This window comes from Piliocolobus tephrosceles, chromosome 5, assembly GCF_002776525.5.
Source record: "Piliocolobus tephrosceles isolate RC106 chromosome 5, ASM277652v3, whole genome shotgun sequence".
Classification (NCBI taxonomy): domain Eukaryota; kingdom Metazoa; phylum Chordata; class Mammalia; order Primates; family Cercopithecidae; genus Piliocolobus; species Piliocolobus tephrosceles.
Genome location: NC_045438.1, coordinates 152,541,364 through 152,608,240, shown reverse-complemented (window position 1 = coordinate 152,608,240; position 66,877 = coordinate 152,541,364). Strand labels below are relative to the sequence as shown.

The window sequence follows — 66,877 nt, the reverse complement described above, 5'->3', positions numbered from 1 at the left end:
AGTGCCCGCCACCACACCCGGCTAATTTTTTTTTTTTTTTTGTATTTTCAGTAGAGACGGGGTTTCACCGTGTTAGCCAGGATGATCTCAATCTCCTGACCTCGTGATCCGCCCACCTCAGCCTCCCAAAGTGCTGGGATTACAGATGTGAGCCACCATGCCCAGCCAATTTTTTTTTTTTTTTTTTTTGAGACCGAGTCTCGCTCTGTTTCCCAGACTGGAATACAGTGACGTGATCTCAGTTCACTGCAACCTCTGCCTCCCAGGTTGAGTGATTATTGTGCTCATGTCTCAGCTTCCTGAAAAACTGGGATTATAGGCACATGCCACCACACCGGCTAATTTTTATATGTTTAGTAGAGATGGTGTTTCACCATGTTGATCAGGCTGGTCTCGAACTCCTGACCTCAAGTGATCCCCCCACCTCACCCTCCCAAAGTGTTCAGATTACAGGTGTGAGCCACCGTGCCTGGCCAACACTAGGGTATATTAATAAGCAAAACAGACAATAATCCTTGCTTTCTGGAGCTTACATTATAGTGGGAGGAGCTAGACAGAAATATTAGCAAATTAGTATGTCAGAAGATGATAAATGCTATGGGAAAAAATAGAGTAGGATAAAGAGAGACAGGGATTTCTTGGGGGTTGAGGGGTACAATTTAAGTGGGTGGCCAGAGAAGGCTTCACTGAGAAGGAGACGTAAAGACCCTGGGGCAGGGAGGGGGCATCAGACTATCTGGGTCACAACGGTCCTTTGCCCTACAGGTATGTAATTCAAGCCAGGCCAACCAATGCCTCTACCTGGGATTTTTCAGCCAAAGCAGACTAGAACCCACCATTTTTTCTCTCCCTTCAGGGAGCTGCAGGGAGGTAAGCCGGGGGCTGCTAACAGCCATGCCTCTGCTTCAGAGAAAATGATGATAGAGGAGAGAAAGAACAGGAGACAGGACATGCACATAGAGGTCCAGGGGGCCTGGAGAGCTGGGTTCATGGGGGCCCAGAGCCCACTCTGCCCCTGTCTCTTCAGCAGTTCGATTGTGTGAGCCATTTTCCTTTTTTGGCGTCAGCTAACTCCAGTTGGGTGTCTGTGACTTACAGGCACAGGGGCGACCACACAGAAGGGAAAGGGAATTTCCAGCCATTCTGAGCAGTGCATTTGCTAGAGAAAAGTCACCTGAGTCATCCATTCTCCACGGCGGGTGCCCCACACAGGGAAGGCTGGGCCCATAGGCCCTGCCCACAGTCATGCTTCCCAGAGGTTTGAATATTTAGGGCTTATGCATTTTCAGAAGGAAAAACAAAAAGTAAGTTGGACTGGAGACTTTTTTATTTGGTCCAACGAGGATAAGAGAAAATAAATAATCGATGATCAACCACTTTCACCACTATTTCACGGCAAATGTGCCATGCTTGAACTCCGAAGGTGGAGGGCATGGTTCAGAATAAAGGTTAGCATTGCAAATGGAATAAAATAATGTGATGGAAACTCCACTTTATTTTCTTGTTTCCCAAAGGACTGGGGAAAGCGCCTTTGAGAACGGCCCCCGTGCACCACCGCAGTGGGCTCAGAACCATTGCCCTGAAGTGTGTAGGACTCAGAACTTTCAGGAAGACACAGGGCCAAAAGGGCCAGACTCCTCTTTCCAAATCTCGATTGGGTGACTTGTTTTATTAGACACTAGATCCCCCAGGCAAAAGGATTTTGTAACTAGCAGAGAATTGCCTTGCCTTAGGGAATAATAGACCATTGCTACGCTTCCATGGCTGGAAAGAGAGGGAACCTAGCATCTGCTGACCTGGAATACTTGTTCCCCAAGAATTAGCCTTTGCAGAGCTTGCTCCTCTGCCTATTTGAGGAAGGCAGTACCATCCTCGTGAGCTCTATCCAACCCTTCCTGCCAGTCCCCAGGCCTCAGATGCTCCCTCATGGCCATGCAGTGTTACCGCCTTAGAATTTCCCTTTTCTCTAGGATTGTTGTTTTTCTGAGCATTGCCTTGTATTAGTCCAGATGTTGGTAAAGTTTTTCTGTAAAGGACTGGATAGTAAATGTTTTGGGCTTTGTGGGTCACATGGTCTCTATCGCAACAACTCAGCTCTGCTGCTATTGTGCAAAAGCAGCCACAGACAATATGTAAACAAATGGGTGAGGCTGTGTTTCAATAAAACTTTATTGAACAGATGGAGGGCTAGATTTGACCCATAGGCCACAGTTTGCTGACTCTTACACTTAGCCCCTGTTTCAAAATGTGCAGTTTAACCCTCCCTTTTTGTTAAAGACACTGATGATGTTTGTTACCTTTACCCAGGAGTGGAAGGAGGAGGGACTGAGTTGTTCTTTTACTGATATCCTAGAGTCTGTGACTTTCCCTGTATCTTTCTTATTACTAAGACCTTGTGCCACATTTATTCTCTTTTTAAGCAGAACCCCAATTTTTTTATTATGGTGGGTTTATCTTATGAATTTTAAATAATTTCTCAAACCAGGAGATAAATTCAATGTTCTTGTTACGAGTTAAATTTATCCACCCCACCCCACCCCAAACTCGTATGTTGAATTTTCAACCAAAGCTGACTAACCCCCAGTACTGCAGACTGTGACCTTATCTGGAAAAAGGGTCGTTGCAGACGTAATTGGATAAGTTAAGATGAAGTCCTACTGGAGGAGTAGGGTGGGCCCTAAATAGAAAGGGGAAATTTGAACACAAACACACACAAATGGGAACAGTCTTCACCACATGAAGACTGGAGTAACGCTGACACCTGCAGAGGAACTACTCAAAGCTGGGAGAGGTCTGGAACAAATTCAGTCCTGTTCTGGCACCTTCAGAGGGGACAAAGTCCTGACAACGCCTAGAGCTCAGACTTCCAGCCTCCAGAACTATGAGAGAATAAATTTCTGATTTAAGCCACTCAGTATGTGATACTTCACTATGGAAGCCCTAGAAAACAAATACAGTTCGTTATGAAATGGGATGACCCAAGGTAAACCAATGATGAATCTTAACTCTCTCAATGGGGACATGTCAGTAACACCAAGATGGAAGGTTGGGCTTTGGTGGCCTGGGGTTATAGATTGGAAAAGAGTTGTTGACATATTCCTGGATTGTTCCAGCTTTGAAGGATATGCCGTTTGGGCCTTCTCGAGAAGGAGAGTTTCATTCCTGAGCTCAAGCGCAGAGGCCAGGCCACTTGGAAGGGCCTGCCAGCCACAGAGGTGAAGCCGTACCAGGTCTCCCTGGGAGAATGCAGGGCTGCAGGCCAGCTGGGGCCCCTTCCTTGTGTGTTCTGGTCATCTGGCTTCTATCAGTTCCCCTGCCCTGCTGGCTCAGGCTTTCTTCTTTAATCCTTAAGGTATTTTTTACATCATTTAAGTGTTTCTGCTTCCTGCTTATACCAACATATACAGAAATCGCCCAGAATGTGGTGGAGTGAACTTACATGTGAGTCACACAATCAAATCTATTTTTAAAATCGAACAGATTTTTGTCTCTATCCGCTGTATGCATGTGTTCCTCATACCAGCTTTCTGCCCATACCATGGGAAGGAGAGACTCAGAGGGGTCCTTCTCTGAAAAAGTGGACCAGGGACACACCTTTCAGGAATAAAATTCTTCCCTTTCTTTAAGCCTCACTGGACAATGTCCTGGCAACCAACAGAATTCCAAACACCACTGTCTATTCCAAGATAAGAACACAAATGGCCCTCTACATAGGTAAGCCCATGGAACTGATGCTTCGTTGTCATTCTTCCACTGCACAAATGTTGACTGAACTTCCAGCACAGACCCAACTGTTGACACCACTGTTCTGTAAGCATCCCAAAGGGTATGAGAAAAGAGTGTGTTTGCCAACACTTGCATCCCCAGTTGTAAAAGAGGCCCATAGTCCCACAGACACTCAGCATTGATTCTTTTAGACATGACCTCAACTTAGCACAGGCCACTAGGATCTTCATAAAAGGATATTTTGCTACAAGTTTAGCATCATGGCTGGTATCTTATTTTGCTTTGCCAATTCTCCCATCTCCCCTTCTTGACTTCACCAAGCTCCCTGGCTCTGACATCTGACCATCTCAAGACTTGCTTGGGAAGTACCTACAGTTGTGCATTAGTGCTCTCTTGCCAATACACTTTCTGTACCCCTGGGTCCTGCCCTGGCCATCTTCCCTTCACCAGCAACCTGCCCGAAGTTCACTGCACTTCGGCATCATTAATGGTGCTTTATAATATGTTCTTATTCCTCCATCCTCTCACCTTCCAAATGCTCCAATCCCATGACCCATTTCTGTAGACATCTGCTCCTTGGCAGCTGGGAGAAAGGAGGGGGGCACGATGACAGGCGGGACGGGAATGGTTGCTGCTGGCTTGGCAATTGAAAAAAGATGGCAGCTGGGCGCTCTCTCTGTGTGATTTCACTTCTATGAACTGAAAGGTCTGGCAGGGTTTGTGTTGCCCACCAAGAGAGTATGAATCACTCCATCCTTTTGTGTTTGATACATGCTTTTATCAGTGTATACATCACAATTAGACTAAACCAATTACTCATTGTCATGCCTGTCTTCCCTGTTAGGAAATGGCAATGACTTTCATTTTTCCATCAACCTAAAGGCCTTTAAAAGTCTTTGTGCCTGCTAGGTGAAAACTGGAGCAATAGACTGTTAAAGATTTGAGAACCTCTGATAACAACCTTCTCCTGTCATACAAGGAAACTGAGGCTCAGAAAGTTGGCTTGCTCAGCAGAGATGAGGGAATGTCTGCTGGCTTTGAAATCATGTTCATCTGTGTTCAAAACCTTCCGCTTCTGATAGCTGGATGACCTTGTTCAACAGTTTTTTTTTTTTTTTTTGAAATGGAGTCTTGCTCTGTCGCCCAGGCTGGAGTACAGTGGCACCATCTCAGCTCATTCCAACCTCCACCTCCCAGGTTCAAGTGATTCTCCTGCCTCAGCCTCCCGAGTAGCTGGGATTATGGGCATGCACCACCATGCCAAGCTAATTTTTGTATTTTTGGTAGAGACAGATTTCACCATGTTGTCCAAGCTTGTCTTAAACTTCTGACCTCAGGTAATCCGCCCACCTCCGCCTCCCAAAGTGCTGGGATTATAGGCATGAACCACCATGCCCGGCCAAGATATATCTTTCAACTTCTGTTTTCTCATCTGTAGAAAAAGAATACTGCAGTGATAGTCACTTCAAAAGGTTGTTATAAGGAATAAACAAAATAATATCTGATAAGTGCCTAGTACAACCGTTGATACCTTAATGAATGGTAGTTCATTCACTTCCCGCCAATCCTCTCCTATCCTGGGTCTATGCACTCCCCCATGAATAGTGAAGAGTTCTGTGCTCTTCTCTCTATTTCATGTGGACTTCCTAATATTTAGTTGCTTAAGCTAGCGGTGAGAGGTTTTGCTTTGCAGTCAGTATTTCCCAGATGGCACAGGGATTACCAGAAGGGCTACCTCCCAGGGGGCAATGGTAGTTTCCCATGTGCTCTGCACCCAGAATGAAATAACAGGACTTAGGCTGTCATAGAAAACTCGGAATCAAGTACTCCTTGCTGAGTGGCCTTTGAAAGTTTTTGTCCATTTGGACATATGGATGGGAAGCAGTACAGGGCAGTGGTTCAGAACATGGGCTTCAAGTCAGACAAATATGACCTCGAACCCCATCTCTGCTTTTTATTAATTATGTGGAGTTGGACATGTTACTTAACCTCACTGTGCCTCAATTTATTTATCTGTAAAATGGGAATAACAATAATATATTCCTTAGAGGTTGTTGTAAAAATTAAATGCAGTAGTATATGTTAAGGACCTGGCATTTGGTGGGCACTCTCATGGTGGCTATCACTGGTATTACTATCATCTATGTTAGAAACTGGCTCAGAAATCAGTCACTTGTACTCTAAAACTCAGTGGGAAAAAGTCCCTTTAGGAATGCTTATCCACCGCTGGTGGGAATGTAAATTAGTTTAACCATTTTGGAAAGAAGTTTGCTGATTTCTCAAGGAACTTTAAACAGAGCTATCATTTGACCCAGCAATCCCATTACTGGGTATACCCAAAGGAATATAAATCGTCCTACCCTAAATACGCATTCTGTGTATGTTCATTGCAGTACTATTCACAATAGCACAGATGTGGAATCAACCTAAATGCCCATCAATGGTAGACTAGATAAAGAAAATGTGGTACATATACACCAGGGAATACTATGCAGCCATAAAAAAGAATGAGATCATGTCCTTTGCAGTAACATGGATGCAGCTGGAGGCCATTATCCAAAGCAAACTTACACAGGAACAGAAAACCAAATACTGCATGTTTTCACTTATAAGTGGGAGTTAAACACTGACACTTGGTCACAAAGAAGAGAACAATAGACACCAGGGCCTATTTGAGGGTGGAAGGTAGGAGGAGGGTGAGGATTGAAAACCTATCCATCAAGTACTATGCTTATGACCTGGGTGATGAACTAATCTGTATACCAAACTCCCATAACATGCAATTTACCTGTATAACCAATCTGCGCATGTAACCCTGAACCTAAAATAAAAGTTAAGGAAACACAAGTTCTTTCATAATACTCTTAACTATTTGGATTTGTCACTGGTTCAGTGACCCTGAAATTAATATTTTTAAACATCATCTATAATTACTTTGAATTGTGCTGGGTATCATGATTAGAGAGAAATTTGAAACCATTATTTATGTTCCACAAAATTGTAAAATCCATTTGGATAAAAGACAGAAGATGTTTTACTTGACGGAAGGCTGGACTCTGAGTCAGGAAAACTGGTCTCTACTCTCAACTCTGCCATTAACAAATTATGTGATATTTGGCAAACCGTCATTGGCTTAGCCTCAGTTTTCTCAGCTGTAATGTGAGGTGGTTTGAAAAATTTCCAGCAGGAACAATCATTTGTATATTCGTACAACAGATTCAACTGTTTTGGGTGCTAGAGATACAGAAGTGAGCAAAATAGACAAAGCCCTGCCCTCCTGGGGTTCCAGCGTTGAGAAAGAGATAAACAGAACATGCAAGAAAACATTTAGAGTGTCGAATGATGACCAAGGCCTCAGAGAAAACGCAGCAGGGAAGGGGGACAGGAAGTACTGGTACAGATTGGGAAGTTGGCTGTCATTTTAAATAGCATGGCCAGAGAAAGCCACACAAAGAAGGTGACATTTCATCAAGGCCTTAAAAGGAAGTAAGGAAGCCAGCCACGTGGCTGCCTGGGGAAAATGTCTTCCAGGTTGGTGAAACAGTAAATACATGAGACAGGGGCATGCCCTGCATGGGTGGAGGAACAGCAAAAAGGTGAATGTGACTAGAGTGACTGAAGGAGGGGAGAGGAGGAGATGAAGTGAGAGAAGAGATGGCAGGGAGGCCCAATCCTGCAGGGCCCGGAAGTCACTGGACAGATTCCAGCTTTTGCTCTACGGGAAAAGGCTGCCATTGATGAGTTGAGTAGAGGAGCAACACGGTCTGATTATGATCTAAAGGATCTCTCTGACTACTGGGTAAAGAAGAGTCTAAGATGGAACGAAGGCACAGCAATAGTCAAGATGAAGGCTGAGGCAGGAGGGCCACTCAAGCCGAGAGTTCGAGGTTATCATGCATTATGATCACATCTGTGAGTAGCTGCTGCACCCAAGCCTGCACAGCATGACATGACCCATCTCTATTAAAAAAAAAAAAAAAAAGTCAAGATGAGAAATGATGGTAGCTTGGACCAAGATCCCAGCAGTGTGAAGGTGGTAAACAGTGGCAAGTCTCAAGGTATATGATGAAGGTAGACTTGACAGGATTTGCTGTCGGATTGGGAGATAAGAATGAAAAGAAAAATGAATGAAGTGAAGAACTCTTGGCTTGAGCAACTACAAAGATGCGATTGATATTAAGATGGGAAATAGTGTAGATGCAGCAGGTTTTGGAGGAAGATCAGGAATTTGATTTTGGGAAAGTTACATTCCAGATGCCTGTTAGGCACTTCAGTGGACAGCTGATATATGAGTCTAGAGTCTAGGCGAGAGCTAGATCTAGAAGGTGTCAGCTTATAGATGGCATTTACAACCGTAAGACTGGATGCAAGGGATTGTTATAGAAAAAGAAGAAGAGAAGTCCAAACCCCACTCCTGAGGTCTCCAATGATAAGGATCGAGGAGGTGTGGAGAAGTCAGCAAAGGTTCCTGAGAAGTACTGGCCTAGGAAGTACAAGGAAATCCAGGAGAGTGTGACGTCTCAGAAGTCAAGTATGGAAAGTATTCCAGGAAATCTATAAACCTATGACATAAAACAGTCTGAAGAAACGAAGAGATGGCCGTCAGAGATTCATGCATGGATTAGAGTCCATTGTTCCTGAGAGCTTGGGGACAGGGCTGGTATTAGGCTCAGAACAGGAGGAGGATCTAGGTGGAAGTTGTTTATGCAATTACCTTTCAGCTTTTTCTAAGCAGGTTATACACAAGACAGACTGTGGTTGTGCAACGAAGTAGGACTCAGAGAGTAGGATAGAGTTGGTTGAAAGAAAAAAATTAACATTTTAGATCAAAATTCATCTCAACTACAAGCTATTAAATGTCATTCCTGTGTTTATTTCCATACACTTTAAATTATTTCTTGGTCAGAAACATCCTGCTGGTGAATGCCTAGAAGGGTCAGCCATTCCCCAAATTCTTTTGAAATGCTGAGTTCTAAGTTATGAAAGTTGTTTCTCTTAGAAGGTCATCTGAAGATGAAAGTCAGCCTCTCCCCCGCTCAGCAATGAATTACACTGGCCTCTCTTATTATTCCCTCATTTTTATGAAATGGAAACTCTTTCACAATGTTTAATGGGCTCTTCACATGTTATTTCACAGACCATTAACATAACTGGATAATAAAATTGATGTTTAAAATACCCTACTTATCCCATGTAAGGTGTGAATACACCGTGATTAACCCAAGGCAGAAGAGGGCAAGAGCAAAGCCATCCGACACAAAGCAAGAGTGGTTCAGAAGCACAAGAAGTGGGTGCCCTGCCTGCCTGTTTGGGAGAAAAAATAATGATCATAATGGCTATCATTTATGTTCTATACTCATCCCCTTTTCCAGTCTGCACACGAATTATATGAGGCAATATTGTTCCCACTTTTTAAAAAAGTAAATTACTGAGGTTCCCCTGGCTGAAGGGGCATGCCATCAAAGGTGCCTGAATAACGGACTACTGCAGCCTAGCCCAAGTGGCACATCAAACTCACCATCACACGTGCCCCCCGGAATTCATGTATTGAAGCCCTGACCCCCAATACTTGATGTGTGGCTGTATTTGGAGAGAAGGCTTTTAAAGAGGTAATGAAGATTAAATGAGGCCATTAGGGTTGGGCCCTAATCCAGTATGTCCGGTGTCCTTGTAAAGAGAGAAAGAGACCCCAGGGATGTGCATGCATAGAAGAAAGGCCGTGTGAGGACACAGCAAGAAAGTGGCTGTCTGCAAGCCAAAAAGAGAGGCCTCAGGAGAATGTGACCCTTCCGGGACCTTGATCTTGGACTTCCAGCCTCCAGAATGGTGAGAAAGAAATTTATGTTTAAGCCACCCTATCTGTGGTATTTGCTATAGCAGCCTTAGCAGACTAAGATAGGATGGTATCAGGTCTGCAGTAAACATATTTTGGAGCACTCTTTTTGTGAAATGGACACTCTTCCTCATCCTCTACTTAATTAGGGGTGGTGGGGAAGGTGGTCATGTTTATGCCACATGACCCTTGGCTGCCTATTGCTGTGGGCAGAGGTATATGACAGGCTCCTGGCAATTAGATCTCTGTCCTGGGAGTTTATAATTGGAGGACTGAGAAATGGAGTCAGTTAGACAATGAAGGTCGAGGTAGCAGTGATGCCACAGAGTCCTAAGGCCATGTTGGTCTGTGGGTGAGCAGAAAAACTTGGCCTTCCATTGGAGAGAACAAGGGATATGTGGAAAGAGAGAGGGACTCTGTAGTCTCAGAACTAGAGAGATGAAAGAGAAGCCACCTGGTGATGTCTGAGCCCTGTGAGACCCTGCTTTGCTTTCTGCCCTTGGATTCCGGGAGCATCTCTGTATCCTTCCAACAAGTCTTCACCTCTGCCTAGTCTCAGTAGATTTCCGTTCCTTGTGCTCAAACTGAATCAGACTCCAAGCTCATGATCTTTCCATGTGCATAGTGTGCTTGGCTCATCTAAGGCAAACCCTCACAGCCCAGCAGCACTCCTGAACATTCAGGATCTTTCTCCTTCACTACAGCTTTATTAATTCTACAAAAGCATGTTAGATGCTGTGTTGGTCAGGGTTCTCCAGAGAAACAGAATCAGGAGATAATATATACAAAGAGACTGATTTCAAGGAATTGGCTTATGCGATTGTGGGGGCTGGCAAGTCCAAAATCATGAAGGAACCCAAGGACAGGTTGGAACCTCTGAGGCATGTGGTTTGATGTAAATTAAGGATAGGAGTTGACAAATGTTTTCTGTAAAGGGCCAGATAGTAATTATATTAGTCTCTGTGGGTCACTGTTTCTGTTGCAAGCACTCAACTCTGCCATTGTATTGTGAAAGCAATCACAGACAACATGTAAATAAATGGGCATGGCTGTTTTCCAACAAAACTTTATAAACACTGGATTAGGGATTTCACATAATTTTTTAGTGTGTTAAAATATTATTATTTTATATCTTTTTGATCATTTAAAACTTAAGAAACTTACTAGTTCACAGGCAGTAGAAAAATAGGGTGGGTAGTTTGGCTCACAGGTCATAATTTACTGACCCCTAATTTAGAACAATAATTAAAATATTGCAGTTAAAGAAGATTCACATCAAAATTTCTATGTTGTTCAAAAAGACAATGATTGAGTAAATTAAAGTACAAATACTTCTGAAAATTTTTGCAATTAAAGTAATATAAAGACTATATAGCAACATTGAAATGCTATGATAAATTACAAGTGGAAAAAGCAGACTCCAAAATTACGTCTACTCTGATTTTAACTATGTTGAATGAATCTTGAATAAACTATGTGCAAATTATGTATGCACAAGGATTGAAAGGGAAAAATGAAAGCTGTTTGATTTGAATGAAGCTGGGACTGTGGGTAATTTGTTTCTGCTTAAATGGGAGTATCGAGTTTCCTTCTAATTCTCACGTTCTATGATATCATTACCCTGGACATTTAGTTTAAATAATTAGGCCATCCCCCTTTGCAGATAGGGAAGGAAGAGGACATAATTCCGTTTGGTCAGAGGTCAGAGTTTTAAGTAGTGTTCCAGTTAACCATTGCTGAGTAACAAACAACCCTACACTTAGTGGCCTCAAACTACCACCATTTTATTAAGTTCATGGATTCTGTGGGTTGGAAATTCAATCTGGGCACAGTAGCCATGGCTTGCCTCCACCATAAGATGTCTGTAACTTCAGCTGGAAAGACGTGAATGGCTGCAGGGGACTCAAATGTCTGGATTCTGCAGCATGCTCTTCTGAGATAAGATCTTCACTTGCACTGGAATCTGGGCAGTAATCACTCCTAGGATGGTGAGTTAGCTTCCCAAGGCTTTCATAATGAAGTACCACAAACTGGGTGGCTTAAAACAACAGAAATTTATTGTCCACAGTTCTGGATGCTGGAAGTCTAAGATGAAAGTGTTGGCCAAGTTGATTTCTTCTGAGGTCAGGGAGGAACAATCTGTTTCTTGCCTCTTTTCTATCTCCTGGTCATTGGCTGGCAATCTTTGGCATTCCTTGGCTTATAGAGAAGTCACCTTGATCTCTGCCTTCATTTCCACATGATGTTCTTTCTCTGTGTGTGTGTTGTCTCTGTGCCTACATCCTCTTTTTTCATGAGGACTCCAGTCATTTTGGATTAGGGCCCACCTTAATGACCTTATCCTCACTTGATCATCTGCAAAGACCCTGTTTCTGAACAAGGTCACATTCACAGATACTGGGGATTAGGTCTTTAACATTTCTAGGGAGATGCAGTTCAACCCATAGAAGCTGGGCTCAGCTGGGACTGCCTACACAGTGCCTCCATGTGGGCTCTCCATCTGGCATGGAGCTGAATTCTGAGAGGAGTATCCCTGAAGTGAGACTAAGTGAACCAGGTAGAAGCTGTGTAGATTTTTATGAACTAGCTTTGGAAGCCAAGGTCTATTGGTAGAAGCAGTCACAAGCTTGCTCAGATTCAAGATGAGGGGCATAGACTTTATCTTTGAATGGGAGGAGTATCAAATAATTTGCCACCACTGTTTTTAAAAACAGACTTCGGCCAGGTGCAGTGGTTCACCCTGTAATCCCAGCACTTTGGGAGGCTGAGGTGGGAGGATCACTTGAGTCCAGGAGTTTGAAACCAGCCTGGTCAAAATAGTGAGGCACTGTCTCTTAAAACAAAACAAAACAAAAACCAGACTTTATTATACACATACATATGTATATGTGTGTGTGTATGTTTGTATATATACATTTATTTATTTATTTATTTATTTTTTTGAGACAGAGTCTCACTCTGTCACCCAGGCTAGAGTACAGTGGCGCCATCACAGCTCACTGCAGCCTTAAACTCCTGCGCTTAAATGATCCTGATCCTCTTGCTGCAGCCTCCCAAGTAGCTGGGTCTGTAGTATAGGTGTGCACCAGCATACCTGGCTAAGTGTTTAAAATTTTTTTTGTGAGAGATAAAGTCTCACCTTCTCACTTTGTGGCCCAGGCTGGTCTCAAACTCCTAAGCTCAAGTGATCCTCCTGCCTTGGCCTCCCAAAGTGCTGCGATTACAGGTGTGAACCAACACGCCCGGCTGGCTTCATTTTTCAGAGCCCCGTGTTAGGTGCACAGCAAAACTGAGAAGGTACAGAGGTTTTCCATGTAATTCCTGCTCCCACACGTGCACAGCCTCCCCTATTGTTAACATCCCCCCACCAGAATGGTGCATTTATTACAATTGATACATTTGTTGCAATTTGTTACAATTGTTACAATTGATGAACCCCCCCCCCATGCATCATCACCCAAAGTCTACAGTTGACATCAGCATTCACTGTTGATGTTGTACATTTCATGGGAATGCATAATAACATGTATCCACCGTTATAGTTTCACTGCCCTAAAAATTCCTCTGTTTGCAGACATTTTTAAAAACCACCTCATGTAGGGATGTTTAACCTTGGGTTTGTGGACCCCCCCTGGGAATCCATAGATGGCTTTTAAAGCATCTGAGAAACTACAGGAGTTATGCAATGTGTCGTATGAGCCCAGGTTCTTTTTTCTGCAGCACTGGTCCACAGTTCAAATGGGGCTATGACCTACAAATGATGAGGAAGTACAGGGATATTGGGCCAATTCGCTGCTTCCGAACAGATCGGGGCACATTTCCCATTCTCTAACTCAGAGAAAATGTTTTCTATCTCTGGCTTGGCATCAGAAACAGCCTTTCTCCTTCCCTGAGGCAGCCTCTGCCATCTGCCAAATGGCGTTGTTCTGTGACCCCAGTGTCCTTGAAGCCATTCAGAAGTCTTAAAGGGAGGTCCCTAGTGGTCCCAGCGTGCTCCAGCTCCTAAGGGGACAGGACTGGAACTGAAAAGCAGCCTGTTTCCCACTCTCCCCAGACCTGGAGGCTCTGTGAGCCCAAACATCCCACAGCAGAACTAGGAGGCCATGGAAGGGTAGGCTTGTCCCCCCATACTCAGCCCCTTCCAATTTCCCTTCCAACCTTCCTCATGCTTCTGTGTTATTTGGGTACCTGCTTATCTCTTCTACTAACTAATAAAATTTTGAGAGCAACGACCTGTCATTTCTCTGTATATTATACATATTTAGCACCATGTTTTTGCATATTTCTCAAAACGGTTGGTAATTTTAAAACATCAAAGCTGAGTTGCAGAAAGTTAGAGCAGGTCTCCAAGGGCTCTGATGGCAGCTTTGGTCACGAGGGCGCTGGTTATTCATGTGGTTAGAAGCAGGGCCTCAAGAGCTCACCGTGCTAGGAGGGTCTTATCCGGGGAAAGCCAGAGTGGGCCGAGATAAGAAGGGGATTTGAGAAGGGGAATTTGAGGAGAGAAACTTAGAGCTAGCCTGTGTTCTAATCCCAGGTTTACCATCAACAATCTGTGGGACAGGACACCGGTCAAGGCATGTCTGTATGGCATAGTAGAGTTGGGGTGTGAAGCTTGGTTCTCCCATGTATTAGCTGTGAGAGGCAGCAGCTTCGTGTCCTAGCTCCCTCCTCTTATTATCTGTGTGACCTTGGGCATTAATAAGCCTCCAAAACCTCAGCTACCTCTCTCCAAAAATACCTATTCTAGCATTCCTGATCCTCTGGGTTGAAACCCAGGTGCTGCCAAGATGCTGGCTTACCACTCTTCTCTCATGGGCCTTGACACCAAACTCACTGGAAACATGGCACTGTGACCCATCGGAAGCCAATTCAAAGGACCTGCCCCCAGAGAGACAAAAGATACAGATATTGTGGATGAAGCCATCTGTTACTTCAAGGCCAATGTCTTCTTCAAAAACTATGAAATTAAGAATGAAGCTGATAGGACCTTGAAATATGTAACTCTCTACATTTCTGAGTGTTTGAAGAAACTCCAAAAGTACAATTCCAAAATCCAAGGTAAGAAAGAAATGTATACATTGGGAATTACTAATTTTCCCATTCCTGGAGAGCCTCATTTTCCACTTAATGCAATTTATGCCAAACCTGCAAACAAACAGGAAAATGAAGTGATGAGAGCCTATTTACGATAGCTAAGGCAAGAGACTGGACTGAGACTTTGTGAGAAAGTTTTTGACCCTCAGAATAGTAAACGCAGCAAGTGGTGGACTTGCTTTGTGAAGAGACAGTTCATGAACAAGAGTCTTTCAGGACCTGGACAGTGAAGGGAGCCAGGGCAGCCACCATCTCCAGAGCCCTGGGCAGCATTTTCCATTAAGATGTACACAACCTTTTGCCTTTATTTCATAAAGTTTTATACAGAAGAGAGAAGAGCATGTCTTTACTTGAAAAACTTTTGATCAAGAATTTGGGTGGGGAAAAGAAAGTGAGTTATCAAGGGTGATCTGAAATTTTCTGCAGTATTAAGCTGGTGCTTAATAAGTAATAATGAAGAAATTTCTAACATTAAAAAAAAAACCTGTTCCAGAGATTACTAGTGTCTGCCAAGTGTCCTCCATGGGATAGGTACTGTTGCTTTATATGTACTTACTCCTTTGGTCCTTTTAACAATCCTCTAAACTAGGTAGTATTATTATCCCGTTTCCAATAACTTGACTGAAGCACACAGGGGTAACTCTCCCATAGTTACCCCACTGTCAAGGGGGTACAGCTGGGATTTGAACCAGGCAGTCTGGCTCCCTGAGTCTGCTTCCTTAACTACTGCATTACCACACAGGGACTTGACACGATGGACTGAAATTGCTTAGCATGCAGTAAGAGCTCAACAAATGGCAGTTGCTCGTGATGGTCATTCTGAGTCTCCCAGCCTCATTTTTAAGGTGGAGACAATACTACCTAATTCGTGGGTAGCGATAACACAGATAAAGCACCGAACGTTACATATAGGACTGGATGCCTGGGTTTGTAATTTTTTTTTTTTTTTTTTTTTTTGGTTCTGGCCACATGGCTAGCAGATCAGCTATTTATTTGCACCCGTGACACCGACTTAGGGGTTCAACATGCTCTTGTTGGTTGCCGAGTCTATATTGCTTGGTGTTTTCTAGCTTGCCTAGTGCTTTGCTCATAGCAGATGCTAAAAAATATGGTTCATTTGTTTCCCCAAAATCTATTGAATTCCCACCATTCTGATATAGGCTACTTTGGAAGGCGGTGTGGGAGAAAGGGTACTGAGGTGCTGAGGCAGAACTAATAATTGATCCCACTCCTGATTTCAGTCAGTGCCTATGCCAGGAAAAACTAAAAACTCGCTCCTCTCCTTGTGCAATGTATAAGCCTCCCAGAAACTCACTTAAAGGCAATTTCTACTTAATCTGTGCTTTGGGTGTTACAAACACAAGCTTGTAACAGCTTGTTAATACATGACAGCTATTGCCCTGTTCTTACCATGCCTAGGCAGATCAATCCTGTCTGTCTTAGACTTTGGATTGCTATAGGCTGGGGACCATGTCTGTTTGACTTACTATCAATGCCACAATGCCAAGTGCCAAGTACCAAGTTCAAAAAACATTTATTTGCTGATTCAGCAATTGTGATCCTGTTGGAGGTAGATTCCAGCCTTGGTCATTTACTGCCTTGATTTCTGACTCTGTGGCAAGATTCGTATATCAGGCTCTACTAGGTCTTCTCACCTCCATTTTTGTGATTTGGTGGGTAGGGCTTGTGTGCTGAAAAGGGGAAGTGGTTGTGAGTGTGCTAGAGAAAGACAATCTGGCTCAGCAGATTTTTAGGAATGGGCTTAATCAGGGAGGGCACCTATTATTTATTAAGTACTTACTATGTCAGACATCAGGTTAGGAGTTCTCCAAATGGATATAAATAAACAGAAAACTTTTGGTGCACCAGTGGTTTGTGGGTGGCACTTGGGGGAGCATTCACTGCCTGCTCCTCATATTCCCTGGACTACAACTAGATCAGCAAGTAACCACAGCCCTCACCTCTTGTCTCTTTCCTTATCCACTCCACTCCAGGAGGAGATATGAGTTAACGGCTTGTGTTCATGATTTTCAGTGTACATTGAATAATAGCAATTCAAACATATTAAGTCCTCATCCTTGGCTCTTGTAAATGTTACCTTATGTGGGAAAGGGGTCTTTGCCGTGTGATTAAGGATTCCAAGATAAAGAGGTATTATTTGTCTGTTAGGACTTCTGTAACAAAATACCACAGACTGTGGGACTTAAACAACAGAAATTTATTTTCTCACAGTTCTAGAGGCTGGACGTCCAACATCAACGGGCTAACAAGGCTGGTTTCTCTGAAGACCTCTCTTTGACTTGAAGATGGCTGCATTCTTGGCTGTGTCCTCACATGACCATTCCTCTGTACATGGGCACTCCTACTGTCTCTTCTTCTTATAAGGATACCAGTCATGTCGAAGTAGGGCCCCACTTATATAACCTCATTTAACCTTAGTTACCTTTTAAAATGCCTTATCTTCAAATACAGTCACACTGTGGGTCAGGGATCGTCAGGGCTTTAACTTGAATTTTGGGGGATGGAATTCACTCTGTAACAGATTACTTTGGATCATCCAGGTGGGCCCTAAACACTATTGCAAGCACCCTTATAAAAGAGAGGCAGAGGGAGATTTGAGACACATGCAGAGAGAAGACAAACAGAAGGCAGTATGGCCACACAGGCAGATACTGGGGCGATGTAACCGTAAGCCAAAGAATGCTGACAGCCACTAGATGCTGAACAAGGAAGTGTGGTCCTGCTAACACCTTGACTTTGGACTTCTGGCTATCAGAGCTATGAGGGAATAAGTTCCTGTTCCTATCAGGCGCCCAGTTTTGTTACAGCAGCCACCCAAAATGAACACAATTGAATGGTGCTGTTCAAAGACTGAAACCTAACACCTGGAGCTTTGACTTTTTCCTGTCTCTCTCTGTCTCTGTCCAGGATGAAGCAGTAATGCTGGACAAAAGTGTCAGCTCTGCAGACCAGAGTTTTCTTTCATGTGGAGTGTCCCAAAGTCTAGACTGGGGAGCAGAGTCAGGGAGCAGTATAGTTGAAGTATTCACAGGCCTGCTTCGTCACTTATACCATAGCCACATCCTCTAACCTGGAATTCATCAGGATGAAGCTCAAATTTTGATCTCCACCTATTGGATCCTCTCTCTCTCTCTATCAGTTCTTGCTATGGTCTGAATGTTTGTGTCCCTCCCATCCAAGTTCATGGGTCAAATGCTAATCCCCAGTATCATGCTTTAGGAGGTGGGGCTCTTGGGAAGTGATTAGGTCAGGGAGGAAGATTACTCATGAATGGGACTTGTGCCCTTATAAAAAAGGTGCCAGAGACATCCCTTGCCCTTTCCACCATGTTAGTTCATAGTGAGAAAATGGCCATCAATGAACCAAGAAGTGGCCCTCACCATGTAATGAATCTGCCTTGCTCTTGGACTTCCCAGCATCCAAAACTGTGAGAAATCAATTTCTGTTGTTTGCAAGCTACTTGGTGTATGGTATTTTGTTACAGCAGCACAAACAGACTAAGACAGTTCTGAATTAGGATTCTGAAGAGAAGGGTGTTATTTGTTAATCCCCTTAAAACCCCAAGAGAATGCATGGGAAATGTATCTGTGGACTGGTTGGAGAAAAAAAAAGACTTTGTAAACAGGATGTGATCTGTCAGGATCCTCCTGAAAGAAAAGTCAGGGGTGGAAATTAGTAAGGCAAACCAGGGGTAGAGCTTCCCAAGACCATGGGAACCTACCTCTTGCATCAACGTGACCTGGATGCAAAACATGGAATCAAAGAAGATCATTTTGGAGCTTTAAGATTTAACCACCCTGCTGGATTTTGGACTTGCATGAGGCCTGTAAGCCCTTTGTTTTGGGCAATTTCTCCCATATGAAATGGCTATATTTACCCAATGCCTTTACCCCCATTGTATCTAGGAAGTAACTAACTTGCTTTTGATTTTACAGACTTATAGGTGGAAGGGACTTGCCTTGTCTCAGATGAGACTTTGGACTGTGGACTTTTGAGTTAATGCTGAACTGAGTTAAGACTTTGGGGGACTGTTGGGAAGGCAGGACTGGTTTTGAAAATGTGAGGAAATGAGATTTGGGAGGGGTTGGGGTGGAATGATATGGTTTGGCTATGTCCCCACCCAGATCTCACCTTGAATTGCCACGTGTTGTGGAAGGGACCTGGTGGGAGGTAATTGAATCATGCGGGCAGGTCTTTCCCATGCTATTCTCATGATAGTAAGTATCATGAGATCTGATGGTGTTTGTAAGGGTGAGTTTTCCTGCACAAGCTTTCTTCTATTTTCTGCTGCCATGTGAGATGTGCCTTTCCCCTTCTGCCATGATTGTGAGGCCTCCCCAGCCACATGGAACTGTAACTCCAATAAACCTCTTTCTTTGGTTTATGAAGAAAAGAAAAGAAATTAGTAAGGCAAGTTTTGACACAAGACTGCCTGGATTCAGATCTGAGCTCAGACCTTCCCAGCTGCATGACTGTGAGCAAATCAGTTTTTTCTCCCTTACTCAGTTTTCCGATCTGCAAAACTGGGCCAAATAGGAGTCCCTCTGTCACAGATGTGAGGATTAAAAAAACATGCATATAAAGCACTTAGGATAGTTTACGGGGGGGGGGGGGGGCACATAGTAAGCCCCCAATAGATGTGAGCTGTTACTCTCTAGAAAAAATAGTTGAGAGAAAGCGAGAAAAAGAAGTTGCCTGTAGATGCAGATATAAACTCTTTCTCTAGATGACCGTGGGTAAAATTCAGCAGCATTTAAATGTCTGATCTGACCCACTGTTGAGATAATCAGTAAAAACTCAAGGCCTCAGGAGGCCTCAGGAGGGTGGGGGAAAAGGGAGTTGCAGATGTTTGCAGGAGGAAGCCATCATTTCAGTCAATAATGGACTTGGTGCAGCATGGGCATCTGGCAGCACAGCAAAGGTGCTTTGGCAGCTTCACGTACGGTACGAGTGAGTGAATTACTGTTACGCTAATTAAACTTATTAATACAGCATCAGGAAAGAGTCTGATCCCTTCATTTCTAATATCGTGGAAATGCAGGGAAGGAGGGGAGGGTCATTGATTCATTAATTCAACACACGTTCATTGAGTTCCTGCTGTGTGCCAGGCACTATTCCAGCCCCCAGAGATATGAGAGTAAATGTAGAAAAGTCCTGGATTCATGGCTTCTATTATAGTGATAGGAAAGAGACAATAAACAAATAAACATGTGAAACATAAAAATAATAGTCAGGGCCGGGCACAGTAGCTCACGCCTGTAATCTCAGCACTTTGGGAGGCCGAGGTGGGTGGATCACAAGGTCAAGAGATCGAGACCATCCTGGCTAACACGGTGAAACCCCATCTCTACTAAAAATACAAAAATTAGCCAGGCATGGTGGAGTGCACCTGTAGTCCCAGCTACTCTGGAGGCTGAGCCAGGAGAATCACTTGAACCCAGGAGGCAGAGGTTGTAGTGAGCCGAGATCGTGCCACTGCATTCCAGCCTGGTCACAGAGTGAGATTCTGTCTCAAAAAAAAAAAAAAAAAAATTACAGTCAGATAATGACATGGGCTATGGAGAAAAATGAAATAGGTAAATGAGGAATGAGGAGAGGGTAAGAATGAGATGGTTTTAAATAGAGTGGTAAGTTCCCCAGGGTTGCTGAAACAAATGACCATAAACACAGTCCTTAAATAACAAAAATTTATTTTTATCTTTCTGTTCTAGAGCTCAGAAGTCCTAAAATCAAGGGGTCGGCAGGACTGTGTTCCTTTTGGAAGGTTTAGGGGAGAATCCACTTCCTTGACTTTTTCAGCTTGTGAGGCTGCCCCCATCCCTTGGCTCATAGCCCCTTCCTGTATCTTCCAATCCAGCAGTGTGGCAGATTCATATTTCTCTCTGATGCTGTTTCCATCATCATATCTCCTTCTCTGACTCTATCTCCTGCCTCCTTCCTGTAAAGACTCATGAGTACAATGGGCGTACCTGGATTATCCAGGATCATCTCTCATCTCAAGATCCTTAGCTTAACTATGACTGCAAAGTGCCTCTGCCACGTAAGGTAGCAGGTTCTGGGAATTAGGACATGGATATCATTGGAAGGCCATTATTCCACCTAGCATCATGGTCAGAGAAGACCCCAGTGAGAACGTGACATTGAGAGAAGCAAGGAGATATGCCATGCAGTTAGCTAGGGAAGAGCATACCAGGCCAGAGAGACGAAAGGCAGGTCTGGAGTGTTTGAGGAACAGAAAGGGCCTGATGAGCTGCAGGGGAGGCGGGAGGGGAGAGTAGCAGGTGCTGAGGTCAGAGGTAAAGGGGGACCAAATTCCACAGGGCCTTATAGGTCACTTTGAGATCTTCTCTGCCAACACCACCATGTTTGTGAAAGACTGAAACAGACTATGGTCTCATGTGGTTTTCACAGTGGTGTGACATCCTCAGTTTACGCTTGCTGAGTAAGACTTGAGGCCTTGCCTCACCTACCCAGGCATGAAGAGATAGAGCTGGATGTTTTTGGCCATTCTTGTGTCACTATAAAGAAATACCTGAGGCCAGGCGTGATGGCTTACGCCTGTAATCCCAGCACTTTGCGATTCGAGGCGGGCAGATTGCCTGAGCTCAGGAGTTCAAGACTAGCCTGGGCAACATGCTGAAAACCCGTCTCTACTAAAATACAAAAAATTAGCTGGGCGTGGTGGCGTGAACCTGTAATCCCGGTACTCAGGAGGCTGAAGCAGGAGAATTGCTTGAACCCGGGAGGCGGAGGTTTCTGTGAGCCAAGATCATGCCACTGCACTCCAGCCTGGGTGACAGAGAAAGACTTCCTTTCCAAAAAAAAAAAAAAAAAAAGAAAGAAATACCTGAGACTGGGTAATTTGTAAAGAAAAGAGGTTTACATTGTGGAAGGCAATGTGGTGATTTCTCAAGGATCTAGATCCAGAAATACCATTTGACCCAGCAATCCCATTATTTGGTAGATACCCAAAGGATTATAAATCATTCTACTATAAAGACACATGCACACAAGTGTTTATTGCAGCACTATTTACAATAGCAAAGACATGGAACCAACCCAAATGTCCATCAATGATAGACTGGATAAAGAAAATGTGGCACATACATACCATGGAATACTATGCAGCCATAAAAAAGATGAGTTCATGTTCTTTGCAGGGACATGGATAAAACTGGAAGCCATCATTCTCTGCAAACTAACACAGGAACAGAAACCGAACACCCCATGTTCTCACTCATAAGTGGAAGTTGAACGATGGAGAACACATGGACATAGGGAGGGGAACATCACATACCAGGGCCTGTTGTGGGGTTGGGGGCAAGGAGAGGGAGAGCATTAGGGCAAATACCTAATGCATGTGAGGCTTAAAAACAATATGATGGGTTGATAGGTGCAGCAAACCACCATGGCACATGTATACCTATGTAACAAACATGTACATTCAGCACATGTATCCCAGAACTTAAAGTAAAATTTTAAAAGAAAGGATAATGTTTAGAAAGAAAGAAAAAAAATAAAATAAAGAAAAGAAAAGAGGTTTAATGGGTTTACAGTTCTGCAGGCTGTACCAAACACGGCTGCAGCATCTGCTTCTGGTGAGGGCCTCAGGGAGCTCACAATCATGGCAGAAGGTGAAGCAGGAGCAGGCACATCACATGGCAGGGGCAGGAGCAAGAGTGTGAGGGAGGAGGTGCCATACACTTTTAAACAGCCAGGTCTCGTGAGAACTCTCTCAATATCACGAGAACAGAGAGGGACAAATCCGCTCCCATGATCCAATCACTTCCCACCAGGGCCCTCTTGCAACACTGGAAATCACATTTCAACGTGAGATTTGGAGGGGACAAGCATCCAAACCATATAACTGCATTTCAAACTCAGCCCATCTGACTCCAAACCTGCCCTGGACTTCTGAGTAGGATCTCTCTGATCAAGTGCTTTAGCTCCTGGTTTCAAGGTTACATCCTCTCTGAAGCCTTCCCTTCCCTTCCCAACACTAGGTTAGGTGTCCTGCTCATGTGCACTTACACTGATCACATCCCATACTCATTCCAAGGGGACCCCTTTTCATACTGTATTATAATTCCGGGATTTAGGGTCTGTATCTCACCTTTAAGCCTAGATCATGTTCTATTTATCGATGGATTCTTACAGTAGAGTTTAGAGTAAGTACTCAGTAACTGTTTGTAAATGAATTGATGAAAGTAACAGTAAATGCATGAGTAAATGACCTTACCTTAGCAAATTAATAGGTGAGTCCCAGAAAACTAAAAGGTCATCAAATAGCACCTAACCTTAAAAGGACACACACACCTTTTAACTCAAGGTGTTTAGAAGAAATGCATGAGAGTTCTGCTTATGGCACAAGGTTCCCCGCTATAAGAAGTGGAGCAGGGAAGTCACCAAAGATGAAGAAGTCTCTTCCCAGCTGCAGGAAGCAGCCCTCTTAGCCAGGAGGAGCAAGCATCCACTGTAGATCATGTTAATAAGTATAAAAGCAGGAGATGAGCATTGCTCCTTTCGAATCTTTTGGCATCCTTTAGCTCCTGTGCTTGCTTTCGCCTTCTGGAGCAACATCCAACCAAGAGATTGGATTAAGAAAAGATTAAGAAGCAACAGGCAGTGGTTCCACACAGGAGGCTGATGAACACCGTGAGAACATCTCAGGATCCCTCCCTCCAGGCATCCTGTGGCCCACACGTCTGTGTGTGCCTGGTGCTGATGAGGTACTGTTTTGATCATGATGTAAAAGTAAGAATTCTTAGAACAAAGTTGCCATTTTCTTCTGAAGCCTGTTCACAGCCTGTTTATTCCTCCAGGGACATTCTGAGTCTGATTCCAACAATGTGCTTTGGGATTATTAAAAGACTTTCCAAAAAACACTGTCAGAGAGAAACTGCCACCATAGTACATAACTGTCTGGGGCTGGAGGAATCCTGGCTCTAAGCGAAATCTTGAGATATGGAGCACAAGTTTCAGATGAAAACAGCTTGCGGGAGGAAGGAGAGCATTTTATAACAGAAGCATTAAATTAATCCTCACTCATACAGTGCAAGTTTTGACACAAAAATCCCTGGTTTCCAGGGGAGCAGGGCCAATAGCAGGGCCCTGTAGGTTTCCACTAGGTTGCAAGAAAATGGATATTAAATAAGAAGGGGTAGGAGAGGGGAGAGAAAAGAGGCCAAGTAGAGTGGAAAAGGAAAGAGCATAAGGGCCGGGTGTGGTGGCTCCCACCTGTAATCCCAGCACTTTGGGAGGCCAAAGTGGGTGGATTGCTTGAGCGCAGGAGTTCAAGACCAGCCTGGGCAACACAGCGAAACCCCTTCTCTACAAAAATTCGCCAAGCATGGTGGCACATTCCTGTGGTCCCAGCTACTCGGGAAGCTGAGATGGGAGTATTGCTTGAGCCCGGGAGGTTGAGGCTGCAGTGAGCTGTGATCATGCCACTGTACTCCAGCCTGGGTGACAGAGTAAGACCAAAGGAAGGAAGGAAGGAAGGAAGGAAGGGAGGAAGGAAGGAAGGAAGGAAGGAAGGAAGGAAAATACATTCATTTATAAGAGGCAACTTTACCTTGGGAAATTAACTTCACACAACAAGGATGCAGTCTGACTCACAGTGTTAACTGCCGCACTTCTCTTGCTAAGCGACTGCTTACAACCATACAGTAAGAAACCTTGCAGATTACCAGATGTAGATGGAGTTGTTTGGCTAGAAAAGGGCAAAACCTTTTGCCACAAAAACAACAATATTTACTCTGTGCCAGGTACCGCGTTAGGCTCAGGGGTTGCATGTGGCTATCAATGAGACTTAGTCCCTGCCTGCACGGAGGACACATATTAAATGATGAGCCATTGAGGTTCAAAACCTCAGAGAAGTGTTATGTTCATATTTATTTCTCCTAAGATTTCTCTGGCTATGTTGTGGAGAAGGCATTAGAGAAGGGCAAAGATGGATGCAGAAAGACTGGCTAAGATGCTGTTATTGTTGTTCAGGTGAGAGATGATGGAGATGTGGAACAGGTAAGTGACAAGGAATCAAAACATATTTAGGTGTGGAACTGGCGCAACCTGGGTGTGACTGAGGAGAATAGAGCAGGGGCATCACTTCCAGTTTCAGACTTGACCAACTGGTGGAGGGGCGCACTCTACAGAAACAGAGGATGTTAGGAGTGAAGGTATCTGTTGGGGAAACCATGAGCTCTTAGATATTGGGCGGGACACTGCAGACTAGCTCACTTGACCTCTATTCTATGCTCCTTCTCATGATCCACCTCCCACTATGGAGTCTAGAAAGCCAAAACAACATTCCCCACACCCTTTTACAATTCAGGACTCAAATGTGGTTCAGGTCCTCAATCAGCTACACACGCATGTGTCTTGAATCCAGAAGTGAGTCAGGTGGAGAAAGAGGCAGCAGAGCCTGGGGCGTCCATTCTGCTGATGCAAATCTAGCGAGTTAAATGACTCTCCAACACTTCAGGCCATAGCTGCCTGACGTCTGCATGAGAGCTAGGCCTACATTTGGAACAACAGGTTTCTAATTCCTTAGCTTCCTGCCTGTGGCAAAGATAGAACTTCCCCTAGAGGGTTAATTCTGCAGTGGTATTCTGGGTGCCATTCCTGGAAGCCTATGGTCTTCTTCAGTCCTTCCTACAACTTCTAAGCAGGCAATTTCCTGCAGAAGCCCCTTTCTGCTTACAATGTCTATAATGCATTACGCTCTCAGCAACTGAAAATTAACCAGTATGGAAGTAGTGAGTTTGTAGAGCCTACAATAAATGCAGGTGCAAATACATGCATGGCACTCAGATGATACAGGTCTGGGGTCAAGGAGAGAGGACTGGGCTGGCAATTTATGAGTATTGTTAGCATGAGGATATAGAATGAGATCATCCTGGGAGATATCTCCAGGAAAGTATTTGAAGGATGAGAGGAAAGGAGGCCCTGGGGCAAAAGCTTTAGAAACACCAGTTTTTGAGAGGTGATTAGAAATGCAAGCCGGCCATCACGGGAAGACGGAAAGAAGGTAGGAGGAAACCAGGAGGTGTTGGTGTTATAGAAGCCAGAGGTAGAAAGTGGTTCTTTAAGAAGGGATGAACCTGGCAAGTGCTGCCAGGAGGTCAGGCAAACTGAGGACTGAATGTGCCTGTGGAGTCTGGTCTTGGTAACCTTGGAAAGAGCAGGTTTGGTTGCAGTGATGACAATAGGGTCAGGTTAGGGAGGTCCAGGGGTGAGGGAGAGATAAGAAAATAGACACCATGAGAGGAGGCAGTCTTAAAAGAGGCTTAACCATCTCTGGAAGTGATGAAGGATTAAAGGAGGGGAGTTTATAAAAAATCTTTAGTCAGGCTAAGTCACTCCTCATCATGAAACATTAGTGAGGTGTTATGTGAGGTAGCATTGCATATTTTATCTAAATGATGAATTTTTGCGTGTTTTTTTCTTTTTCTTTTTCTTTCTTTTTTTTTTTTGACAGAGTCTCGCTCTGTCATCCAGGTCATCCAGGCTGGAGTGCATTGGCACTATCATGGTTCACTGGCACCTTGGCCTCCGGGCTCAAGTGATCCTCCCACTTTAGCCGCCTAAGTAGTTGGGACCACAGGTGCATGCCACCATGCCCAGCTAACTTTTGTGTTTTTTGTAGAGATGGGATTTCACTATGCTGCCCAGGCTTGTTTCAAACTCCTGGACTCAAGTGATCCGCCTGCCTCAGCCTCCCAAAGTGCTGGGATGGCAGGGGTGAGGCACCACGCTTGGTGAATTTCTTTTATATGGGAGAAAGCAGCACATGTTTGAATGGTCAGGAGGTGAAATTAGAAGACTTAGGTGAGAGGGAAGATAGAGGAGAGGGAATGCTTACACACTTCAATGGCTGTGCGAATGTAGCAGGGAGTGGGCTCCAGACGGGGGAGATGGTTCTAGAGAGAAGAGAAAACACCTCTTCCACTGCCCTGGGAGGGAAGGATGAGGCGGAGACAGCAGATGCATCAGGGATTAGCTGTTGTGGGCAGGAATGGGAGGACAGATGGGCTGTGGTATTTAGTCTGTGCAGTAACAGACAAAATTTCTAGGTTTGTAGGGGGTGAGGGTTGGAGATTTGGGGAGAGTGGAGAAGGTCTTAATGGTTATCCTGGAAAATGAAAGGTCAAGCTCACTAGATTGCCATCAGCACTGGGGCCCTGTTTGGGATTAGTGATCGGGAACTGACAGTGGGATCAATCTGTACAACTGTAAGATTGTGCTTGGCAGTTCTTGGGCACTTGCTCACAGCCAGGGAGCAGTTGGTCAGCTCTAGTCATGTAGGCTTGGGGTGTTTTCAGGTTGCTATGATGAAAGGACAATAGGCAAGGGAAACGGACAAGAGAATAAATCAGGGGTTCTCAGTGACAGAAGGGGTGGTAGCACCCTGCTGTGGTGTCTGGAAGTAGGCAAGGCTGTTTTGGGTTCTCACAATGAAGGGAGCATACTGGAATTTAGTGGGCAGGACCCAGGGATGCTAAATGCCCTCAATGTGCAAGAGGGTATCTAACAACAAATAATCATCCCCCACAAATTGTCAATCATACCCAATGATAAATGATGAAACTGAGGGACTGTGGGCTTAGCTAACTAAGCCAAACAGATAGGGAGGTAAAGACAGGTGGAGGCAGTTAAGAGTAGGAAGACCTGAGCAGGTGAAGAATCAGGAGAAGCTGAGCATGCAAGCTGGCAGGATGAGTGTCTGTGGTCAGACAGTGGGTGTCTGAATCCCTGATTTCAGAAGCAGGCAGCTCCCAGTGATGCAGCGTGAAAGACGACTCCAGTTTGAGTCTTCTGAAAAGCAAATGTCAAGATGGAGTTTGATGTGTAAGAGATTTATTGGGGTAACATTGTAGAGGGTAAAGGGGAGAGTAGCAGGAGTGAGTGGGGAAAGTCTGCAGACCAGGATATAGGGCTGACACCTGTGACAGGAGAGATGCAGGAAAGAGGGTTGGGTGGGAGAAACTTCAGAGAGCAGCCCCAGACTGATGGGGGAGCTCCAGAGCAAAGATGGCCCATTGGGGGATCCCAAGGAGGTCAGGAATGGTTGGCCTCTGGTACCCTGCAGTGTTCATCATGGCCTTGCACAAAACTGTAGCCAATCCGAAGATGCAGCTGATGGAGGCTGTCCACCAGCCCCCTCCACCAAGCAGATTGTTCTGAAGTGAGACTGAGCAACGCACCACCTGGGCCACCACATGGGGGTAGCAGATGTAGTGCGTGGGTAATGGAAGCTCCAAAAGAGCAGGACTAGTTTTTGTGTTTTTTTAAGACAGAGTCTCACTCTGTCACCCAGACTGAAGTGCAGTGGCGTGACCTTGGCTCACTGCAACCTCCACCTCCCAGGTTCAAGCGATTCTCCTGCCTCAGCCTTCCCAGTAGCTGGGATTACAGGTGCACGCCACTACCACTCAGCTAATTCTTGTATTTTTGGTAGAGACAGGGTTTCATCATGTTGGCCAGGCTGGTGTTGAACTCCTGACCTCAAATGATCCACCCACCTTGGCCTCCCAAAGTGCTGGGATTACAGGTGTGTGCCACCACGCCCCATGTTATTTTTAAAATTTTGCTTTTTCTAATGTTTTAGCCCTAATGCCTTGACACATTCAAACTTTCATTCAAAAGTTTGTCAAATGAACTAATGGATGTATGTCAAGAAACTGAGAGAGTAGAGTATAGAGATAAAGTCTTCTTGTCAGGGTTCCAGTCCAGTTCCACCACTTACCAACTCATCTTAGGAAAACTGTCACTGAATGGGAATGGTGATAAATAGCTCCTACTCTATGGGTCTTTATGAGGACTTAAAGAGACATTTTAGGAAGAAGGCCCAGCACAGTGTCTGGAAAATGCTATGCAATCAATGATAACTACTAGTAGTATGATTATTTCTGCCCCTTTCCATTATCTTTTGCAAGAAAACCTTTTAACACCAAATAGAAATGTGTTCAGGCAGTTGGACTATGTTACTTCTTCCTACATTAGACTTTTTTTCACTTTCTATATTAGACTCAGTGCCCCTGTAAAGTGCTGATTCCATGTTTTCTTGCTTTGTAAATCCTCATAGTGCCCCAAACAATGTTCTAAACGCAGTTATTATTTACATCACATTGGTAGAATAAAGATGAAACAATGGGAGAGTCACCCCGCAGACATCATCAGAGACTTCATGGGTCCTTGGGTGAGACAGTAAGAATGTGAGTACTCTGTGAGTGTGTCAGAGCTGGAGGAGGGTGGGTTTCCCCAACCCTAGATAAACATCACCCTGGATCCGTGTCTTCTCAGCCAGGGAAAGGCAGCAGCTTGCTTTTCCTTTTGAACAAAGCCTGTGCCTGAATGAACATCTCTAGAGAGAAATGTATTTGTACATTAGACTGGTAATTAAAGGTTCCCAAAAAACCAAGTCTCATTACTCAGCTTTAGGAGCTGCCTAGATACCGTCTGGCATAGTGTCAAGCGTCTGCTTGGTGCAAAACTGAGCCCGGTGTCATCCCATAGGCTGGGGGCCCTTGAGGACCTGCCTCCCCGGGCTCTCCTGCACCGGACTCAAGTTTGCATTGGCTGGTCATAAACCAAGCAGGTCCTCACACTTCTCAAGTTGCATTATTCTCTTTTCTAAATATTTAAACAGGCTGTTAAGAAGAGGGCCAGGTCAACTGCCTCATTCAGTGAACATTACAATGGTTAATTGTCGGGATCACAACAGACGTCACAAATTCCATGCAGGTTAAAATCTCTCAGCCTTGAGGAAAGCTGCTGCCAGTCATTCTTCTCTAGACTGTAAGAGTCTGTTAGAATCAAAGTTCAGGTAAGGTAACACTGATCACGTCAATTTCTTCTGCACAAAATAGAGCACGTGGTTTGTACTTCACAAACATTTGTCTAATCACTTTCACTGAGGCAGGGAGATAATACCTTATTTTTGTGAAATGCTTCCTATTTGCAGAGTACTTTCACCCATAGCATCTAATCTGCTCTTTATTGTTGGGTGTTATTTCTTAGCCAGACTAGGGATTATCCTAGTTATTAATATTAATATTAAAAGCAACCACCATCCCAACCATAGCAGCTAACTTACTGACAGCTTTCCATGTTCCAGGCACTGTTTTAAGTACATTACAAGTAGGATGATCCGTGGAAACAGACACCAAAAGAATAAAAAAGATCATGCATTTGCTTTGCACATATTGAATTTTATGTGCTTGCTGGGAGGATGCTATCCTTGGAATGTTTTTCCCCTCCAAACCTCATGTTGAAATTTGATCCCCATTGTTGGAGGTGGGGCCTGATAGAAGGTGTTTGGGTCACAGGTTGGATTCCTTATGAATGACTTGGTGCTGTTCTCAAGGTAGTGAGTTCTTGCTCTATTAGTTCCCTCGGCAGCTGGTTATTAAAAAGAAGAAGAAGAAGAAGAAAAAAAAAAAAAGCCTGCCCCAGCTCCTGGCTCTCCCTTGCTTCCTCTATTGCCATATGATCTCTGCACAAGCCAACTCTGGCTCCTGTTCATCTTCCACCATGAATGAAAGCAGCCTGGGGCCTTCACCAGGAGCAGATGCTGGCACCTGTTTCTTGCGTAGCCTGCAGAGCTGTAAGCGAAGTCAATCTCTTTTTCACAAATTCCCCAGTCTCAGGTATTCCTTTATAGCAATATAAAACTGATTAAGACAGAGGTACTCGGGTGGCACATTTTGGACAATTTCTCCTAGGAAAAACCTTGCTCCCTACAACTAACTTCAGTTTTCTCCATCATCCTTTCCATGGCTTCCAAGACGTTCCAGGATCTAGCTCCTTTTCTGTAGTATTCTGAATAAGCCAAATAACTATAATTAATAAGACAACACTAATGAGGCATGCCTATATGCTAGGCTTTGTTGTAAGCAGTTGCAAGGCATTCTCTCATTTAATCCTCACAATAGCACCATGAGGTGGGTAGAGTTATTGTCTCTGTTTTCAGATCAGGAAACTGAGGCCCAAAGAGGTTAAGCAATGTGCCTGAGCTCACACAGCTATTAAGTGGTGTGCTGGGACTCTAGCTCACGTGGTCTGGCTCTAGTGTCTGTGATCTTAATTACCACACTGCCTTTCATGGCTGGTAGACTGTGGCGTCCCTTTCTACCAAGATTGGACCTAACTTGAGAAATATGGGGTCATTGAACCCAGTTGACACCTCTTTGCTCTAGATGAAACAATGAAGGCTCAAAGAGATCAAGTGACCTTCTGAGGAAGTCCCTTCTCAATCTTCAATGTCCAAGTTCATTGCTATTTTTACTATGCCATACTGTCCTCTTGATGTGGTTTGGATTTGTGTCACTGCCCAAATCTCATGTTGAATTAGAGGAGGGGCCTACTAGGAGGTGATTGGATCATAAGGATGGATTTCTCCCTTTCTGTTCTCCTGATAGTGAGTGAATTCTTGTGAAATATGATGGTTTAAAAGTGTGTGGCACTTCCCCCTTTGCTGTCTCTGTCTCCTGCCACCATGTGAAAAAGGTGTTTGCTTCCTCTTCACCTTCTGCCATGATTGTAAGTTACCTGAGGCCTTCCAGTGATGCTTCCTGTTAAGCCTGTGGAACTGTAAGTCAATTAAGCCTTTTTTCTTCATAATTACCAAGTCGTAGATAGTTCCTTATAGCAGTGTGAGAACAGGCTAATACACCTGCCAAGTTTTAGCATCCCAAACTGAGATACCAAAGCATAAGAGGCAGGTGTCAACTATTTTTTTTAAATTAAGCTCTTGGGAGTTGGATAGCCACCCTGCCCCCGCCAATTAAAATTCATTTTTCACTTTCTTCCATAGAAATGCTTATTTTTTGTAATTAATCAGAGAGGAAGAAACCACCAGGAGCCTTCATTTGCTTGGCCTTTCTGATTGGCCAGCTGTTCTTTGGACATTTGTGTGTTAAACTCCTGGGGGCAGAGTCTGTGTTTCCAAGCTCTGCTGTCTAGGTGCTGAGTGCCTGCACTTTTGCTGCCCCATGTTCCTGTTGGCTTGAGTTTCCAGAGGGGTGCTGATCTGGGGTATGTCCAGCCTATTCTGGACAATAGGATGCAACACACTATTATGCATGTTGTGCACACACCAATTAGGCAAATAGTCTACTTCTGCAGGAATGAGACATTTCTTACATTGAGGAAAAGTTGTCCTGGCTAAGGTCTCCTGGTTTGCTCCAATGGGAATCAAATTATTGGTTTGTAAGAGAACATTTCTGCAGTTATCCCTGAAAGAGCACCATCTACCATCTTGTGGGCTATATATATATATACACATTTTTTTTTCTTGCCCACTTGACTGTCTCTGTAGTTTTATTTGTTTTTAGTTTAGATTTTTTTTAAACACAGCTTATTACCACTTTTTAAATCTGCATGAAAGTGGAAAATGTTTTTTCCTTATAAAAGACTGTGAGTATCACCCAGGGTGATCTCTACTCTGCCTTCAAACAGGACTGAGATTACTGGCCGCACCCACTGCTGACCACTTTTGAAGTGCTTAGTGAGTTACGCATGTGAACCTGTTAGCGCCACATTCCATGAGGGCCAAACATTTTCAAATGATCATAATGTGGTTGCTAAAGACACAGCCTCTGTGACACTTGAAATGGCACAATTGTTTAAATAGTCCTGAGAAAATGACCCTGAAATCACATGCACCTGGGAAAAGCCCATTTCTCCTCCACTTGAAAGCACTGCAGTGCGTGCGCACGCGCACACACACACACACACACCTCCAACATATACAGATGTTATGAGAATTCCAGAAAGTACCAAAACACTGCACTGCACACTCCTTCAATTAATTTAAAAACCACTAGTTCTCACCCTTGGCTTCACATTACAATCCCCTGGGGAGCAGGGGGGCCTTTTGAACATTCTGATGTCCAGGACTGACCCCCAGGGGTTCTGATTTAATTGTTTTGGATAGGGCATGGTGACCAACTGTCCCTATATGCCTGGGACTGAGAAGTTTCCAGGATGTAGGACTTTTGGTGCTAAAACACAGAAGATCCCAGGAATCTGGGACTAGCTAGTCACCCTGGTGGAGACAGGCTGTTTTTGTAAATGACCCTGGTGATTCTATTCTGCAGTAAGCGTTGAGAACTGGGCTAAACTTGCTCAACTTTAACCCACACACTGAGGACAAGTAACTTAAGACTTGAGAAAATATTGTTCTTTTGTAGAGGATTTCTTTTTTCATAATGATAATAATAAAGAGACCCTCTGTAAATGAGTCCTGGCCAACTGGTGCCTTGCCTTCCCTTCAAGGGCCCCAAAAGAGTCACTGTTGCTGGGAGCAGCTTGCTATTTCCTCCCCTCACTGGGCTGAAATCCACACAATGAGCCCCTCTGTTGAAGTGAGGAGGGACTACGGAGTTGATTATTTTATAATTAAAGAAGACTCTGGGGGGGATGTTTTGCTCGGGAGCCCAGCATTCCAAACTGGGTCACTGTGAGCTGGAGCTGTCATCAGCCCTAACCAGCAGAAAATACCAAGCAGAGCAGATATTCTTTCTTTACTTTCCAGTTGACTTTCAAATGACTTGTTTACATCCAACGAGGATTGTAATAATGCCTTGTTTATATCTATCCATCTTCCTCCTGAGTTGCCAAGCTGGGAATGGGAGAAGAGCATGTATACCTGGGAAACTTCTAGACATGCTGTGGCTCTCAACCCTGGTGTCATATGAAATCACCTGGGAAGCTTTTAAGAATCCAGATGCCCAGGCCCATCCCCCATTCAATTAGGTCAGAATCTCTAGGGGTGGGAACCAGGAAATGTTTTCTGAAATCTCCCCCAGGGTGTTATATGATATAGCCAGGGCTGAGAATCGCTGCTTTAGAGTACTGGTTCTCAAAGTGTGGACTCGGAACTAGCTGCATCAGCATCACCTGGCAACTTGTTAGAAATGCACATTCTCAGGCCCCATCCTGGACCTACTGAATCAGAGACCAGGAGGATGGGCCTCGGCAATCAATTTTAACAAGCCTGAGGTAATTCTCATGCGAGATAAAGTTGAAAACCAGTCTGGATGACAAGGCTGTAACATTTTTTTTTAATCTGCCGGGATACTTCCACTGTGAGCTGTTGCCTCTAATTTTCTTGTCTGCGGCAAAACCCAAATTTCTCTTTTTGATGACTGTCAGAAATAACATGGTTATTCCTGGCTCACCTGGGATGAAAAAACACAGACGACACACCTGGGTCTCTATGCTTATTTCTGGTCTGGGAACCAACAAAGCAATCTTATGAATAATCATATGAAGTGGTGGAGGCAAATTATTTGGTTTCCCCTAATTAAGTCATCTGCTTTAGCATTGTCTCATAGGGTGCAACTTTCTAGTCTTCTGCTGTCTCTTCATCTATCAAGCTAAGAGCTGCCAGGAAACAAAGAAAGTGTGGCCCAAACGGGTTTAATTAGGGAGATACTGAGTTAAAGTTCCCTAGGGAAATCTATGATACCATAGGTTGGGGTGTTTATTGTGTAGAATTGGGCATAGAGAGCCTAAATTTACTCTAATTAAGCAGGGTTTGTGTAAGCACTGGAGGATGAGGAAGCCAGGCAGAGAGAAGAGGGTGATCAGCAGTAATCTGAGCCAAGAGAAGTGAAAGCAAAGATGACGTGTTCTCCCATCTGGAGAGTTACTTGAATTTGAGGATCTAAAATCTTTTGACCCAAGAGTTACTGAGAGGCACAAATGAGTATTTTTGTATTAGGGAAGCTTGAAGATTGTCGTCTCCTGTCCTTTCCTTCAATATACAGGACCAAATCACAGGAAAAGGCAGCTGACTTTGTACGTCTTTATAAGTCTCTTAAAATTTGAGAATCCAAAATGTTATTTTTTATTTTTAAATATTTTTCTGAGGCAGAGTCTTGCTCTGTTGCTCAGGCTGGAGTGCAGCAGCGTGATCTTGGCTTGCTGCAGCATCCATCTCCTGGGTTTAAGTGATTCTCATGCTTCAGCCTCCTGAGTAGCTGGGACTACAGGTGCATGCCACCACACCCAGCTAATTTTTTTTTTCTTGTAGAGACAGGTTTTCACCATGTTGCCCAGACTGGTCTTGAACTACTGGCCTCAAGTGCTCTGCCTGCCTCAGTCTCCCAAAGTGCTGGGATTACAGGCATGAGCCACCATGCCCAGGCCCCAAAATGTCATTTTTTAAAGTAAAAATCAAATATTAGGTGGTGAACTAACATGTATTCAGTTACACATATATTTTAATCCTTATGACAACACTATGAGGTAAGTATCATTGGCTTGATTTTACAAATTAGAACACCGAGGATCAGAGACACTGAGCAAATAACTTATCTGTTAAATGACAGAGGTAAGATTCTAATCCAGGTTTGTCCAAACTTAAGGCCTTTGTTTGCTTCCTTGGTCCAAAAAATATTAACTGGAGCTTAGAATTGTGTAGCCAGCTGGCAGTTCTATATCCAACCATGACACAAATAGATTAGTCCAGACTTCACCCATATAAGGAGACATTGTTGGGGGCAATTCTCTATGGTGCTTCTACATGTCTTCTGGTAGATTCTATCCCGGACTATCTTTCCAAGGATGTTTATAGAGCAAAGAGCAGTAGAAGATAGAAGTCTCTCCAGGGAAGAGGACAGATTGGTTTTCTGACTACGATAAAAAAGATAACATATCTCTCTGGGACAAAGGTTGGGTAAGCTTACTAAGGCCTCCCCCTTATAAGTTTGGGCACTTCTGCTTCCATTTTCTCAGACCCACTATGTGTACAACACCCATCCACCTGGGCTTGCCTCCACATTGCCCCCACAGGACTTAAGGAGCAAGGGAAACCAGTGTGGCCATGAGTAATAAAGCCCTTTATCTCTAACCTAGGAGTCTCATGTCTTCTGCCAATATCAGTGAAACTGTGGCAGGCTCACTTGTTAGCCTGCAAACAGGGTAAAATCTCAGACCCTTCACAGTTCTTGATAGACATGGATTTCTCCTCCTTAGTGCACATAGCAGCACATGGAATTCCTTCAGACTTCCTTGGTTCTGAGTGAGCGCAACTAGCTGACTGGAGTTGGTGTGTTAGAATCTTCTCACTATTCCCTTTCTTCCTCTGTCCCTCTTGCTGCCATTACTGAAGCTGAGCAGTCACTAGAATGGACAGTAGGGATTTAGGAAGATAGTGTTAGCAGATGTTAACATCAAAAAGACCTGAGGCTCATGTGTATACCAAGTTGAAACCTCACTGTCATTGAATCAGGTGGAAAGTGACTTTAGTCGTTTAGGCCACTTTCCACTCAAAGTGGCAAACTTAATAGAACCTCTTGTCATTAACCTCTCCATGATGGAAGCTCATACCTAAAAAGGAAAGTGAAATTGACTCAATATTTACCTCTCTGTGGTATCTTCTCTTGGATCTTTGTCCTGCTGGCAGCAGCGAATCACACGAGTCTGCAGCAACCTCAATTCTTGCCTGTTCAGAAGAAATAATTCAATGAGGGGCATAGGGCAGAGGGAGAGACGGAGGCAAGTTTGAGAGCAGGAGTGGAAGTTTATTGAAAGGTTTAGAACAGGAACGAAAGGAAGTCAAGTACACTTGGAAGAGGGCCAGGCAGGTGACTTGAGAGATTCAAGTGCATGACGATTTGACCTTTGGCTTGGGGTTGTATACATTGGCATGCTTCCAGGGGGTTGCATTACTTCTCTCCTGATTCTTCCCTTGGGGTGGGCTGTCGGTGTGCGTGGTGGCCTGCCAGCACCTGGGAGGGGCTGCATGTGCAGTGTGTTTACTGAAGCTGTGCTCATGCTCACTTGAGGTTCTTCCTTTACCAGCAGAGTGTTCCTAGAGGAACACTAGAGGTCATACACCAGGTAAACGCCGCCATTTTGCCTCCTAGTGTGCATGCTTAAGCCCACTTGCTCAACTCCTGAGATCTTACTGGGAAGCTGCTGATCACCAGTTTCGGGTGTTTTGTGTGTGTTGGGAGACTTCTTTTCCCTGACGCTGGCTGCAACCCATTATTATTTTAGAGAGGCAGTTTAACAACTGCCTAACCATCACCTGATGGTCACCTGAAAATCCTGGTTCAGGGGACCCTCTCCTGCCCTGCTCATGTCTGCATAACTACCTACTGTGACACTCCTGTCTTCTAAATAAGCATAGACTAAGGTGGATCTTCAAATAGCCTCCATCTATCACCCATTTTTCCCATCCCCACACCCCCAAGTCTAGACTAACATTTTCCAATCTATCAACCACTCCTTCTTAACATAAGGATCAGACCCTGTGCCCTTCCAGTCTTTCTCCTCTGAAGAGGAGAAAGATTTTCATCCATCTTTTCATCTAAGTCCTTTTAAAAAAAAAATCATTTGGTTCTTGAATAGGCAATACCTGCATACAGTACAGAATTCAAAAGATACAAGTGTGTTTCCTTCCCTTTCAGACTCCAGCCACCCACTCCCCTCCTCCAATCACTCTTACTGGTATCTTATTGTCTTATTCTTCCTCCTATTCTGTATATAGTCAAGGTTCACTGAATAGGCTGAACATATAGGGCACAACCAGAAAACAGCTTTGGGTTGTTTTTTTCCTCGTTACTATCTTTAAACTCAGCAGACGGTTTTTGTTTTTTGTTTTTTTCTTTTTTCCAGCATATCAGCCAAAATCTTTTAAACGTTCAAAGGCCTGTTTTAGTATGAGATCTAAGTTTCAGTCTTACATTTGATTCAATGCTTCTCTCTCCTCCACAGCTCAGACTGGACCTTCAGACCAGGGACCGGCAGCAGAGAAGTAGAGGGTGGTTTGTTGCTTTCCTATCTCCTCTCCACTATTTCTGATGCCTCCAGGATTAGGGTTGTAAGAAGCGTGATTAGAGGGGAAGCCAAGAGTCTTCCTTCATAAATACTATTGTTATTCATCCTTGGTGCCCTCTGTGGCCAGGTGCTAACATATCAATATAGTCTCAAGGCAGAACACATAATAGGAGCTCAACAAGTGTTAAATGAATGAATGAATTTATGAGTAAATGGATGACTCAAACTCAGCAAGTTAATAGGTGTGTCCCAATTGACGAAAGACCAGAAAACACCAGCGTATACCATTAAAAAGGACAAACAAAAAATATGCATGCACAGCTCTGCGTGCTACACCAAGGTCCAGGAGGGAGAAGAGATGAACATGTGCATTCAAGTCATCACTCTGAACCAACAATGACCTTTTAGAAAATGTAATATCCAGGACTGTGTTAACGTGATACTAGCATAGAGGATAGTGGAAGTCTGTATTTATATTGCTTATTTTGAATGTTAAGAGTTCTCAGGCAGGTTCTCTCAACTTGCAAACAAGCAGTAGTCATTTTTTAGCCCTAAGCCAGACTTCATATCTATCCTTACGAAATTTTATCTTTTTAGTTTTGACCCATGTTTCCCCTCTCTTGTGATCTCTTTTTAATACTTACCTATTATTTAAAATATAATTGTGCCTCCAAGATTTTTCGTCTGCAAATATAGCAACATCTTTCATGTGTTTATTAAGTGAACTAATAAAAATACTGGCCAAATGCAAAGTCATTGGAAATCCTCCTCTAGTCTGAGACATACTTTTTAACACAATAGCATCGTTTACATTCAGTATCAGGGTTAAGTTCAGCTGCATATAACATAAAATCAATCAATCAATCAATAAGATAAAATTTAGTTCTTTCTCACTTAAAGTAAACCTTCAAAGCAGCAGTACAAAACTGGTATAGCAACTACTTTCTTTCAGCTTCATAACATGATCTTAAGACCACTCAATGGGTTAAGATAGCTGCTGGAGCTCCAGCCATTAACATCCCTAATCTAACCAATAGGAAGGAGAAGGATAGAGGCAAAGGGTATAATTGCTCAATGGATTCTTCCTGCCTAGTGTACAGATAAAATCATACCATGGCATTGCAAAATAAAAAATAAAGAAAAGACATGAAGCTGGCCACACCACTTGGGAGACTGAGTTTTTACTCAAATCAATCTCTCTGAAAATTTAGGGGCCAGGGTTTTTCAAAGATAGTTTGGGCTAAGGGGTGGGGATGGCTAGGCAATGGGTGCTTGCTCTGATTGGTTGGGGGTGCAATCATAGGGGTGTGGGAAAAGGTCCTCCTATGCACTCAGTCATTCTGGTGGGGTCACAGGAGTGGTTAGTGGGTCCAGGTGGAGCCAACGATTGTCAGACCTGCAAAAAACCTGAAAAGATATCTTAAAGGGCCAATCTTAGGTTCTACAATAGTGATGTTATCTGCAGGAGTAATAGGGGAACTTGCATAGCCTGTGATCTCCAGAACAATGGCTGGCAATCCTTCATGTCTACACTTTAGCAGAATTCAGGCTCCTCTATCTTCCTAGACTGGTAGTCTCTCATTAGCTTTACAAAGGCAGTTGAATTTTGGGGAAGGGCTATTATCATTAAAACTGAAAACTAAATGTCATCCAAAGTTAGCTTGGCCTAAGCCCAGGAATAACTAAGGGCAGCTTGAAGGCAAAAGGCAAGATGGGGTTGGCTAGGTCAGATCTCCCCACTGCCATAATTTTCTCACTGTTACAATTTTTGCAAAGGCAGTTTCAATGAGACCCCTTCCTTTTAGGAAGACTTGAAAACATTGGGATTCTGTTATGAAGGGAGTAGAAGATAATAGATGTCAGCTTGAGCATCTGGCAGTTTCTTCTCACATCATGCTATACATTTTTTTTTTTTTTTTTTTTTGAGATGGAGTCTCATTCTGTCACCCGGGCTGAAGTGCAGTGGTGTGATCTTTGCTAACTGCAACCCCCGCCTCCCAGGTTCAAGCAATTCTCCTGCCTCAGCCTCCTCAATAACTCGGACTACAGGCATGTGCCACCACGCCCAGCTAATTTTTGTATTTTTAGTAGAGATGGAGTTTCACCATGTTGGCCAGGCTGGTCTTGAACTCCTGACCTTGTAATCCACCTGCCTTGCCTTCCCAAAGTGCTGGGATTACAGGCATGAGCCACTGCACCCAGTCCATGCTATACATTTTACATAACTAGAATCTAGTCTATATTTAAGAAGAATGTGAGAAAATTTTTGTTAAATTCCTTGAGGGTACTGTGGTTATAGTAATAACTATATAATTCTTCTGATATACTATCTTAACACTCTTACCCCAAGTCAAATGAGTTAGACAAAATTTATCTGTAATAAATCCATGTTTGTGTCTAATTATCATCATGTTAATTTTTTCCTTTTTTCATAATCTATAGGTTTAAATTCTATTTGAGAATTTGGGGGGACTAAAATCTGTAAAACAAAAATAAAATCCTAAGCCCCCTAACTGATTATGAATCCCCCTCTGGGCCAAGGGAATCCCAGAGAAGTCTGAAAACCAAATTCCTGGCCACGATGGAAACAGAGGTTAGACACACTTCATCGTACTCCCTCCATTTAGGAGCTCAGGCACCACTGACCAGCATTAACATTAAAGCAGACATCATGAGACTGACACAACAGACTCCTTGTGGCAATAAAATTCCAAATTCCAACCTGACTCTGGAGTAGCATCACATGGCAGAGAGCAGACACTGAAGGAAATAAAAATATTTTACTACCAAATATATTTATTGGACATATTTTGAAATGGCCCTGCGAAGCTATCTTTTGTGGGGAACTGCAGAGAATTGCAGACCATCTTGCTTAATACGGTCCAGCCTTTCCCACATCTAGAGGAGATTAAGAATCTGACCTCTTTAAGGGTCTAAAAGGAGACATTTACCACCTATTCTCTCTGAAAGCAGTTACCTGGAGGCTTCACCTACATAACAAGAACTTTGGTCTCCACAACTCCCCTTGGAACTCAAGCATTCTTTCTACTGACTTCAAGGCTTTACAAAGCTTAACTCTTAACCAAGTGCCAATCAGAAAATCTTTGAATCCGCTTATGACCTGTCAGCCTCACTTCACCTTCAAAACATGCCACCTCTTTAGGCTGAACCAATGTACACCTTTAATGCATTGATTTATGATTTTACTTACAATTCCTGTATCCCTAAAACATAAAAACCAAACTGTTACCTGACCACCTCAGGCATACTTTCTCAGAACCTGTTGATACTGTTCTCTGTGCCATGGTCACTCATATTTGCTCAGAATAAACCTCTAAATAGTTTATAGACTTGTTTTTTTTGTTTGTTTGTTTTCTTACTGACCCATCAAAATAAGTAGTTTTCTGAATCCACATCCTCTTTTGGAAAGTAGTACACATGCTCATCTCTTCTATGCTGAGCTGACTTCTGAAATAAAATCAAAAGAAGTTCATCATTACAATTGCAACTTCTCTAGTTCCTTGGGTTATAATCTATATCCATTGGGGTTCAAACTGAAACACAAATACTAGGTGGAATCAAGAATTCATTCTAGGGATTTGACTTCAGGCACTTGTGGACACTTGTCTTACATCTGGTGTTTGAGTCTGAATTCTGCAGGGCAGCAGGGCAGGGTGGCAAGGCAGATGCAGAGCAGGGAAGTGAGGACAGACTGGAGCCCCCTTCTGCCTCGCACTGTCTCCATGTCTGGCCCCTTTGGCTCATGGACCTAACCATGCCCTAACTGGGTCTGAGAGCTGGAGGAGTGGACCATCTGGCTGCTTCTGCAGGCCCATAACATGAACTAGCAGATCAGTGACATGACTCAGCTGCCCTGATGATCCTGCTCCCACCTTCAGAGTGGGGAAAGAACGTGGCTCCTACTTCCCTTTCTGCTTCCAACTATGATGCAAATGTCTCTTTGCAGTGCCCTTGCCTGGAACCATGCAGGGCAGGGGATTCTGGGAAATGTAGTTCCAGCTGAGCTAAAAGGCCCCACAAAGCTGACAATTTGAAGTCTTTAAGGCTGAAATCCTCCTACTATCGTGTGACCTATTTTTTCTTAATAATGCTCATCTTATCCTTTCTACTTTGAAGTTTATTTCCCTTGGTAGAGAAAATAGAAAGTGAATAGATAGAGTAATCCTGCTTTCTCTCCGTTACTCACTAGTGTTGTGCTGTATGCACCCAGCAGTGGGCTACACCCCTCTTGCTCCCTGTGACTCTGATGAGAGCTAAAGTGTCCTCTGTGTCCTTGGTAGGTCCCATGAGCCTCTGCTCTTCTGAAATGTCCCCTTCTCAAGCTATTGGATCAGATCCATTGTTGTTCTGAATGAAATGCATTGTTTCCTTTTTTTTTGGTCTGTGATAAAATCTAAGAGGGTGTGGGCTCATTGTCTCAAGGCTTATATATTCACACTTCTCTTGCTTTAGAGTCAAAAGGAAGTCTAATGTAGGAATTCCCCTTCTTTCTCAACAATGGGGCACCACACCACCAAGGCCACGTAACAGGGCAGACATACCCTTCTGTGATCATTTTTCCCTTTGGGACTGCCCTTTATGCAATAAAAAAATAATAATTTGGACAAAATTGTGTATGTGTATGCAAACACGTGTGTGTGTACAGTTTATAATTTGCCCTGGTAAGACGGACCTACCCAGTAGTTTAACTTCGCAAACGCTGCATCTCCTGGTGGTGGCTTGGAGCAGTCTATAGGGAGTATAGAGGTGAACAGCAGAATTGACCAAAACCTCTAAAAGGTGTGGGTAGTCTGGAGCAAACCAAGGCTGGAATGGAGTCCTCATAAGATGCAGGTACCTACTCTCTGGGAGGTGGCCTCCTTCAGAACCCAAGTGCAGATCCTGATGTAGTCATAGGCAGCATTCTATGGCAGGTGAAGTTTGTCTTTGGGATCTTGTTGTCTCCCTGCCTCCCACCCAAACCTTGTTTCAAGAAATCTGTCTACAGCCATATCACCCTGAACACACCCGATCTCGTCTGATCTCAGAAGCTAAGAAGGGTTGGGCCTGGTTAGTACTTGGATGGGAGACCACCTGGGAATACTAGGTACTGTAGGGGCTGGGCATGGTGGCTTATACCTGTAATCCCAGCACTTTAAGAGGCCGAGGCAAGCAGATTACCTTGAGGTCAGGAGTTCGAGATCAGCCTGGCCAACATGGTGAAACCCCATCTCTAATAAAAATGCAAAAAAATTAGCTGTGCATGGTGGCATGTGTCTGTAATCCCAGCTACTCAGAGGAGAGGCAGGAGACTCACTTGAATCCAGGAGGCGGAGGTTGCAGTGAGCTGAGGTGACAGAGTGAGACTCCGTCAAAAAAAAAAAAAAAAAAAAGAAAGAAATCCAAGATGCTCTCATCCCTTTTTCCTGTCACAGAGGAAACAGCTGAAAATTTTTATTCACCTTAAGGGATTCTCCATGCTTTTAAATTTCAAGGGAAGGAGAGAAGACTCTGTAATAGCAGGATTTGGGATATCCACATTAGATGGATGACTTTTGGTGTGCCAGTGGGTCTTCCTGGATTTCCCCAAAATGACATTAGTGTTAACTGTCCAGTCCTCTCCAAGATTTCATGACTGACAAACACTGAATTACTAAAGAGATTTAATCTGCTTGGCACCTGTATCAAGACAATGGTTGTGACGAGACAGGTGTGGAGGACTCCTTAGCTCCATGATCCTACTGCTCACACCCACTTTCTTTTAAAAGCCTCACCCAACCCAGAACCCAGTGACTGCCCCTGTCACTGCAGTTTCGTCCTTGGAGCCAGTGGGTCTGTGAATACACTCTCATCTCCCCTCTGCCCTCATCTCCCCTCTGCCCTTTTCATGCCTCTCTTGGGTCCTGAAAGGAAGGAGCCCCTGAAGTACCAGCCTCTTGCTCAACCAGTGGGAGTGGACTGAAATTTTAGGTAAGATTTATCAGAAGTTCTTGCTGCAACTAGCTCAACATTAATTTTGATTGTTTTTCATAGAATAAATCCTCGGAGGATAAAGGAAAGGGGAGGAGGGTGATAGTCTGCAAAAGGAAGATGAGCATTGAGTGGATAGCAATAGAGTCACTCCAGACTTTTCACCTTGAATCCTCAGATTCAATAGCTAAGAGGGATTTTGTTTGATTGTTTGTTTGAGACAAGGTCTTGCTCTGTCACTCAGGCTGAGTGCAGTGGTGTGATCAAGGCTCACTGCAGCTTTGATCTCCAGAGCTCAAGTGATCCTCTCACCTCAGCCTCCGGAGCACGCGGGACTCCCGAGTACCTGGGTGCACACCATGCCCAACTAATTTTTTATTTTTTGTAGAGATGGGGTCTCATTATGTTGCCCATGCTGGCCTTGAAGTCCTGGGCTCAAGTGATTCTCATGTCTCAGCCTCCCAAATTGCTGGGATTACAGGCGCAAGCCACTGTGCCTCGCCAGCCAGGAGATTTATTTTCCATTGCCCACAAAGCTGAGAAACCTTGGGCCCTCCTTTGAGATCCAGGAAACAGGTTTCAGCAGACTAATCTACTAAAGTTTCTGAGAATCAGAAGAGGTGCTAGGACTGAAGAAAGTCCATTGCAGTGCTTCTCACACGTTAATGCACAAACCTATCACATGGGGATCATGTGAAAATGCAGATTCTAGCACAGTAGGTCCGGCTGGGTTGGGGCCCAACATTCTGCATCTCTATCAAGCTCACAGAGAACACAATTGCTGCTGGTCACCAGCCACACTATGGGTAGCAGGAACATATGCCGCCTACATAAACTTGATTGGCCAGAGATTCTGTTAGGTCTGTGGCTACTGTTAGGGACTGAATGTTTGCATCTTCCAGATTCACATATTGAAATCCTAACTCCCAGTGTGGCTGTCTTTAAAAATGGGACCTCTAAGGAAGGATTTAAGCTTAAATGAGGTCATAAAAGTGGGACCCTGACTTGATCGATCCCATAAGAAAACCTATAAGATGAGATGCTAGACAAGGTAAGAAGGTATCCATCTGTAAACCAGGAAAAGAACCCCACATCAGAAACTCATCATGCTGGTACCTTGATCTCAAACTTCCAGCTTACAGAATTCTGAGGAAGTACATTTCTGTTGTGACCCAGTCTGTGGTATTCGTTATGGCAGTCCAAGTGGACTAATATATTCACTATGGTGCCCACCCAAGATGTCCTGGCCCCATAACAGGAGTTCTGGAGAACCAAAAAGACTCCTGTGCTCTAAGGACTGGCCATCGACAATCTCTAAGCCCACACAGGCTGGCTGTTCCCTGTGCTATAGTTTACTAGGACCTCAACCTTGCCTGCACATTGGAGTCATCTGTGAGCTTTAAAAAACAACCATGCCTGGGTCTCACACCTAGGGACTCTGATTTAATTGGTCTGGAATGTGCCCTGGAAATAAGGATTTTTAAAAGCTGATTTTCAATCACCAAGTGATTCTAAGGTGTAGCCAAGATTGACAACAACTGCTTCAAGTAAACATTTTAGAGTTGAGGGAGGGGTTAAAGTCAGTCAGTCAGTCTCTCTCTCTCTCTCCCTCAGTCTTTCATCCACAAAATATAAATGTGAGTCCTTTTGTTTTAGAATGAAACTAGGGTCTGTTTACTCAGTGCAGTAAGACAAGATATCCACACCAAGTTTTGCAGAAGGAGAAAGAAAGGCGTTTGTTATTGGGCACCAAGCAAGGAGGACTATGAAGCTGATCTCTCTCCCTCTCTCTGTATTCTTTCCCTCAACAAAGAGTAGAGGCTGACTTTAAGCCCTTAGAGAGAGAAAGACTGTGTCCGTGTGTGTGTGTGTGTGTGTGTGTGTGTGTGTGTGTCTGTGTGTGTAAGGGCTGCCAATGGCAGGAAAAGTTACGGAAACAAAAGCCTTCATTGCAGAGTCAAAAAATGAACAGGAAATGGTCATTACTGTCCTGCAAATGTTCTGATCTGCTCTAGAGGTCCTGACTCCTAGGTGATTAAATGTGAAAGAATTTTCAAAATCAGGCTGTGCAATGAGTCTTTTTAGTAAGGTGAGAAGGGAAGCCCTATTGGGTAATTCTAAACCTTGAAAAGTAAAGGAGAGTCCCCAAATTTCAGTGCCAGCATCCTATCTAATGCAGATCTCCTCTGCTGCTTTCTTCAGACATAATTCCAAATTTCCCCCTAAAAGCACGGAGTTAGTAACTAAGTATTTTGGTAGCCAATGCCTCACGAGGCGACAAGGCTCTTCTATGTCCTCTTGGAGCTCTCTGAGTTGTCCCTTCTACCCTAAGTCACCAGAGCCAGAAGACCCTCAAAAAATTTGGAACTAAAACACAAAAGGGAAAACAATAAGAACAAAGGTTATTTTCTCCCCTTTCTTTATTTACTTGTTTTAGTTGGTATTTACATTTACCTATGTGAAACCATATTGCTCTGACCTTGTCACGTGGCATGCATTCATATCGGGAATGAGGTTAAGTCTTTTGGAGCTGTGCTACCTTTTTATTCTTTACCTGAGGAATATGAGAATTCCGACACCCATTGGTGATGAGCCTCCGTTTACTTCTAGATTTAACCTAATACCATGCAACAATCTCAGATCCACAGTGCTCGAGTTAACTGTACTGGACAAGGCAACTGTGTTTCCAGGTGGTAGACATGTCTATGAGCTGGATTAAAGATGCAACAGATACAAACATTTCTAATTCAGAGGTGCTTTATCTTGTACATGGCGGGAACAGCAACTGCATATCTAGCATGTGGTATATACATAATAGTAAACATTTAGCATATTGTACCCCCATTTAATTCTTACAGCAATCCTATGAGAATACATATTGTGATATTAATAATTTCATCTTATAGATGAGAGAACTAGGTTCTGAGATATTAAGTAATTTCTTTGCCCAAGGTCTGGGCAGTTTTAGAACTGGGATTTTTGATCTGGCCATTACACTCCACTGCTCCTCAGAAAGGTCTGAAGCAGCTCCACTTTATGAGAGACGGAATTATACTCCAACTCTGGTTAACCTGCAGAACCGTTCACAGTTCGCTCAGCTGCCATACTTCTCTCTGTGGTCTTTGTGTTTTGGTTTTCAAGACAATCATGAACCTCGCCACAATTGGAAGACATCTCATCTTTGATGGGCTCTGACAGGGCTGATGAGTTGGTTCCTAGACTCTCCACGGTTACTGTTGGGCTTTAGGCTAGAATTCTTCTGTACTTTCATCTCTTTGAATACTTTTCAGGCAGTAGTTAAGCAGGTCTGAAATTACACGTGAAATCCAATTTAAAAACAACTGATTATTTTCTCTTCCTCAGTCTTTCATCTACAAAATATAAATGTGAGTCCTTTTTTTTTTTTAGAACTAAACTAAGGTCTGTTTGCCCGGTGCAGTAAGACCAGATATCCACACCAAGTTTTGCAGCAGGAGAAAGAAAGATGTTTATTTATTGGGAACCAAGCAAGGAGGACTATGCAGCTAACGCTTAAATCCTGACCTCCTTGACGGCTTGTAGGTTAGGGTCACATTTCAGGAAAGCAGAAGTTACAGGTACAATTATAAATCAATACATGGAGCTTACTCCTTGGTTTCAGCCTAAAGGGGTGGGATATTTTGGGGGGTAGCTATAAGTCATAGGTAGATTCAAGGATTTTCTGATTTGCAAAAACTTTGTTTAAAAATTTGGGGTCAGCAGAAAAGAACGTTGACTCCAGCCCGTGAGTGTGACTTTCTTCAGGTCCCTCAGGAAGAAATTTAGAACAAAGAATGGGGCTCGGAGTTCAATCCCTAGGTCCCCCTTATCTGAGGTCTATGGTGGGCAGATTCCTTTGATCAGGGTCAGGTTTCTGAAAAGCAACTCTGGAAACATGTGTTAAGATATTATCTTTAGTTTCTATAGGGGAACCAAACATCCCACGTTTCTAGCTTCCATGGCTATCGTTTTAGGCTACAATTACCTTCTTGCTTATCAAGTTGCTTATTTACTTCTCTGGGCTAGCTAGGTACCTAGAATTTCACTGGAAGAAACTCAAGATTTTCCTTCATTTCCATGCTTGGGGGGTGGGCACAGGTCCCTAAGAGGGGAGTCCCTGCTCTGTTTCACGTTTTCACTTTTTCTGAAATCTACAGCACCCCTCACCAACCTCTAGTGTCAGTTTCACAGTGGTTCCTATTAAGGCGTGGTTGGCTGGAGTCGCTCATCATCATTTCTATTTAAAAACATAAAAATGTGACAGTGTTAAAGTTAGACTGCTGAGGATAGGATGAAATCCTTCATCAGTGTGGAGGCTTCTGTGACCCAATCTCATCAGAAGATCCTTGGCTTGGTTGATTCAGTGGCCAGGATGGGTTTTGCACTGGCCTCTTTGAGCAGTTTTCTCTTTGTGACAAGGCCAGTGAGGGTTAGGCTTATAGTCTAGGAATGGTAGTTCTGAATCAAGGTCAAATCTTGGTCTAATTAGTGATATAATCTGTTCAACCAGTAAAATTAATAAGTGGAATTTGCCCAAGAATAGGTGAAGCTGGTACCTTTTATTGGAGAGACTCCACTGAGACCCCAGATATCTCAAAATACCTTTCCTTTTCTTTCACCTTGGCTCATCTTGGTCCTATTACCTGCAGTAAGATTATTCTCAATGCCTATTTATACAACACATCTCAGAAGTTGAGCCACAGGATTTTGATTTTTTGCTAAAGTATAAAAATGAAGACATTACGCTGAGAAGCTCTGAAGAAATTGTCAAGATTCCTACTAGTACATGTTAGTGAATTAGAGTAGGCAGCATAGCCTTAGATAATGTATGAGTTAAAGTGTTCCCCCCAAAAGATATGTTGAAGTCCTAATCCCTAGTACTTGTGAATATGACCTTATTTGGAAATAGGATCTTTGCAGATATCATCAAGTTAAGACGAGATCATACTGAAGTACAGTGGGTCCTACTTAGCATAATCATTGTCTTTAGAAGAGGAGTAGAGATGTGGAGACAGGGAGAATGCCTTGTGACAATGAACGCAGACATCGGAGTACCACGTTCACAAGCCGAGGAATGCCAAGGACTGCCATCAATGCCAGCAGCTAAGAGAACGGCATGGAAAAGATTCTCCCCTAGAGCCTTTGAAGAGAGCATGGCCCCCCGCCACCTTGATCTTGGACTTCTGACCTCCAGTATTGTGACAGAGTACATTGCTGTTATTTGAAGCCATCTGGTTTGGGGTAATTTGTTACGGCAGTTCTGGGAAACTTCTACAGACAGGAAGGAGAGGCTGGCCCTGGTGTAGGGGTTATGGCTTTCCATGGAATTAGAAAGCAGGCACTGTCTTCCTTGATGGCTGTAAGTTACAGGCAGGAGCCACCAGCAGCACTGTATGGGTAACTTTTCATGCTCGTGATTCATTCCATGTGGGAGAAGCTCCTGCAAGCCAACCACAGTTCTGCTAAAGCTCTGGGGCTGTTACCTTCAGGAGGAACCCAGGCTCACTGAGCAGCACAGCGTAGTTTACAAAGGATCAGGTGCTTGGCTGGGTGCCAAAAGAAATAGCCGCTTGCCCTACAATGTCTATTTCACAACTGTGCTCAGGGCCAGTTTCCCTGATGAAAGACAGAGCACATCAACTTGCTTCTGTGAAATCTAGGAGTTAATGCACCCAGTGTTTGTTCCTGGTCTATTTGATTCTGTGCCACCTTTCTTAGGGTTAACTGACAATCCCCATTCTGATTTTTCCAACCTAAGCATTGCCTATCTCTGTGTTTATGGCCTTCCAGCAAGACATTTTAGGGAGCTGATTTAGTTACCTTTAGTCTGCTAATTCCACTAGGTGCTTAATAACTATTGGCCAATAAATGTTTATTTTTGCATCCAGAAAAGGATGTCCTTTGACATGAATGCTGTGGTGCATTATCCAGAATTCTGCTCAGGACTGAAGCACTTACTTTTCCAGCTGCTGGGAGTGTTGGCTGCTGAGAGCTCATGGCAAGTCTCTCCTCAAGCTTTGCCTGAAGCAGGCTGCCTGGTCCACAGTTAGGTCCTTTGCTGGGCACTTTCTCCATTTAATGACTGGCCAGTGCAGGAGTATAAAGGCCCAGTCCCCTTGCCTCAAGTAAGACAACGCTCAAGGGTCATCCCTCCTCCAGAGCTCCGCATAGGATGGGCTGAGATCTTTATTGCGGCTACATCACAATTTGATTTCTGCCCAGTTCTCCTTCCCTTGCTTTCCTACAGGTCTCGTTCCTAAGAACATTGACTCCTCAGTGTGCACTCACTCCCTCACACAAATCTCAGTCTCGGGGACTGTTTTCCAGGGACACTGATCTAAAAGATCCTTGTACTTGATCCTATGTGAGTGAGAAATACACTAACCACACTTACTAGATACAGAACCTGAAATGTAAGAGCTGCAGGAAATAAAATAAAATGCCACACTGTCTCTGCAATGTCTCTGTCCCCAACCTAATGGCTGGGCCTTTAAGGTTCTACAGCTCATCAGGGTTCTCATGGGTTCTGAGCACAGCACAGCTCTCAGTAGACATTCATTGAATAAGGTAATGGACAAGTGTTCACGGAATTTACCTTGGCCCTGGAATCAACTAAATGGGCTTTTAACAAGGTTTTATATCCCTTTGAGGCTGGGCACAGTGCTTCACACCTATAATCCCAGCACTTTGGGAGGCCAAGGTGGGCAGATCACTTGATGTCAGGAGTTCAAGACCAGCCTGTCTCTACTAAAAAAAAAAAAAAAAAAAAGCCAGGTGTGATGGAGTGCACCTATAATCCCAGCTACTCGGGAGGCTGAGGCATGAGAATAGCTTGAACTCAGGAGATGGAGGTTGCAGTGAGCTGAGATTGTGCCACTGTACTCCAGTCTGGGTGAAAGAACAAGACTATAACTCAAAAAAAAAAAAAAAGTTTTATATCCCTTTGTAATGGGGAGGAAGGTCTTTGGAGTCAGTTTCCTATGGTTATATTATTATTAAGGAGAAATAAAGACAAGAGAAATTTATTCTCTCACAGCTCTGGAGGCCAGAGTCCAAAATCAAGGTGGCCCAAACCATGCTCCCTCTGAAGACTCCAGGGAAGGTCTGTCCAGGCCTCTTCCCCACTTTGGTGGTTTGCTAGTCCTCTTTGGCGTTCTTTAGCTTGTAGATGCATCATGCTGAGCTCTGTCTTCATGTTCCCACGGCATTCTCCCTATGTGTGTGTCTCTATGCCTGAATTTCCCCTTTTTATAAGGATACCAGTTATATTGGAATGAGGTCCCATCCTACTCTAGTATGACCTCATCTTAACTAATCACATCTTCAACAACCCTCCTTCCAAATAAGATCACATTCGGAGGTACTGGGAGTCAAAAACGTCAACATATAAATTTTGGTAAGGACAGAATTCAATCCATGACATGGTGCCTCCCACCATTTTCTATGGTGTTTTCATTTTTGGGTTCTGAATCCCAGATTCTCCACCTTGCCCTGTGGTGAGAATGCTGGGGCTGCAGAAGGAAGGTGACAGAAAAAATGGGACCCACAGCAGCGCGTCGAGTCAGAGGTGGTCAGGTTCTAGTTGTTAGAGGATTAATAATATTGCAAAGCCCGACCTCAACCATAGGGCCTGGCTGGATTGGGAAAAGGTTCTGTGCATTTGGTTGGTGGCTGCAAACACAACTATGTATCATTCTTTAATTGATGTAGATACTCCTCCCTCAATAACAAGGAACTTAACTCCTCATTTCTTAAGTGGACGCTATGCATGTGATTTCCTTCCAAAGTTTGGAAAGGGGAAAAAAAGAGTAATTTTACAGTAGAGAAACCTGACAAACATCCCTTCGGCCAGGAGATCAAGGTCAATATCAACAGTGATAAGTCGTGTTGGTAGTGCGTGGCCTTGATATGATGCAATGAAAATGGCACTTCACCTCTGTGGTCTTCCTCCCTAAAATTCACCACCACATATAACCATCAGGGGAAAGATCAGACATGTCCCAACTGAGAGACGGCCTACAAAATACCTAGCATTTCTCAAAACCATCAAGATCATCAAAAACAAGAAGGGTCGGAGAAGATGTCATAGCCATGAAGAGCCTAAGGAGACACAATGACCAAATGTAACGTGTCATTCTGGAGAGGACCCTGGAACAGAAAATAGACATTAACTATAAACTAAGGAAATCTGAATAAAATATGGACTTTAGTTAACATGAATGCATCAGTATCAGTTCATGGAGTGTAGCAAATGGACCACAGTGATATGTTAATAACAGGAAACTGGGAAAGGAATATGTGCAAACTGTAGCTCCCCAATTTTGCTGTAAATCTAAAATCCTTTAAAGATGAAAGAGTTTTTAAGAATATAATTTTAAAAGTACCCTTTGATTATTTTCTCTAAGTACTGATCATTCCACCTTGTGTTGAAAGGATTTATCTTTGCTTTCACTGGACTTCCTTGGCTTCCTTTTATCATAGCCTTAACCACAAGCTACAGTATAATTATTGAAAAGGCACCCATGCCCTTGTCATGAATCTGTGTCTCTAAGGCATTGCTGCCTACGTGTTTGAGATTTCTTTGGTCAGACATGTCTTTATACGTCTATTCTAATTTGTGGTTCTCAATCTTCCCTCTGCCAAGATACCTCTGCAGAGTAGTTCTCCACCTGGGCAGCACATGAAAACACCTGGGAAAGTTTTACAAATCCTGTTGCCCAGGCCCCAGTCAGCTTCATGTGATCCAATGTGCAACCCAGGTCGAGAACCACTGCTGTGTCCTAGTCCCCCATGGCTGTCCTCTGTGTTTCAGGGACTTCCTACCAGCCCCACTAACTCCAGATCTGCTTTATACTCCTACTTTGGTAAGCTAGGTGATTTTTCATTTCAAAAACTTCAGTAAAGAGTTCTCTCCTTTATTTCTTAGCGAACAGTTTTATCTCACAGCTACTCAAGAACAGAAGGCTGGCTGGGTGTGGTGGCACATACCTGTGATCCTAGCACTTTGGGAGGCAGAGGGAGGGGGGATTGCTTGAGCCCAGGAGTTCCAGACCAGCCGAGGCAACATGGCAAAACCCTGTCTATACAAAGATGAAAAAAACCCATTAGCCCAGTGTGGTGGCAGGCACCTGTAATCTCAGCTACACAGGAGGCTGAGGTGGGAGGATCACTTGAGCCTGGGAGATTGAAGCTACAGTGAGCTGTGATCGTTCCACTGCTCATGGCAACACTCCAGCATGGGCAACAGAGTGAGACCCTGTCTCAAAATTAAAAAAAAAAAAAAAAAACCCAGAAAAAAACAAAACAAAACAAAAAAACAAAAAACAGAAGGCAGAGAGGAGTGGCCACTGTAAAAGGTTGTTTATTCCCAGGGATAATATTTAAAAAATACATAACAGGGAGGACATTGACCAATCTGACCACTGGTGGGAGGTAAACAATCGATAGGGGAGCGCTTGTTGGTTAAATACCAGCCCTGCTTATTCCTCCCCTACCTCTATTTAACCAGAGAACTTAAAGGAGCAGATATGGAGAGGGAAAGAGAAAATTCTTCATTCTTACTGTGCCTGGCATGCTGGGAGTAATGGGGACACTGAGACACCCAAGAGGCAAAATTAGAGTTCCCATCAGCTGCTCAGCCCCCTCAGAACTTTGAGAGGGAAACAAGATAGAAGCTCCTCCACCTTGGATTAATTTGCTCAAGCTGTTCTCCTAAGATTATGACTTATACTCCTTGGAAATTTTTGTGTAATTGATGCCTTTGGAAAATATGTCCAAGACTCACCTTTCACCCTGTTCCAGAATGAAGGCTGAATCCAGAGAAACTTCACCCCGCTCCCTTCTCCAACATGACACAGAATAAAGAGGGTCAGAGTACAGGTATTTTATTGTTTTAACCTGAACCCTGGAAGCCAAAGGACAGATCTGCACAGGCTTATCTTCCACAAGTATGAGTCAATCACTTTGACCTATTGACTCTGCATCTGGTCAAGCACTCCAGAATGCCATGGACAGCTATAGGATTCCTCACTGAGCAAATGTTGACTTAGCCTGTGGTTCCCCTGACACTATTATAAAGTCTATTCCATCAGAGACTAAGTTGTTGAAAAATGAAGAACTTGGTTTTAGTTTATTATCTGTTGTTCAAGGAGTATTTATGGAAAATTGCAATATTACTATTCCACATGAACCAATCAATATACTGCCACTTTCACAAGTTAAAAGTGGGAGAAAAGATGGTCTTTGTTTTAGAAAGTGCTAATATCTTATTCTTTTTTCAATTTTCTGTTATATGCTTAAGAAGCTCTTGTACTGTCCCTTAATTTTGCTATAAAATATTCTTTACATTAAATATTATAACAAAGGCAAAAATTAATTTGGTCTGCATAATACCTTCTCTCTCAACCTAAGTGTCCATCAACAGATGATTGGATAAAGAAAATGTTACATATATGTATACATATATATACATATTTTTGACTTTCAATGTCCTTGTTATGCATACACACACACATATGTGCACACACACAGACACACATACGTACAAACCATGGAGTACTACTCAGTCATAAAAAAGAATGAATCATGTCTTTTGCAGTAACATGGGTAGAACTGGAGGACATTATCTTAAGTGAAACGACTCAGAAACAGAAAGTCAAACACCATGTGTTCTTATAAGCAGAAGCCAAATAATGTTTACAGATGAACACAGAGTATGGAATAATAATTATTGGAGACTCTGAAAGGTGGGAGGGTAGGGGGGTGAGGGATGAGAAATTTCTTAATGGGTACAGTGTACATTATTCAGGTGAACGTTACACTGAAAGTCCAGACTTCATCACTACATAATATATCCATGTAACAAAACTACACTTGTACCTTTTACATTTGTACAAATTTTTTAAAAAATGATTTCAAATGATTTTTAAATGAATTACACATATACCCTAACTTGTTTTGTTCATTTTCTTTTGCCTTCCAATCTTTGAAAGAAAGTTTTTATACAACACAAACACATTTCCAACATTAAATATCCTTAAATCTTTAAAGTTGAAGACAAAAACATAATAATGATAAGCAAAGACAATGTTTGATCCAAATAACACATCTTACATTTTCTAAATGAAGGTGTTTATCATTGTAATTTGCACAACTGGTTTACTGCATTTTCCAGTATTTCTGCTGCTTGACTGTATCTGCTGACTAAAGTTAATTCTGTTAACTGTTATTATCCTAAAGGTTTTTTTTTTTTTTTTGTAGTTTCTAAATTGGTTTAATTTGGAGAAAGAACATATGCTGTAGATAAAATAACAATGAAAGAACATATTTTAGTAAAATTTACGTACTTGTCCCTCTATGTTATAATAAATGTTTCATCTGATTTTCAGATTGTTGTAATCTTTTCACTATCACTTGTTCACGAGTTTATGCAAAGCAGTAATACTTTGATAAATGATTCTTTACACACTTGAAAATGTTTTGTGCTTTCTGAGTGTTTATCATAATGAATCTTTTAAATAACTATTTTATTAAAGGCACATTCAACTGAAGAATAGTTTTGCTTATGTTGAGTTGCATTTTGCAATATTGTCATGATAATGACCTAATGAGGCTTTGCTTTTCTGATTATTTCTTGAATTAGAAAAGTAATATTTGCTCATGTTTTAAAAACTGCTCCTGAATTACTGTCTTTTAATCAAGTTTTTAAAAACTGTTTTTATTAAAGTATTGTCCATACAGAAAATGCACAAATCATAAGAGTAGAGCTCAGTGAATTATAACAAATTGAATGCCCCAGTGAACCACCACGAAGGTCAAGGTAAAAAATATTACCAGCACATCCAAATTTCTCTTTATGCCCATTCCAACGACTACATTCTCTTTCCTCAAAACTTCCCCTCTCCTCAAAAAACAGAACAACAACAAAAACCCACAACTGTCCTGACTTGTAACACTTTAGTTTTTCTGTCTGTACTTTATATGAATGGAATCATACTATATAACCTCTTTCATGTCTGGCTTCTTCACTGGTCCTAATGTTTGTAAAATGCATTTGTATCACGAGTGCAGGTAATTGCATTTATTATCTTTATTTCAATTTCATTGTATGACTGTACCACAACTAAGCTGTCTATTCTACTATTGATAGAAATTTTGGTTATTTTCAGGTTGAGGCTTGTGATGGTTAATTTTATGTGTCAACTTGACTGAGCTATGGGGTGCCCAGATATTTTGTTAAACACTATTCTGGGCATTCCTGGATGAGATTAACATTGCATCATTAGACTGAGTAAAGCAGATTGCCCTCCCTAATGTGGGTGGCCCTCAGACAATCACTGAACACCTGAATAATAATTTTTAAAAAAAGGTGATCCTCCCCTGGCTAAGTGATAATTCCTCCTGCCTACTGGTCTTTAAATCGAGACATTGGCTTTTTCCTGCCTTTGGACTTGAACCAAAACATCAGTTCTTCCTGGGTCTGGAGCTGCATCATTGGCTCTCTGGGTCCCAGGCCTTCAGACTGAGACTGGAACTTACACCATTGGCTCTTCTGAGTCTCCAGCTTGCCTAGGGCAGATTGGGGACTTGTCAGCCTCCATAATTACATGAGCCAATTCCTTATAATAAAACTCCTTCTACATATACAAATCCTATTGGTTCTATTTCCCTGGAGAACTCTAATTCAGGGCTCTTATTAATAATAGTACTGTGAGCATTTTTTTTTTTTTTTTTTTTTTTTTTTGAGATGGAGTCTCACTCTGTTGCACTGGCTGGAGTGCAATGCTGTGATCTTGGCTCACTGCAACCCCTGCTTCCCCAGTTCAAGTGATCCTCCTGCCTCAGCCTCCTCAGTAGCTGGGACTACAGGTGCATGCTACCACGCCTAGTTAATTTTTATATTTTTAGCAGAGACGAGTTTTCACCAGGTTGGCCAGGCTGGTCTCAAACTCTTGACCTCAGGTGATCCACCCACTTTGGCCTCCCAAAGTGCTGGGATTACAGGTGTGAGCCACCATGCCCAGTCCTGTGAGCATTTTTGAACCTGTCTTTTGGTGTATTTGAGGCATTTCTCTTAGCTATATGTCTAGGAGGGGATTTCTAGGTTAAAAAGTAAGCATATGCTTAACTTTAGTAGATACTAATAGTTTTCCAAAGTGGTTATTATGCTGGCTCTTTACCATCCCTACCTTGCTCACCAGGAGAGTATGAATGTCTTCCTTGCTCCACATTCAGACCAGCTTTGTGTTGGTTTGGTTTGTCAGTCTTTCAAGTTTTATGCATTCTGTGAGGTGTGTACAGGTACTGCATTTTGGGTTTAATTTGCATTTCTCTGGTGACTAATGAGGTTGAGACATTTGTCTATCTCCTGTGAAGTGTCTGTTCAAATCTTGTTTTCTCTTTACCTTTACCTCGATATGTATGATAAATTTTAAAAATCACTTACTGATTTCCTCTTCTCTAAATTATTTAAATTCTTCACTTGTTAAAGGTAGTGTTTTTGTCTACTCATTATCAAAGATGAAAATTTTATCTCACCTATTCTATCTCTAGAATTTCTCTACCTCACAATTTGTGTTAGTTATAAATCTTCTAGGCTTTGTCTTAAAATTTTAAGTGATAGACTTAAACTTCTGTTTTGTGATAAAATATAGAATCTGTTGATTCCTCACTATATAAAAGGAGTCATCTGGAAAAGTCCTTGGCACGTAGCAGGGCTTCAGCAAATACTTGCTGAAGAAAGAGAGGAAGAGAAAGGATAAGAGAGAAAGGATAAGAGACAAGTAGTAGATAAGGAGTACATCCATATTTTTCTCCCCCGTTCCCATGCATTTATGTCAGTAATATAATTTTGTTTATATTTTGAAGGTTTGTAAAATTTACATTTTGATCTATATTATGGTTGCCTTCCACATTTTATCTATAGGCTGGTTTTAAAAATTCAAACTAATAAACAGTATATGATCATGTGATCACGATGACCGATTGTATCCCCCAAAATGGCTACAGCAGTATTTTCAGTCCCACGTGATCTTCCAAAGCCTTGCCACTCTCCCGTCAAGAGCTAGAATCTAACTCCCCTTCCTTCAAGCCTCAGTGGGTTTCTGTTGACTACCTGGCCTAATAAAGTCCAGTGCCACTGATGTTCTGTGACTTAGTCCAGATATAACAGGCAACATAGCTTCAGCCTGATTCTTTCTTGGAGACCTGAGCCATGTCTGGCTACACTGAAGCTGCATGCTGGAAGGCCACATGGTCACAGAGAGATGCCAAAGGATTCTCAGCTGTCCTAGCCCTCAGCTGTCCAGCTCTCTTCTTCCCCGTCCAGGCACCAGACATGTGCACACAGAAGCCTTCAAGATGACTCTAGGACCAGCCTCCATTGCACTGCAACCTCACAAGACACTTTGCACCAGAATCATCACCCAGTTGAGCTACTTCCAAATTTCTTGCCCACAGAAACCATGAGAGAGAATAAATGATTGTTGTCTTAAGCCATTAAGTTCTGAGGCAATGTGTTATGTAGCAGTAGATAACTAGAACAATCACTTACTGTAAAACCAGTTAGCATGGTTGAACCATAGAGAAAAAGGAATATTGTTCTATTTTATTAAACTTGTGCCACTCACAGAAAAATATTTTAAACTCAAAATCAAATTAATGCTCTCTTCCTACTCTACTCAAAACTATGCCACATTTTCATTTACTTCATATCTGAAAGCAACTGCTTTGTACAGCTTTAAAAAAAATTTTTTTTTTAGTTTTTATCTGGCTTTCATTTTCTTTGTAAACAGGAAAGATAGTTGCTTTATATTTCATATTAGAATCTATCTTCTTCTTGAAGGCATTCTTCACAGAGTTCTCTGGTCTATTCACACTGATTGCCACATAGCTGCAATCAAACTGGGATTTTATTTCAGTAATGTCTAGATTAGCACCCAGTATTTTTGGGTCTCTTTCTTGGATTCCTTTGTTCTATTAGAACATACACTAAGAGCTGGGCTTGGTGGCTCATGCCTGTAATCTCAGCACCTTGGGAGGCTGAGGCTGGAGGATTTCTTGAGGCCAGGAGTTTGAGACCAGCCTGTGCAACATAGCAAGACCCTGTCTGTAATTAAAAAAAAAAAAAAAAAATTGCTGGGCATAGTGGTGCACACTTGTCCTAGCTACTCAGGAGGCTGAGATGAGAGGATCACTTGAGCCCAAAAATTGGAGGCTGCAGGGAGCCATCGTTGGACCACTGCACTCCAGCCTGAGCAACAGAGCAAGACCTTGTTTCTAAAAATAGATTTTTAAATTTAAAAATAAAAATAGATAAAAAACAAATAACACTAATTTTTAAGGATGCATAAATCATGAAGTTTCTGAATCATTGCATATCTTGCAGTCTTCTCAATTTTGCCCTCACTCTTCATTGTTTAGTCTCCAATCATCTAGTCCCCAGTCATTCTCCCTCAATATTTTAAAGACATGACTCTACTGTCTACTAGCTTTCAGTGTTGCAGGACAAGCTCTATTGTCCATCTTGTATTTGTTCTTTGGAAGTAATCTATTTTTCTCTCTGAAAAACTCTGGGATTTTTTCTTTAGCTTTAGTGTTCCAAAATTTATACAGACATGTCTAAGTATGGGCGACTGTCATTTTATTCAAATGCTTGACGTTTGTTGGGCTTTTTCAAATCAAAGACCTGAGTCTTTTTTCAGAGCAAAGCAATTTTCTTTATTGTGTCTTGGGTTACATTCTCCCTTGCATTGTTTCTAGAACCCCTTTAAGATAAATACTGGGCCTCTGTATCTATTTTCACCGATGTAATTTTTCTTTTCTATTTTTCATGTCTTTTTCTTTTTATATCTGGTCTTCTGGGAAATGCCCTTTTTCAACCATGTCCCTAATTTGGTCTTCAGCTTTCTCATTCTATTTAGATTTATCATTGATTTCAAAACAAAATTTGACCATCATTTTAAATTTGCAATAACTTTTTCTTGCTCTCTAATTGATCCCCTTTGCCTTCAAAGCAGCCAGTACTTGTTTTATAGATGCAATAACTTCTCAAATCTCTCTGAGGATGAACCTAAGTTTAATCTTATTGTTCTTTCTGTTTCTTCAGAAATGATCTGTGTTCAGCTCCATATTTCTCTTGCCTCTCATTCGTCATGCCTGGAGATCCTTTGTAGATCATTCACATGTATAATTGAAGAATTCTGTTGATTATATAGGTCATACAAGATGTGTTTCATGAAGAGCTGTGTTTATTTGAAAGGCTATTTTCTGAATGGGAAGGCTGATCATGATTCTGTGTAAGCGGATGACTCTGCCACAGTCAAGCTTCATCTAGCCAGCAAGTTCAGTGCTATTACAATTGTCCAAAGGGGAAGGACTTTATCTATATGCAGGGTGGAACTACACTTTGGACTGGAGCTGGGTTTCTGTTTATTGTAGAGGCTCCAAAGCCTTTCAGGCTTGACAATACTTCTGTCACTACTTAAGCCCCACATCCCTCCTATAGAAAGTCTGCTTTCTACAGAATATACTTACTGGTTCTCCAGCTGGGGGAAAACAGCTTCTCTATATATGGAGTGGGGAGGGTGGGCCTGGCTGGCCCAGCTGTTCTGTGGTTTGTCTCTTCCGTGGTTACCTAACCTGATCACTGCTCTAGGTCCATGTTTGTTCTTTTTCACTCATTGGCTCCAAGCTTGGAGCCTCTCTAGGTAAGGACTATGAGTGAAGCTGTCTCACTTACATGTTGATGGCTTGTATATTACTCTGCTTTGGTATATCTATATGGATCACATGCTTTCTGACTCCGGAAATTTATCCAAGTCATTAACGTTTCTGCTGATGACACTCTTTCTGTTTCAGCATTCTAATAGACTTATTCATCCTTTATACATCTTTATTCTTATTTCAATAGGATCTTGGAAGAAAGAGTAGGCAAATATGCATGCTCTGTGTGCCTTCTTGAACTGGGATCGTCCAAAAAATTCCTAAAATTTTTAATCACCTAAAAATATTTTATTTAGGCAATAAAGCATTTCTATATTTCCTTAAATCAGAGAAGATAGAATTATGTTACTGTTTCTAATGGAAAAACTGTGGATTCAGAAAGTCAGATGAATCATCTTGTCCACTATTGATATGGTTTGGACTTGTGTCCCCATCCAAATCTCACGTCGAATTGTAATTCCCCAATGTTGCAGGAGGGGCCCAGTAGGAGGTGATTGGATCAGGGAGGTGGATTTCCCCCTTACTGTTCTCATGATAGTGAGTGAGTTCTTACAAAATCTGGTTGTTTAAAAGTGTGTGGCACCTCCCTCTTTGCTCTCTTCCTCCTGCTTCAGACATGTAGTATGTGCCTGCTTTCCTTTCGTCTTCCACTATGATTGTAAGGTTCCTGAGGCCTCCCCAGTCATACTTCCTGTATAGCCTACAGAACTGTGAGTCAATTAAACCTCTTTTTTTCCTTAATAAATTAACCAGTCTCAGGTAATTCTTTATAGCAATGTGAGAATGAACTATTACAACTATCATCTTTCTAACAATTAGAGTAGCATAGTTATTTAAGGCTTGGTCTTTGAGTCAGACAACCTAGAATAGATTCTTGGTTACTTTACTTACTAGCTAGGTGACAATGAGCAATTACTTGAACTCTCTGGGCCTCAGTTTTCTCATCTGTAAAATGGAGATTATGATACCTTCCTTGCAGGGTGATATAAAGATCAGAGTACTCAACAGAGTGCCTGGCATGAAGTAATCTAATGGTATGCAGTAGCAGCAGCTGCTGCAATACTAGCACTATCATCACAGTTATGAGACATTCTCCCTGTTGTTATTCTACCTTCTGCTTGATATTATTTTTCTAATTCACCAGAGCTATAAAACCTTTATGGGTTTCAGTCTTGTTTGGATGACCTTCAATCCCTGCCTCTGCTTTAATTTCCAGATTGCAGAAAGTATTTCAAAGATAAGGGAGTACAAATTAAATACAGATGATGGAACAGGATAAATATTATAATAACACCCATTGTTTTACAGCAAAGATTTTCCAGCACTTATCTCACTTATTCTTTCAAAACGTTATGATGTATGTAGTTTAGGTATTTATTGGACATTTATCCAATGAACTTTTTTGAGCAAGTTAACTTTCTGGGCACCTATTGTGGGGGACAGCAATTGTTTTCGCAATTAACACAGGGTTTTTAAAAGAAACATTTAAATCAAATGTATTTCTCATAATACAGGGGCCCATATTCTAAATTATAGAGATACTCAGTTTTAATAACTGTTAGGTGTGCCTTGGAAACTGGAGAGTTGAAAAGCACTGCCCTATGCTAAGAGTTTCTTTTCAAAAATTTCTTTCTTTTAAAAATGGGGCAGTCCAACACAGAAATTCAATATATAAAATAGACAAAAGAGGGGCTGCTCTGGTTGAGAAGGGGGTTTGGGAATGTGGAACTCTGCCCACTAGGTATCCCCTTTCCCTTCAGCAGCTGCCAATGGGAAGGCTGCAGAACCACAACTTTATCCCTCTAGAGCAGCAATCCCCGAACCCCGGCCTTGGACGAGAACTGTGCCTCATAGCAGGAGGTGAGTGGCACGCGGGTGAGCATTACTCCCTGAGCTCTGCCTCCTGTCAGATCAGCGGCAGCATTAGATTCTCATAGGAGTGCAAACCCCATTGTGAACTGTGCATCCAAGGGAGCTAGGCTGTGCTCTCCTTATGAGAATCTAACTAATAATGGCTGATGATCATGGGTGGAACAGTTTCATTCCCAAACCACTCCCCATATGGAAAAATTGTCTTCCATGACACTGGCCCTTAGGGACAAAAAGTTGGGGACCACTGCTCTAGAGTTCTAAGGAGCAGCATTTAAAAACCATTGATCTGACTTATTCCAAGGACGATTTCTCCAGTTTCCATCAAAAAGCTACTAGATTTAAGTGTCTTCTTTATATGCCAGACAAATGTCTACAATATATTTCTTTCTTTCTTTCTTTCTTTTTTGAGATGGAGTCTCTCTCTGTGGCCAGGCTGGAGGGTAGTGGTGCGATCTTGGCTCACTGTAACCTTTGTCTACCAGGGTCAAGCGATTCTCTTGCCTCAGCCAGTTTGGACTACAGGCATGTGCCACCACACCTGCCTAATTTTAGATATGGGGTTTCACCATGTTGGCCAGGATGGTCTTGATCTCCTGACCTCCTGATCCGTCCGCTTCAGCCTCTCAAAGTGCTGGGATTACAGGCGTGAGCCACCGTGCCCAGCCCTACAATAGTTTTAATCTTCCTGGTTACCACTCCTGGAAGGCGTTACTATTCTATTGTTATAGTAAGGAAACCATAGTTCAAAGAGGTGGGTATCTTACCCAAAGTCCCACAGCTCATAAACAGAGGATTGGTTCCCTCACAAATGTCTGACTCCAAATTCTTTGTCTTTCTATTGCCTCAAAATGAATGAGAAAATCTCTAGGCACCTTTCTGGCAATACAATTCTATAATTTCAAAGTACTTTTTAAAGAGAGAAGTATAAATCATTGATCAAAACATACACACTGCTAGGTACAGTGACTCACACCTGTAATCCCAGCACTTTGGGAGGCCAAGGCCAGAGGGTCACCTGAGGTCAGGAGTTCAAAACCAGCCTGGCCAACATGGTGAAACTCCGTCTCTACTAAAAATACAAAAACTAGCCGGGCATGGTGGCAGGTGCCTGTAATCCCAGCTACTCAGGAGGCTGAGGCAGGGAGAATCGCTTGAACCTGGGAGATGGAGGTTGCAGTGAGCCAAGATCGTGCTACTGCACTCCAGCCTAGGTGACAGAGTGAGAATCCATCTCAAAACAAACAAACAAACAAACAAACAAACAAACAAATACCCTGAGCCAAAACTGAGATAGAGAAGGGAATCTACTAACAAAAAAAAAAAGAGAGGGAGAGAGAAAGAAAATTTGAATGCAGCCAGGGATGGATTTTGACTAGTTCATTTTTTAAAGTCATTGGCTCTTTCTAAATTTATCGTAGAGAGACATATTTTTTTTAGGTGCTTCCCTCCCGGGTAGTTTTGCTTGGTTCCATCATTCTCAACAGAAACCCTGGTTACTTACGCTGCTGTTCATGGCCCTTGGGGTCTTGTTTAGTTTGTGATGATCTCCTTCTGGACCTGTTCTGTCAATGATTCTGTTGCTGAATGTCCTGGGCTCTCACTACATGCACTGCACTAAGTGCCCAGAGGCAGAATCCCCGCCCTTAAGGCAGGTACACACAGGTTAGGACAAGAGAGACATATTTGGGAGGATAACAAGGAAGTCATACCACACATGTCAGTGAGAATCACAGAAAAGAGTATTCTAGAACGCAGAGGTGGGAGTGCTCACTCACTGTGCTCTTGTCCAGTTAGGAAAGGCTTTGGGGAGGAGGAAGAGCTTGAACTGAGGCTCCAGGATAGACGGAACTTCAAGTAAGAGAGGAGAGGTGAGGTTAATTCCTGATAGAGAAACAGGCAATGGATAGAACGATCTGGCTGGAGAAGAGGGCTTGTGTCTGCCAGCACCATTATCTACTGGCAATACCGAAGACACTTTCTGTCCACCCCACTTCACCACAGGAATACAGGCTCAGTAAAAGCACCTTTTTCCATATGAGCCAATCTTGAGTCTTTGAAAAAATAAAAATAGTGTCTCACCAAAAGGGAGAAGAGATTACTTCTACATATGTCTTCCCTTGTGTCAGCACCTTGGGGCAGGAATTCTGTGGATCTAAATCCTTATGAAATAAAATTCTGGGTTGGGATTGTATTAGATTGTATTAGACCACTCTAGAAATGGTGGTCATAGCAAAGTACCACAAACTGGGTGGCTTAAAACAACAGACATTTATTCTCTCAGTCTGGAGTCTAGATGTCTGAAATCAGGGCATCGGCAGGGCCACATTCCCTCTGTCACCTGCAGGAGAGAATCCTTCTTTGTGTCCTCTGGCTCTGGTGTCTTACTGACAGTCCTTGGCATTCCTTGTCTTTGCATCTGTAGCACTTCAATTGCTGCCTTTGTGGACCCATGGCTGTCCTCTCCCTGTGTGTCTCTCTCCACTTCTTTTTTTTTTTTTTTTTTCTGAGACAGTCTTGCTCTATCACCCAGGCTGGAGTGCAGTGGTGCAAACTTGGCTCACTGCAATCTCCGCCTCCTGGGTTCAAGCGATTCTCGTCTCTCAGCCTCCTGAGTAGCTGGGATTACAGGCATGAACCACCATGCCTGGCTAATTTTTTTTTTTTTGCATTTTTTGTAGAGACGGGATTTCGCCATGTTGCCCAGGCTGGTCTCGAACTCCTGAGCTCAGTCAATCCACCTGCCCTGGCCTCACAAAGTGCTAGGATTACAGGCATGAGCCACCGCACCCAGCTATTCTCTCTCCACTTCTTATAATGACACCAGCCCCATTGGATTAGGAGTCCACCCAGCTCCAGGATGGACCCAACTAGTTACATCTGCAAGGACCCTGCTTCCAAACAAGGTCACATTCTGAGGTATAGAGTGTTATGTTTTGTAGGGTGATATAGTTTGAGTATTTGTCACCTCCAAATCTCATGTTAACATGTGATCTGCAGTGTTGAAGGTCAGCCCAATAGGAGGCATTTCGGTAATGAAGGTAGATCCCTCATGAATGACTTGGTGCTGTTCTTGCAGCAATGCTTGAGTTCTCACTCTGTTAGTTCACGTGAGAGTGGAATGTTTAAAGGAGCATGGCACCTCTCTCTCTTGTTCCCTCTTTCATCGTGTGACATGCCTGCTTCTCCTTTACCTTTTGCCATGATTGTAAGCTTCCTGAGGCCTCACCAGAAGCAAATGAGGCACCATGCTTCCTGTACAGTCTGCAGAACCGTTAGCCAAATAATCTCTTTTCTATATAGATTACCCAGCCTCAGGTGTTTCTTTATAGCAACACAAAATGGACTAACACAGGGGGATGCAAGTCAACCCATCAAAGGAGTGAACAGGATGATTACAGGATCTGAGGAGAAGGGTTTTGGCTGGGGAGGAGAGGGCAGTGAGATTTTGAAGACCAGTTAGCATCTACCTTAGAGATTGATCTTCTGGATGCCCCCTCTTACCCCTATGAACTTCTGTTTGGCCTCTTGAAGAACGTTTTTCAAGTGAAACTGTGAGTAATTTCCTCACAAATTTCTGTGAAACTTTGGGGTCGTGAGTCAATGAATAAAGCATAAAAGCTGGGAGAAAGAGAGGAAGGCAGAAGGGAGAGAAGAGGAGGGAAGCAACTTCCAAGAAGCTAGAAGCACTTGTTTGGAGGTACTCAAGAGTGTCACTAGTAGGACTCTGTGGCCACAGAGCAAGATGGAGACTTGAAGCCTCATAAGAACTGGCCAAATGGGAAGAAGCTGGAAAGAGTACACAAATCAAATCATACGAAGGAGAATATTTGAAAAAAGTTCACTGTCACTTGGAGTAAGAGTAATAGACTTCTGCCACGATACTAGATGACATTATCTGAAGCTTGCTCAACTTGAATCCAAAGGGAAAGTAGTAAAATCAGCCCTGATAGAAAGATGCCTTATTATCAGGGTGTCCACCAAAAGAGCTTAGTAGGAAAATTATCCTGAACATCTGCAGATATGTGTCCTAGTCAAAAATTTCTAGTGGATAAAAAACATGAACTCAATTAAGACATACAATAATAGCTTTTGGAAATATTAGAGGGTCTTTGTGGGAAGGTCCCATAATTGCTATGCAGAAATGAGCCTGTGAAAGACAACCTGTGTGTCTCAGCACCTGGGCACTGAGCTCCTCAAGCATCTCTGCTTTGCCTGCCATGGTATTTGGAGCATGTTATGTCCTTATTGCTTGCCAAATACATGAAATCTAACTTCAATAAAAATAAAGCAGAGTGTATGTGGAAAGGCAACAAAATGAGAAAAATTAGTAAAGACTGGCACTTCATCCACAAATGTAGATAATTATTGAACTTACATTAAGAATGTCATAAGAATGAATATAAAGACAAATAGAACAAAATTAAAAGTCCACAAAGTGACACAAGAACGCCTTTGCACAATAAAGATGATATCTCAAATAACTGGGGAAAGTTGAACTTCTTAATAAAATGTATTGGGACAACTAAAAAGTCATTTGGAAAAATATAAAATTGTATCCAAACTTCACACAGAATATCAGGAAAAACTCCAAATGGATTAGCAGTCTCAATGTACAATTGAACCTGTTCATTTTTCCAAGAAAACTTGGGTGAATTTCCAACCTAGCAGTTGGAAAGCCTTTCTGTGACTCCGTATGCAGAAGAAATAAAGAAAAAAAATCAATATACCTGTCCAAGTATAAATAAAACCTTTTTTGTGACAAAATAGACCACAAGCAGAATCAAAAGAGAAATGAAAAACTAGGAGAAAGTTTTGCAACTTATA

General features: G+C 42.9%; 2 pseudogenes; both read left to right on the top strand.

Annotated features, from left to right (window-relative positions):
• The first annotated feature begins 14,349 nt into the window (after positions 1-14,349).
• On the top strand, positions 14,350-14,886 carry LOC111541047 (annotated as a pseudogene).
• Positions 14,887-42,471: 27,585 nt separating this feature from the next.
• Positions 42,472-42,590, top strand: LOC111541158 (annotated as a pseudogene).
• The last annotated feature ends 24,287 nt before the right edge of the window (positions 42,591-66,877 follow it).